Here is a 72,089-nt window from a genome sequence, read left to right as displayed (position 1 = left end):
CTTACCATGCAAACTCTAGCATGGTCTTTTAAATGCACACATATAGTCCTTCAACAAAATTCTTAATATAAAGATAGGAGGAAAGCAAACACAGTGGGACAAAAAACCAGGAAGACTGGAATGGCCTCTAATCCATCATGTTTGCCTTCAAGTGCTTAACAAGGAGTTTGCCCACACTGTAACCAACAGTACCAATGTTTAAATTTCTAGTTTGAACAGGTATGGAATGAAATACTAAGTGGAGTACAAACATTAAAGAACAAGTTAAAAATCCAGCTTTGTGCTGTAGCTAGGCTGGCCATTACTTACAGTAATCTGACTTAAAACTGCACTTTAACCACTTTGTGCTGTACAGAGCCAGGAAAAGCACTGAAGATGCAAGAGATTTATGAGATGCTTTAAAAAATATATGTCAAAATAACAACAACTGATTTCATGAGCTGCCTTTTGTACATTATGGACTATAACACAATATTGGAAAAAAGGAACTGCCTGATTTCAAAACAAAGGTGTGAGCACTGTGGAACACTGTCACTTCAAGGAAAAACTACCAATCACTAATCATTGTTAAGAAAGGCTAAATACTGTAAGCTCAGATAAATTAGCAGCCATCAACTGTAAAATATAATGAATATAAATTTAATAAAAGTTTTAGTGGGAGTTCTAGTGTGTCTGCTTCCTCAATCCACATTGGAAATGGCCAAATCTCAGGCACAGATATGATAATATGCCACAACATTACTATTACAGGGCTTTTTGCAATACACAACATCTAAGCATGACTTTTGCACCCCAGTTTGAACCCATTCCAGAACTGGATGTGATAAATCCCCTGCATTAGAAGGATTCTACATTGACAAAGACTAAAATCACAACCTGATTTGAGGACATATCAGAGTGACACTGGTTTTGGAGGCTAAAAGCTATTCTAGAGCATTCCCTTCTTCACAGCTGTGCAGGAAAAACATGGTATTGCTTTCTCCTGACTATTCAGGATGTAAGGGTGTGCAGGACTCCAGGACAAAGCAAGAGGGAAAACTAGAATTAACAATCAAACTGGCACCTGAGCTGCAACTGAACTTTGTGGAATTATATTTGTAGCATGTTCCCTGTTCTCTCTTCATTCAGTGATAGGCACTATTCTCCCTTATCCCACTTTAGTACTGCACTGTAAGCTGGATACAGGGACAGGATCCTATGATCCTAGCCTTAGAGTGGCTGAGGATAACACAGAATAATACTGTGGAGCTGTCTAACCTCTCCCAGACATTCCGGCATAACTCATGCCCATCTGTTCCCTTTCATGCTACAGTCCAGAGGGAAGCAGATGGGACCTACTCTGTTATCCTCTTCCGAAACTCATATTCATTATAACCTAATTTTTAAAATTACAGTCTTGCTGTCAGCAATGATGCTCAACCAATTTGTTTTCCTTTCTACAGAAGCAAAATTAAACTTTCCAATAATAGGCTGTGCCCGTAAGGGTCAAAACGTTAAAGAGACACTAACAAGTGAACCATCTTCTCATCCCTGGAAGCAATCTTGTTTCCATTCCAAGCCTGGGACTGGATCTGGGCATGACTCCCTAACATGTGGTGTGGCTGATGCTCCTCTGATATTTTTCAGCAAAGACAGAGGAGTGAATGTTTTTTGCTACTGTGTAAGGAGCTGCTGCTTGTTGCACTGGCTGCCAGATCACCAGCTCTGCTCCTTCCCGATGTTCTGCTCTCTGGGAAGCACTGTCTCAAACACTTGGCTATTTCACCAGGACTTGCATTTAATAGGACTTAATGTTTTGCTTTTCCAACATGATTAAAAGACTCAACAGAAAAATCACTGGATGGAGAAATTGTGATGTTTTGTCCTTGTGGGTGTGAGTATAGACCTGCTCTTTAAATGAATTCCATTCCATTCCATGACAACTTTCTGCACGGTCTCAGTGTATAATGTCCCCCTTTGTTTTGGTTTGAAAAGATAGGGGTATGCTAAAGAAGGCAGGAGCTGCTCTTGAAATGAAAAATGTAAACTCCCTCCCTCTGAAGTATTATAATTTTGAAATATAATAATTTGAAAGGGGCTTTCAAGCAAAGATATGGGAATAACAATAATAGTTCTTTATTAGGAAAAAATAAAAATAAAAAAAATGCAGTAATAAAAACAAAACAACATTAACAGAGTCAGAATATTACTTGACATCCTGTTGGTCAGGGTGTTGGTAGAAGTCCCATTAAATGGTGGCTGCAGTCCTCCTGGATAACAAATGTGGTTCTGTTGAAACAGTGAGCTTGTATAAAGCATGTAGTTTTTCTCTGAAGGTCCAGTGGTGGTGTAGATGGGCCTGGTCCTCTTCTGGGAATCCAGTGGAAAAAGGCTGCTGTGGTGTTCCAAATGTCATAGTATATCCAAGTAGGAATGCTTGGCTCCTCTCCCTGGGCAGAGCATCTCCCAATGGGATGATGTCATGTCTTATCAGTCATGCAGTGACACTCAATGGCCCATGAACAAAGAGATCTCCTGGAGGGAGGATGGGTCGTGGAAGAGATAGAGAAAACTGCCCCACCTGGTTTTAAGAGCTGTCCAACTGCCCCACCTCTAACAGATAGCAATATAACATACACACCTCAGCTACATCTTGCATTTGCAACCTAAGACACCCTCCTCTTTGTCCTGGAACTGAGCATACAGTGATGCTCTCCTGCCATTTCAATAACCAGTTTTACACTCTATTTTTAATGTGGTTTTTTCTTTTGTCGGGCTAGAAAGAAGGTAATACCATCAGCTATTCTTTTTCTCCTGTGCTGAGTAAAAACTGAGTAAAAACTCAAGGTGTTTAGAGTAAAAACTCAAAGAAATAATTTAGTATTAAAATTTTTGCAAACAGAAAACACTCAAATCTGATGACTGCCACTATTTGTTGGAACTTATCTGATCATACGTATCTATGAAATGTTTTACTTTTAGTATTTCCTTCTTTTATGCTGTGGGAATGTGCTGATTCAGGCATAGGTAATTGCCCACTAAAATGGATTTGTTGGTCCTGTGTCAGATCAGTTAAGGTTCTACCACTGTCTTGTGGTACTTACATCTCAAAAAGCCAACACAACCTTCTCACTGATCATTCCTACCCAGGTCAACATGAAATAAATGAAAACAAATCATGATGGAAGAGACACGACAGACAAATGTTCACCCTTCTCCTGTTACCTTGAGGGCGTAACAGGGAATCTGTGGCTTTGAATGAACAGAATGTTCCTTCTGTGCTCATCCCGGTGTGACTGGAGAGCTGTGGAACATGAGAACAGGGCATAAATAGGTAACAAGGATTACCAGGGAGAAATGCTAGCAGACAGTCAGGAGTGCAGTTGAATAGAAAAGCTCCCACGACTTCCCTGTGCATTGCCTCAATCCAACCTACAGTCACAACACATATTTACACTGCTGCATCTTAAGCATTAGTCCTGCTAAGTAATTCCTTTCTGTTGTCCTAACATATCATTTCCTGATCTTTTTAAAGTAGGTGGAAAAAATAAAATATTGAAGAAGTCCAAAGTGACACATTCCCAGAACCCTGCCCTTTATCTCTTTGCAATGGACTACAAAAGGACTTTGCAAATTATAGGTCTTTTCTTTGTGCTTTTTTTTTCCTTATGAATTTAACCTCAGGTTCAGAACATGTCTTTACGCCTTCTGGTAACCTTGGCCATTGTCTAGGAGTATGCAGAATCTTAAACATTCCTCATTCCCCCGATTAACCTGGCAAAGGTTGCAGTCTATTCCATATACATGAGGCACTGCCTGTAGTACTGATGAATCAGGCACACACAGCCCCACTCTTGCCAACAGGCAGCAGTGGTTATCACTTCCCTTTCACACTGCATAAGGAAATTTATTCCAAGTTCAATAGAATTTTAAAATACAAAATAATATATTAGTTGCCTTAACTTGTGATTCTAATTTAATTGGGTTTTCTCCCCCTGTTTAACATATTCAAATGTAAGGATTGAAAATAACATTGAGGAAGCATTTAAAAATAAAGCAGTGATACAGCACATGGTTTGTTGCTGGAGTGGGAAGATCCTAATTTACAACATGTGATCATGCACCACATGAAATTAGAGCATATCTAACACACATCCATATTTTGTTTTCTACAATATATTTAGCTTTCCAATAAATGAGAAGAGTGTTCAGAGCTCCTGCAGAATTCTCCTGCCCAACTGCACTATCAATTCTCCCATCCTCTCTCTTTCACTTCAGGGTTATAAATCTGTTTCACTTTGAAGAAGTTGTATTAATATTTAATTAAAAAACTTCATAAAATGTTAGAAAAATATTATACCAAACACAGAGTAATGCCCAAGAGAGTAAACAGCAGGATTTGTGTTATGTAGTTTAGTTGTGCATTTGCATTTCCTTCTTCACTGACCTATTAAAAAAAATTGCTCTCATTCTCACTGTTTACAGGAAATGTGGTTTAGTCTAAGGAAATCAAACCCATGGAAAAGATCCATCTAAGTTCCCATTTACCTTGGCCATTTTGGGATGGATGCCTAAAATCTATGGACTTGTTTTCAAGGCAAAAAAGAAAAGCATAATTAAGTAACTCTTAGCAATTTGGGATACATTTCATTGCTAACAACCCATCCTTTTAATTTAATAGCTCTAATTTTTTAACACAGTGCACTATAACTCTGATATTCAAGGCATTTAAGTACTGAAGACTAAACCCTAGATTAACTTGAAATTATTTGATTTATACATTTTGACAGAGAAGTAACACAGAAAACAAATAACTCAAAAGATTCTCTTTGAGATGAGAAACTGTAAGGTAGCTTTCATGTGTAGCTTTTAATGTGTGCAATTCATGAATTGGACACATTTATGGTACATAAAGGCAGAGGCAATATATTGCACTTATTAATGTATTAAGCTAAATTATTCATAAACCCAGTATTCAGACTTTTGCTTTAAAAACACATGATGTCAATCATTACAGTTTTTTAATAATTGGATGGAAAAAATCAACTTATGTATCCTACTGCTTGAATTTTAATGACCACATTAACAACTTCATAAAATCAAAACAAACATCTTTACACAGAATTTGCTTCTCAATGAAAATGTAGAACCCCACATGAAACCAGTGACAGTTTTGTGCAACAAGTGACAAGTCAATCTTTAACAACAAGCAATCACCTTCCCAGCCAAGACAGTTTTTTCTTGATTTTGCAATCACTCAGTTGTCACTCCAGAATTAACATCTGTGTCTGTGTAGTTTGAGCTTTTTCAAACACAGACCTTCTACTGATGTCTCAAGCGAAATCCTGCTTCATATCCCAAGTCCCACATGAGTACTTGTTCCAATTTTGAAAGTCCAAGCTGTATCTTTTCTTCTAAAAGAACTGTGTATTTGAGACAAGTACAGAATATGTAATAGAGGCTCTGTACAGATCCACTTTAGCTTAGGAGGAAGATTTTATCTTTTTATCTCAACATTTCTTATTCTCTGCAGAGTAACTGCAGAATGTGAAGTTCCACTTTTGCATGTACAAATTTCTCTCTCAGACCAGAGCAGAGTGAAAGAATAAATTCACCCCCTGCAATTCTCTTTGTTCAGCTTTTCTGCAATACTGTCCAATATAAATTGCCCTGTAAATTTTTTTGGCCATTTTTTGGTGTAGAGTGATGCCTTAAGATTTTAGCCTTTATACTTTTCAAATCCTGTAGTGCATTAGTGCAAAGCTCTAAACTCCATATAAAGTGTTAGCTACTGTCTACACATTTTGGTCAGACAAAACAATCACTCTAGGCCTGAAATTCAAGAACACCCTACAGCCTTAGGCCGAAAAGTATAAACAAAAGTGAATTGGAGGGGAGCCAACTGGGAGAATATGACTTCGTTACCTGAAGCTGTAATTGGAAGATTAACTCCTGATATATAAATAGACCAAACTTATATCTGTCTGAAAAACTCATGACCATCATCCATCTTGGGTGTAGCCCCTTGGGGAGGCTTCATCGGCCCTTAATGTACCTGAAGGCCCTTCATTAAATATATCTGCTTTTATCCTTTTAATTTTGTCAGGTCTCTGTTTCTAGGTAAGCCCGAAAAAGGCATCAAGAGTGCATTTAACCCTTGTACTGCAGAAAGCCTTTATGAAATAAATGGGGCAGGAGATCTTTCTCCTTTTTTAATGCCTTTATTAAAAATCAGCTTGGGTAGGGAGACCTGACGGGTTGTGCGCATGCCACAGCTGCTCCCAGGAGTGGCATGGAGGAGGAGTGCAGCTGTGTCCACTGGTGTGCAGGCAGCGCTGGGGCTTCTGTCCTCACAAGAGCACCAGGAGATTCCAGTTTTTCAGTCTGACATGCAAGGTCCTATTTCCAGCCAACATCTCTTGAGGTTAGGGTGAAAGGTAAAAAAAGATCTTAGCAGACACTGGATTCAGTTGCTGACCTCTAGACATCACTTAGCTCTATTAATTCCATGGTGGCTCATTGTTTTAGGGGTTTTTCCTGCTAGACTTGGTGAGGTGTTTCCAAATTTGCATGCACCAGCCCCGATGTCACTTTCTCCTCACAGTCCAAGTGCCATTTTCTAGGAAGCAGCAGGGGTGATACCCAGCGAAGAGGGTTTTCTAACTATCAACAACAGGTAATTAAAGAAAATCTATTAACAACAGCTGATCACAACATGAAGTAGTTGGAGTAGTTAAAACTCCAACTTAGCAGCAATTGACTTAACCTGTTAACTTTGCAACTTTAAAAAAACTGACAACTTTTTCTACTCATAACATTTAAATTTACTGAGCAGCCACTATTTTGAAACTCAACAACAATAGATAAACTTCACTAGGAACTGAATTCAAGTATCTAAAATCATCCTGTAAACCAACACTCTTTGAAGTTGGAACACCGTGGTCAAGGCATCAAAAAATATAATCACAATATTTCAAAGACTGTGGCTGTACTTTGGTTTGTACAACTGCAATACCCTGGTTTGCAAAATACCTCAGAATTAAAGATACTTTTAAAGAAAAAAAGGTCCAGCCTTTCAAAGGGTAGTCAAAGCACTACTGTTTTATGATAGTATAATTTCTTGCTGAGTCTGCTTTCTCCTTTATTTTTGTGTCTCTTTCTAAAAGTTGTTTTTCCTATTCCTTTATTAATTTTTCTATTTTTTTCCCCTAGCAGCCATCAAAGGTGGTGTGAAATTGTGCCATTGCAAACTAACTGTAACTGGTATGAAGGGAGAGATTTTCTGTGTTTAGAGGGCAGCAATTGATAAAAGACTGTCAGAAACCAGAAAAAATTTGCTTTATCAAGTTCCAGTTCCAATTTTTCTCCTTTGTCATGTAAGTTACATTAATGTACAAGTTGCTTCTGAATTTGGACTGTCATTTTTTCCATTATCTTTGTTTAAAGCCTCAAATAAATCAGATGGTGAACCTGTCCTCCCACAGTTTCCAGGATTTGGATTCTGTAATTCAAGTTGCCTCACTGGCACACTCTAGAATTGTGTTCCTGCTGATACTGAAATTCATTGCTGTGATTCATTATTAGCAGACTCCCTTGAAGCTGATTTTTCTTCCCCCAAATATTAGCACCCAGCCTGTTGTGCTCATCAGGTCAAAGATCTCTGACCACAACATATTTGTGCCAAGAGAATTACATTGCCTCCTGGAGAAGGAGCACAGCAGATTCAGGTCTGCTACAAATATGTGCCTCCATAATTAAAGAAAAAGAGAGCAGCACTTCAGTCAGGTCCTCACAGAATTCCAGAACCATAAAGGCTCACCCAATCCCACACCTGCCATGGCAGGGACACCTTCCACTATCCCAGGCTGCTCCCAGCCCCAGTGTCCAACCTGGCCTTGGGCACTGCCAGGGATCCAGGGGCAGCCACAGCTGCTCTGGGAATTCTATCACAGGACCACCCCCCACCCTCCCAGTGAACAATTCCTTCCCAGTATCCCATCTAACCCTGCCCTCTGGCAATAGGAGCCATTCCCTGTGTCCTGTCACTGCAGTCCCTGAGGAATTGTCCCTCTCTAGGTTCCCTGCATCCCCTCAGACCCTGGAAGGAGCTGTGAGCTCTCCTCATAACCTTCTCCTGTCCAGGCTGAGCAGCCCCAGCCCTCCCAGCCTGGCTCCACCGGGAGGTGCTCCAGTCCCCTCAGCACCTCCATGGCCTCACCTGGACTCACTCCAACAGTTCCATGTTCTTTTTATGTTGGGGCACCAGAACTGTTCACAGTGTTTGAGGTGGAGACTCAGGAGAGCAGAGAAGAGGCAGAGAATCCCCTCCCTCCCTCTGAGGGAGCCAGCTCATGCTGGCCATGCTGAGCCTTTCCTGATCAGATATTTGGAAGTCTGACTCTTCCCTCACACAAATGAAGGAATTTCACTTTTGCTTCAGTGACTTCATTGCACCTGAGCCATCAGAATAGTGAAAAATGTAATTTATGAACTGGATTTCCCCTTTAAACACATCTGCTTTATCCTCATTTAAGATTTGAGGATTAGGGAGATTATTTTATCTTTTTCAAGGGACATAAAATAAAAAAATTGGAGCTCTAGACACGAAAAGATTGATGACAAAAGCTCCAAAGAAAAGGCATTTTTATTTCATGATGCTTCCTTTTTGCTGGCCTGTAGGTTTAGGGGAAAAAATCACTCCTAATTAAGATGATCTTCTGTATACTGCTAAAAAGAAATTCAACATTACTTTGTTTTGGAAACAATGAAAAAGAAAAGTGTTCTTATTGAGAAGATGCTGCCGAGATTAGCTGGTGGCTGATAGCTGAAATTAAAGAAAATTCTCAGTAGTTTCCTGACTTTTCCAAAAGCCACTAACATTGCTGAACAATCAGACAGCTGACTGAGACGTCCCTAACAATCACAATTCCAGTACTTTGCTATTCTGCTTGTCTGAAATCAGTACATGTGCTTGAAGAATCAGCAATTTGAGATGAATAAACTGTTTTCTTGGAAAATCTCCAACCAGTCCTACTGATAACAGTTTTAAGATCAGAGCACAATTTCCCTGTCCAACTGTCAGCACACAGGTTTTACTCTAATAGTTCAATAGGAAATTGTCTTTTTCCACAAGTCCAACCGACAAAAACATGGATTTGAGTTCATGTTTTGTTTGAGAGACCATGCTGTACGTATCTGATAAAAATTGTCTAAGTGCTGATCAGATGTTATCCGCAACATGAATATTATGTTGAAATTTCAGAGTCACAAAAATGAATTCATGTCCCTGAGATTCCCCTGAAAATTTGAATTCTGCCTGAAGCCAAGGACGTTTGGCTTGGTTAGGGTGGCTGGGTGTTCCAGACAAAATCCATAAGAAGGATAAAGTAAGATGCACAGTGTATGAAGACATTGTATTTTTAAAAAATATTTTCTTATCTTAAAATTCCAGCTGAATATCGATGCAGGGCACCTCCAGACAGGGAATAATGTGCTCTGACTCCATTATTTCAGAAGGCTGAACAATTGCTTTATTAAGTTATATTATAGTACACTAATACTATACTACATTAAAGTGCTACTATACTAAAGAGATACTAATTAAAAAACCCGGGACTGTCTGAATACAGCCACGACACAGCCTTGACCCATTTGGTCAATCAATCCAAATAACCATCACCTTCGGTAAACAATCTCCGTAACAAATTCCAGATGTGCCAAACAACAAGTGCAGCAAGTAGAGATAAGAACTGTTTTCTCTTCTTCTCTGAGCTTCTCACTGTCTTCCCCAGGAAAAGTCCTTGGGAAAGTTGTGCCTGCTGCTCTCTGTGAAGAGAGCTGCATCCACAGATGAACACACCAAAGTTCAGAGGAATTTGGGAAAGCTCTGGAGAAAAGGCATCTCTCACCCTCATCTGAAGTGACAATGCTGTTGCAGCATTGCTGCTACTTCTCACAGCTAGAAGCAATTTTAGTTTTGCAAGCATGAACCAATTTTTTATCCAAATACCTCACACAATATAGCAAATTATAGGCAAGATACTACTAACACCATATCAAGTAATTATCTGAATTGCAACTAATGTGAATCACTATTCAGTGTTGGTTTTTGGCTTTTACTATCAGTCTTTAGTAACTTACTCAAAATGTTGGAAAGACTGTTCTCTTCACCACTTCCATACTTATTTACTGTTCAGTAACTCTTAATGCAATTTCTCCTACACTTAAAACATGAAGATAGAAACAGAAATTCAGACCAAAATACTTAATATTCTGAAAAAGAAATAAGGACTCTATGAAGATCAGTACAGTAGTGAGAAGGGAAGAAAAGAGTAGAGAGAATGAAGAGGAAAATACGAATAAAATTTTCAGTGCTACTCACCTCGAGATGATACAGGAGCTGTTGTAAGATCACAGGGCTCCATCCAGTCAGTATGAATCATTTACTCTGGTCCATATGTTACACCAAATAAAAAATAAGTTGAATTACAGAATGCTCCTTCCACTTGGAGGGTCTGAGTAGTGTTCAAAACACTCAAACTTTGCTGGTTTATGAAATCACAAAATGGCTTTACTGGCATTTTAGACACATAGCTCACCCTGCCTGCTATTTATTCTGAGTATAATCTCCCTGTTTTCAGGAATTCATTAAGTGCATGTGAAAGGTTCCCTAAGGGACAAAACTCAGTACAAAAAAAAGCGCTCAAGTCTTGAGTGATTTATTTTACAAAATTATTTATAAAATAAGAAAGTCACTGTTGCTAGTCTTGGCCTTGTTCAAACTGTAATAGAGCCAAAGCAGGAATAGTTAATAGCAGTTCTCTAAATATTTGGCCTCCTAGAAATTGAACAAGAGTAAATACCCCACACATACATGGTCATCCCAAAGGATCCAAAAGTCCTTTAGGAAACTTATGGTCTAAATTCTTCAGTGAGAAACATATCCTTTATGGAAACACATGCTAAAACCTTTTAGAAATAATGACATAAGTAAGATTATTATTTCTAATGGGAATCTGTTTAGTCTGTGTTAATAAATTTGTAACTAATTACTTTTCTTTTTAAAAATTTTTTTTACAACTCACAAAATGAAAAGCATTCATTTGCTCTTTATGTTCTTTGCTTTATAACAGTTTTTCATAAGTATATACAGGGAGGGCAGAGCAGGCCCAGGCTCTGCTCCGGGCCCAGACATGGCCCCAGAGCCACGGGCAGGGCCTGAGCCCAGGAGCTGCCCCTGCCCAGGAGGCAGAACTGCTGCCCTGGGCAGTGCCAGCCCTGAGCAGATGGGGCAGAGGCTGTGCAGCCTCCTCCCTGGGGATATTGCAGAGCCACAGAGACACTCTGCTGTGCCCTGTGCTCTGGGATGGCCTTGCTGGAGCAGGGAGGTGGCACCAGAGCAGCCTCTGTGGGCCCCTCCAGCCTGACCCATCCCAGCATTCTTCACAGCAGATAATGAAATAAGTGAATTCAGAATTATCCCCCCACACAGATCATTATAAATTCAGTGCACTGCCCCGCAGGGGCTCTTGGGAAGAGTAAATGTGCACTTTCTTAACAACTTTCCCAAATAAAGGGCTTCTGGAAATACCCACAATAAAAACCATGCTAGTAAATGTACTCTCTGTGCTTGAACCCCAACCAAAAAAATAAGCTCAACTGTTAACTGCATTGATAAGTAAATGAGAAGAGTAAGACTTTTAGTCCTCTAAGGCAAGAGCGAAAAGTTTATAAATCATAAACCTAGAGAGACAGAATCTGATTCTGTATTAATAGACTGAGTTTATTCTAGCAGCCTTGCCTTCTTTAACGGGAATTCTCTTTTGGTAAAGAAGGTTGCTTGCATTCGGCTGACTTTTCCAAGGAGCCTGAATAATGCAGGTAAGATTCACATATAAATTAATGTTCCTTTCTTCTCAGGGACAGTCTGCAGTTATTCAGTGTAAATAAGAACAAAATCCTTAAGCTTTCAGTGGGAGAAAAAAAATAATTCAGGTTCTTTTGAAAATCCAAGCTTAAGCTCTCAAGAGGAGAACAGAGCATAAATAATACCAACTTTCTTTATCACAGCTCTCTCATCCATCAAACACCTGGAATCCTACACCATGCAGAGGTACCAAAAAGAGGGTTAGCACTTTAGGGCTCAAATAATACAGGCACATCTGTACAGCCAGCCATAAATCCCATTAATAGCTTTTTAACAACAATGGATGTGTCTGTGTTTCATACTCAGGTAAATGTGCTTAATTCATGTGGTTATTACAAATCTTGACTCTTCATCTATATAATTACACATGCAGATTTGCAGCTTGATGCATACATTTGCTGAATACTCAACAAAGATTCATTTATTTGACAGTTATTTTAAAATTTATTTTAAAATATAGATTGAAAGAGTGACTGACCTGGTAAGAAACATTTTACTTAGTGAAATATAAAGACTTTCTAAAGTATTCTTAGGAGTTATTTTAACAAAATAGCTCTGAAAAATGCATTGACTTTTTTTTTTTATTCAGTGTAATAATTATGGCTGTGACTCATACAAATCAACCTTTCAGATATCATGTCATAAAATAAAGGTCAAGTCACAGAAAATATTAAAAGAGTTTCTTAAAGAATATAAATGGTAACTTCCATTAGTTTTACTTTTGAAACACTTAGAACTTATTATTAAAGTTAATTTCTGATTACTGCTTTTGAAACTACAGCCTTAATAAAGCTGTAGCACGTGCCTCCTTCTCAACACAGAAGGTCTTTATGACACACTCTAAAATGTTTATTGCACTGCTGGAATTTTGTCAGTTATCAATCAGTGGTGTAAGAAAAGGGCTATGATGTTCACCACCCTTTCACAGCACTGCCTCCTCCTACTTGGAATGACTCCGATCTTAATCAAAATGAGAGAGAATGCAGAAAGTGCCATGCAATCCAACTGCAATAATCTGTTCCTCATCAATTAGATTTGAGAATAAATTCCTCTCCTAACCAAGAAATTACCATACAAAGCTGAAGTCTCTGGCACTAGAAATCTTTATCATATAATTATGAGGAAATATTGTGTTTAATTAGCCTCAATTTACATGACTGTTGCCAGAGTTCAAATGAAAAAAGGCAAAGGGATGTTGATAAATCCATCTGCTATCACAGCTTTTTGAGTCTTCCAGGTTTTGCTTCATATTTCTGTTCAAAAGGAGTGGCATAGTACAAGTAGAGCTCTTGGAAGAACCGGTAAATAAAGCCAAACAATTCAGTCTAAAAACTAATCAATGCATGAGGTTTGGCACAAAGGCCTAAAGGCAATAAATATATCACTGTCACCTGCATATTCCCATCAGATTACTGTGACAATAAGTCCCTTTATGTTATTTTAGGGACTATAATTTAAATGAGTGTCTGCAACCAAATTAACCCTTATTTATCTGCTGCAATTTCCTCATACATTTTTAACACATACATGAATATGTATCAAAAGTGTCAAGCAAAATTTTTGAATCAGGTACTTGAAAACTTAATTCAAGCAAACTGAATGTATTTTGAAAAGTAATTCTTATTTAAAGATATCTAGCAAGAGGTGGGGAGATAATCCCAGAGGCAGATGAAAGGTATCATTTCCCCTCCCTCAGTGACAAAGGATTCACTTTTTTGGTTTAGATGAAGGTGATCTCAACTATACCTTAGCAGGGTTGGACTTGATCTTAAGGGTCTCTTCAAACCTGATGATTCCATGATTCTGTGATTGCAAGGCTATTAAATTTGGAGGGTTGAAAGGGATGGGAGTGTGGACACAGATACCTGGATCAAGAATCATGTAAAAATTTCTACATGTTCTTGGCAAGAATTTCCTGCAGCACATGGAAATCAGGACCCACTTACCACTGCTGTGGTAAGATCCCACCTGCAGAGCTGCCCCAGCCCTGGGACCAGCACAGCCAGGACCTGGAGCTGCTGCAGAGAGCCCAGAGGAGGCTCCAGGATGAGCAGAGGGATGGAGCAGCTCTGCTGGGAGCAAAGGCTGGCACAGCTGGGATTGTTCACCTGCACAGGAGAAGCTTTGGGCTGAGCTCAGGGTGGCCTTGCAGGGCCTGAAGGAGCTGCAGGAAAGATGGAGAGAGACAATTGCCAAGGGCTGGAGGGACAGGACACAGGGACTGGCTCCCAGTGCCAGAGAGCAGGGATGGATGGGATATTGGGAATTCGGAATTGTTCCCTGGCAGGGTGGGCAGGCCCTGGCACAGGGTGCCCAGAGCAGCTGTGGCTGCCCCTGGATCCCTGGCAGTGCCCAAGGCCAGGTTGGACACTGGGGCTTGGAGCAGCCTGGGACAGTGGAAGGTGTCCCTGCCCATGACTGGATGAGTTTTAAGGTCCCTTCCTGCCCAAATCATTCTGGGATTTTATAGTTCTTACCCTGGGAAGATTCACATATAAATTAATAACCCTGGGAGAGTGCAAGGAGCTCAAAATCATAGCGACATTTTCAAGTGGAAAAGACAAGAGTCCCAGGAGAACCCTGACTGGGGGATTATGTTTGTGTTTCTTACACAGAGACTGTGTACATAACTCAGTTTCGTATTTTGCCCCCATTGAATACCCAGAAAAGTCAGGATTTGCTCAGTTGTAGGATATATGTGTGTTTATTATAATAACTTCTGAAGCTGTGTTGAATTAAGTACCTAATAATGGTATATGCAACACATTCCAAGCCTGTGAGGATTCCTTTCAAGCAGCCCCATCCTGCCCTTCAGAAGGGCAGAATTCCCACCTGTGGCTGAGGCACTGCTGCATTCCTGTTGCTCTCCTCTGCATGGGCAGAGCTTGTAGTCTCCCAGTGAAGTCCATTTTGTCACTTCCACAGATGCCCTTTTTCTTATGCCACTGAATTGTTCTACCTGCTAAAAGGCTATATCAATCTGTCTAGCACTGGAGCCCAGGTGTACAGAACAATTCACCACTCAGGATTTCATTCAAAATCCACCTTCCTAACAGGTGCAAGTCTTGAATTATTCAAAGTGGATTTCATCAGAAATCTCCCCCATTTTACAAATCAGCTGTAAATGTAATCTCTACTTTTTTACTTCATTTTACAAGTTAGTGCATAAAATGGCAGTTTAAAGACTGTGTAAATTTAGCTAATATATGTATTTATTTCAGAATAAATACAAATGAATTCTATAAGTTGTGCAGCTGTAGCAACACAGAAAGTGAGAAAAATTAAAATACTATTAGTGCCATGACTATTATTGCACAAGATTTAATAAGACTGATACTGCAGTGCATGTTCAGCCTTTTTATGGCGGGAAGTTGTGGCAGCAGCTCTCTGACCACAGAGAAACAACTTTCCCAGACATTGTCCTGGGGAAAAGTCTGTGAGAAGACCAGAGAAAAGAATGAGAAACAATTGTTGTCTTCACTTGCTGCACCTGTTGTTGTGCACATGTGGAATGTGTTACAGAGATTTGTTTACCAAAGGGTGGTTTCTTAATTAGCCAATGGTGATGGTGTTTGGATTGGAGGTCCAGTTAGGTCCAGGTGTATTATAACTGTCTATAAAAGCAATGGGTTTCTTAATAATAGATAGATCTCTTGATTGATCAGTCTTCTGTGAATCACGGAGTCAATTTTAATTATTACCCAGCTGGGGCCTGCTGCAAGAGAATTGGTGACTACCCCATGTGTTACATTGACCACCCCTTCATGGAGTTCCAGGATGGGCGGAGATGCCTCGGGACTCCACTGGGACTCTGCTGGACCCTCTTGCAGCCTGCTCGTAACCAGACACCTTCTTTTCCCCTGGAGAGGTAACAGTGACCTTTCCCTGCATCTTCCTGGACAAGATTTGTCCCTTGGGTGAAATAAATGGGCAGGAGATCTTTCTCCTGCCTTTATTAAGAAGAATCAGCTCAGGTGGGGAGAAATCGACGGGTTGCGCCCACGCCACCACTGCTCCCAGGCATGGGCACGGAGAAGGAGGATGATGCAGCTTTGTCCGCTGGTCTGCAGACAGAGCTGGGGATTCCGTCCTCACGGGAGACTAGCAGATTCCTGACTTGTTTGTCTAACACCCCGGGGCGTCTCTTTAATCAGCATCTTTTCAGGTTAGGGTGAGAAGCAAAAAGGGTCTAAGCAGGTACGGGACTACGCTCCCATCCTTAGACGTCACTTAAGTCACTTGTTGGCTCGTGATTTTAGGGGTTTTTCTTGTAAAAACTGTAAAAATTCGGGGTGCAATGCATTTCTCATCTGCATACTGGCTCTGATGTCACTCCTTGGAAGGTCTGTCCTGGTGTCTTCTTGGCAAGCGGCCAGCATCAGGGAAACAATGGTTAATGACCGGCCATTAACGGGTAATTGAGGAGCTTTTCTTTGGCAGCGAAACCAAAGAGGTCTGACTGGTCTGACTTGTTTTTTAACTCTGAAACTCAAAAAAAATACAACTTTCTATTCATAACAATATCAATATTTAATGTCATATATATGAAGAAAAACAGCTAGGAATTATGAAATCAGTAACATATGGGTAATAAGCCCACAGAAGAAAGGGTCTCTCATGCTCAGTTTTTCTCTAGGAAGACAAAATCATACAACGTGTGGACTAAAACAGCTTAAAGGATAAATAACATTGATTTTCTGATTCAGTGCCCTTCTAACCAGTGAAAATATAGGAAATGTTACAAGTAAGCCAAAAGAAATGCATTTATAACTATGTGGGAAAATAATTATTAGAGATAATCCATGGTAAAGGAAAAAATATTTTCTTTAAACTAGAAATTAATATAGTCATGTAAATTTAGATCAATATTTAGGTTTTGGGAGAAGTCAGTGTGCCAATAGATGCTTCTAGAAACAATTCCGAATATGGATTTTCTTAATCAAGCTATTTAGAGGTGGAATTTAATAGTGATTTTTACAAATTATTGAAAATTTGAATACATATATGTACCATCATTTGTTATTTATAGTCTCCTATGGAGAGAATAGAGGGTGATTTTCCTGTCTGAACATTGATTGAAAAATTACAATTTTTTTCTAAATATATCACAAACGGCAGAAAATGTTAAACAGAAGTTGAAGAAATAAAAAAAATTAACAACTTAAGCCAAAGTTTTCCTTATGGTTTAACATTTACCCCGTGTGTTTTAATTTCGTTTCTGTCAAGAGAAGCAGGTCACACTGCATCCAGCTGAAGGACCTTAGCATAGGAAAGAGAAGGCTCAGGTGTGAAAACCGTTATCAAGATGTAAAAATAGCAAGTGAGGCTGGGATGGAGACAGGCTGTACTTGGTGATGCCCAGTGACAGGATAGCAGGCCATGGACACAAACAGAAAGTAAGGAAGTTCCACCTAAATGAAGAAAAACTATTTTACTGTGGGGATGATCAAACCCTGGAACAGGCTTCCCAGAGAAGCTGTGGAATCTCCATCTTTAAAGATGCTAAAGATGCATTCAGATGCAAAAGATGCAGTCAGCCCTGAACAATGCTCCCCCCCACCACTGATCTGAGCATGAGGGTTTGGACCAAACAATCTCCAGAGCTCCCTTCCAACTTGAACTGTTCTGGAATTGTTATCTCGACTGTATTTTCACCTTCAGTGAAATATAACTATTCTTTACCCACCTAAAATATATATCAGAGTTATCACAGAGAGGTTTGAGCAGAAAAGGACCTTAAAGATCATTTCATTCTACCCCCTGTCATGGCTAGGGACACCTTCCACTGTCCCAGGCTGCTCCAAGCCCCAGTGTCCAACCTTGGGCACTGCCAGGGATCCAGGGGCAGCCACAGCTGCTCTGGTAAGAGGTTATGGCTGTCTTTTGAAATAAATGGGCAGGAGATCTTTCTCCTTTTTTAATGCCTTTATTAAGAAGAATCAGCTCAGGTGGGGAGAAATCGACGGGTTGCGCCCACGCCGTCACCGCTCCCAGGTGTGGCACGGAGAAGGAGGATGACGCAGCTTTGTCCACTGGTCTGCAGACAGAGCTGGGGATTCCGTCCTCACGGGAGACTAGCAGATTCCTGACTTGTTTGTCTAACACCCCGGGGCGTCTCTTTAATCAGCATCTTTTCAGGTTAGGGTGAGAAGCAAAAAGGGTCTAAGCAGGTACGGGACTACGCTCCCATCCTTAGACGTCACTTAAGTCACTTGTTGGCTCGTGATTTTAGGGGTTTTTCTTGTAAAAACTGTAAAAATTTGGGGCGCAATGCATTTCTCATCTGCATACTGGCTCTGATGTCACTCCTTGGAAGGTCTGTCCTGGTGTCTTCTTGGCAAGCGGCCAGCATCAGGGAAACAATGGTTAATGACCGGCCATTAACGGGTAATTGAGGAGCTTTTCTTTGGCAGCGAAACCAAAGAGGTCTGACTGGTCTGACTTGTTTTTTAACTCTGAAACTCAAAAAAAAAATACAACTTTCTATTCATAACATTGGGGACTGCGTTTTTGCCCTCACAGCCTCGGAGCTGGGGCAGGGAACAGATTTCCCAACATAACACTGCCTGGAACCCCGGGTAGGCTTGGATTTGGGAAAAAGTTCCTGTAAAAATGGACACCCAACTTTCTCTGCCAGAACATGTAATCCTTATGGAGTGGGAGCATATGATTTGTCATAAGGGACTTCCTCTGTCCCTTATGCTCTCTACAGGTTTTTAAGTTGGGCCAAAATGCACAGTTTCCCCGTGGATGTGCAAAAGTCACTGGATCTGCAGGCCTGGGCCCCACTGGTTTTTGCCTGTGTAAGGAACTTGGGAGGGGAGATGCAAGTGTGCCTCGACTAATACCGATTTGGGGAATCCTTTACAGAGCCATAAGGGGCTGGACCCCAGGGGAAAGCGAATCCACCTTGACAGGCACATCCCAATGGGACTTTGAGGAGTACTTCTCCCTGTGAGCCTCTGCTGCAGATGGCACTGCTCCGATGGCTGAGGCTGGCGTTCCCTGTTCCACGAGCCGGCTGGCCCTGCATGCCGACCTCACCCCCATCTCAGATGTGGCTAGCCAGGGGATGATCTGTTTAATGACAGGCAGCGGTGGTTCCCTCCCACCCTGCACCGCTGATGGCAGGGGCGGCATCGCCCACAGTTCACGAGGAGCAGCACTCTCCTGGCTTCCCAGTCCCAGAAAGGACTGATCCCTTCAGTGACTCTGTTTCCCTGGTCAGCAATTATCCCAAGTGGAGCCGCAGTCGCTCCTACCCCTTTGTTTTCACGAGCGCAAACGCCCACAGCCGCTTCATCGACAGCGGCGCCCGCATCGCCGGCCAGGGATGTTCCCCCCACGCCTGCTGTGGCTCCTCCCGCCAGAGGCCCGGCTCCCGCGCGGGACTCGAGCTGTGGCGCTGAAGAAGTTCCCCAGCCCGCCTCGCCGCTCCCAGCTGGCCCGCCCCCCGCTGCTTCCCTCAGGCTGCCAGGGGACGCAGGCAGTGACAGTAGTGACCACCAACAGCCTGTCTCTCGGCTGGGGTGTGCCCTTACAGCTGAGGGCTGGCCCGACCATGCTGCGAAAACTGAAGATCAACATTCTCCTGGGGACCAGCACCTTCCCTGGGAAGGGGCCCCCTTTCTTGCTCTGTGGGGTCCCTGCCGTGCCTCGGAGCACCCCCTGTGGGCCGCTTTCATTCGCGGGGCTGGAGGAGCGGGGTCCCGAGAGGCTGCGGCTTGGTCCATGCCCGGCAGGGGCGGGGGAAGGGCGGAATGCCGCAGGGATGGCCGAGACTTTGGCTGCGTGGTGCGGGCGGGCGGTGAAGGAGAAGGCGGGAGTGACCCGCTCATCCTGGAGCGGGAGTGGGCTGGCCCAGGGACCGCAAATGACACCAGGGCAAAGCTGGGGGAAGGGAACAAGCAAAAGAATCTGGGCTCAGCAGTGATGGAGTCACCGCCCCGCCCACCGAGGCTGGGTCCCCTGGCCTGCCGCTGCTGCTGGCTTTCTGAAGGGAAAAAAAAAAAAAAAAAAAAAAGAGCCACTGTCTTCACTGACAGCTCAAAGTACTGGAAGGCCATGAGTTAGATGAGTTAGGCTTGGTCCAAATGGTTGAATTAAAGGCTGTGGCCATGGTATTCCAGGGATTTTCTCAGGTACCTCTGAATTTGATCACAGTTTTACACAGAAACACAGGCAGAAAAGCTAATCCTGCAAATCCAACCAGCAGGAAGCCCAGAGGGTACCTACACAAAAATAAGATCTATGATATCTGAACCATTCATTCACTCATAATGGTTATTCTTAAGAACCCTGTTTTTGAATGTGTTACGTGACACCCACCAATTAGAGCTTGGGCTGTGGCCAGGCCCTGACTCTACCTGAATGGGATGATTGGCAATCAACACCGATGTTTTCTGCACCCAAAGTAATTAGGCCTTTTGGCTTGGCAATTTAACCATATATACATATATATATGTATGAGACAGATGAGCTTGCTTTCAAAGGGAGTTTGGAAAATCATGATCCAGACAAGATTTCCAATTCTCTGCTGTTTTGAGGTTTATCTGCTGTTGCAGACTCTGGGATGACAGTGCTATAGTGCCTGATAATTATATAATGTCACATGTGTTATTGATTATGTGCATTATCTGATTGATTTCTAATTGTTACAAATTTCTTCTTCATTGTATTCTCCTAAGAGATATTGGACATTCTTATTTGGTTTTTTCATACTGTAAACCCTCTCTCAATGATATAATACATATTGATATTCTACAGGTAAAGAATCTCCCTGATCATTCTAAATCAGCATTTGATTGAGGTTCTGATTGACAACTAGCAAATTGCTAAGGGACCCTTTGGAGCTGTGTTTGTTCTCCTTCCTGCAAAGGGCCCTGCAGAGGACTAAAAATGCAGCCTTCCTCTTTAAACACAAAAGGGTGAGCTGTGGCAGCAGCTCTCTGGCCACAGAGAGAAACACAACTCTCCCAGACATTGTCCTGGGGAAAAGTCTGTGAGAAGACCAGAGAAAGGAATGAGAAACAATTCTTTTCTTCACATGCTGCACCTGTTGTTGTGCACATGTGGAATGTGTTTTGGAGATTTGTTTACCAAAGGGTGGTTTCTTAATTAGCCAATGGTGATGGTGTTTTAATTAAAGGACCAATCAGGTTCACCTGTATCACAGCAGGGTATAAAAACATGGGTTTCTTAATGGTAGTATATAATAATAAAGAGATTGATCAGTCTTCTGTGAATCATGGAGCCAATGAGAATTATTATCCAGCCGGGGCCCCTTGCAATGACAGGAAGTAGTGCAGGCAACAATTATAAGAGGAGATCTGAGTTTCAGTAATTTGCAGTACTGCAACTTTTCCTTTTTTTTTCCTAAATCTGCTCTGTGGGATTCAAGAAGGTTCACAGTGTCCTTTTGGAAATGTTGCTCCCAATTTAAATCAGTCAGCGCCAGCAGTCAGAAGAAATACATGCCAACAGGAAAGGTTCCTCATCTCATGGGAAGTCAGACTCTGGAGATGGAATATTCAGCACATATTTCTGTCTGAGATTTCTGGTTAAACAATTACATAAGCTATACCATTGTTGTTATCTCCTTAGCCATTTAATTTGAATTCTCCAAATAAAAAAATGTTCATTTTCTAAGATAGTTCCCAATCAGAAGGATGAAAGGTTCCTCTGTCAGCAGGAAGTATAAAAGGGAAAATCTTATTTGACTCAGGGATATGAGCCATATACTTAAATTTCAGCACCTTGGTCTTTAAAAAGTAGGTCAGGTTCTTTAGGAATTGTAAGCATCAAGTTGAAACTTGTATTCAAAGAAGGAGCAATATGTAATCTCCTTTTTTGAGAAGACATGGGCTATTTGGGATTGCATTCATTAGTGCAGTGGCTAAAAAGACAGGAATGGCAATGCCATGGGATCTTCTTCTTGACCTGATTTCATACCTACTTTCATAGAATCAAATAACTTAGGTTGGAAAATATCCTTAAGTCATCAAGTTCAACCATCCGACGGAGCACTGCCAAGGCCAGCACTAACCCATTTCCCACAGTGTCACATCCACAGGGATTTTCAATCCCTCCAGGGATGGGGACTCCCCTCCTGCCCTGGGCAGCTCTGTCAGGTCTTCCCCCACAGTGATTTTTTTTTTTCCCCCCTAATATACAATCTAAACTTCCTCTGGCACAACTCTTTGTATTGGAAGAGCTTGGGATGTCTTCAGGCACTTGTATGTGTCTGCTAAAAGTCAATGCAAACGAGTACAATGATCTCCCTGATAACACCAGACATCTTCATTAACAACTTGCTCCAACAAACTATGAATTAATTTGCATGGGGGTCAGGATTTTACCCCTGACAGACAGATGCATTTCAGTTCCCTCTTGTATCCAGCTTGGAGGTTCTGTCATCAGAAATGGCCACATTTTCAGCTTGTCAGCCAAAAGGAGGAATCAACAATGCAATCTCCTGTTTTCCTGCACTCTTTTCAGTACTATACATATTAAACTTTGTTCTTTAGTGAAATAAATGGGCAGGAGATCTTTCTCCTTTTTAATGCCGTTATTAAAAATAATCAGCTCAGGTGGGGAGAAATTGATGGGTCGCGCCCAGGCCGCCGCTGCTCCCAGGAGTGGCACGGAGGAAGAGGATGATGCAGCTGTGTCCGCTGGTCTGCAGGCAGAGCTGGGGATTCCGTCCTCACGAGAGATTAGGAGAGTCCACCTTTTTGGTCCAACATCTTGGGTCGTCTCTCTAGTCGACATATTTTCAGGTTAGGGTGAGAAGCAAAAAGGATCCAAGTAGGCACTGGACTACGCTCCCATCCTTAGACATCACTTAGGTCCCCTAGTTCTATGTTGGCTTGTTGGTTTTAGGGGTTTTCCTGGAAAACTGCAAAAAATTAGTGCAATGCGTTTCTCATCTGCATACTAGCTCTGATGCCACTCCCATTCTCCTGGTACCTGCAGCATCTCTGACAAGCATCAGGGGGACAATGGTTAATCACCAACCATTAACAGGTAATTGAAGAAGAACTCTTAACAATGAAGCTAACTTAACAGCACTGGTCCAATTTGTTTTAACTCTGCAACCTTAAACTAACTGTTTTTATTCATAACAGTTAGTAGCAATGAACATTTCTAGCCCTTTCACATCTGAAATAAATGGGCAGGAGATCTTTCTCCTTTTTAATGCCTTTATTAAGAAGAATCAGCTCAGATGGGGAGAAATCGACAGGTTGCGCCCACGCCACCGCTGCTCCCAGGCATGGCACGAAGGAGGAGGATGATGCAGCTTTGTCTGCTGGTCTGCAGACAGAGCTGAGGATTCCGTTTTAAGTCATTTGGTCCTTTTATAATAGTATACTCAGCTGAATTAAATCCTGATGCGGTTGAATCCTGTCCTGAGAGAGTGTGAGGGTAGTGTAGAATCTGGTCCAATACCAGAGGGAGACACTGACGAATCTTGTCCAATGCTCGGGGGTGGGAGTGGTGTGGAATCTGGTCCAATACCAGGGGGAGATACTGACAAATCCTGTCCAATGCTCGGGGGTGGGACTGGTCCTTTAATTCTCGTCATGTGGGTCCAACCTTTTTCTCTGGTTCGCACAGCAGAATTAGCAATTAGGAGTACCTGAAAGGGGCCTTCAAATTTAGGCATTAATGGTCTATAATTCCAGGATTTTATTAAAACCTAATCTCCTGGGTTGATGTCGTGTGCTTTTGTATCAAGAGGGGAGGTTTGGGGAGGTACCCTCTTTTTCTAAGTCCTTCTAGGGTTCTTCCAATTACTTCTAAATATTTTCTTGTAGCTTCTTCTCCTTCCAGATAGTCTCCTGTGCTATAGGGTGTTAACAAGAATGGCAGTCCAAACATAATTTCATAGGGTGAAATCCCTATATCAGACCGGGGTCTTGTTCTGATGGGCAAGAGCGCTAGGGGCAAACACTTTAGCCAATTCATTTTTGTTTCTTCGATCAATTTAGTCAATACATTTTTGAGAATTTTGTTCATTCATTCCACCTTCCCAGAACTCTGGGGGTACCATGGAGTATGCAATCTCTTCTTCTTCCCTCCTTAAATACACTTTCAATGCTTCCCTCAATAACTCATTAATGTCTTTTTCTTGCCAATCCTCAATCTTTTCCAGTTTTCTCCATATATCAGGCCAAGATTTAGTAACAAAATGGAGTTTTAGTAGCCCTTCTCCCTCTTTGGTGTCCGGGCCTATTCTAGAATACAATTGAAAGTTCTGCCTCAGGTGATTAAGCCAAGCAGCAGGAGTTTCATCTTTCTCCTGTATACCCTCAAATGCCAGTTTTGCATTAGTTCCTTTGGGTACTGATTCTCTGATCCCCTGAATTATCAGAGACCTGTACTCTATCATGGCTTTCCTCCCTTCCTCCTGGTTAGGGTTCCAATTGGGATCCACTAGTGGCAATTTGTCTTCACCTGATGGCACTTGGGGCCTTGGATGATTATCTTTTCCCCAAATTCTTATGCTTGTGGCCCTAATCATTCGGGACTCTTCTGGGGAAAATAATATATTTAGAATGGAATTCATCTCCCCTCAAATGTAGATATTTGGACCTAAAAACTGATCCACTTGGTTAGCAATGCCCACGGGGTCTTCAACTAAATTCCCTAACTCCTTCTTGAATCCTCTCACCTCAGAAGCAGTTAGAGGAGCATTTACAAAACCAACACCTCCTGCTACTCCTCCCATAGGAACTTCTCTAAGGGGAAAAAGTCTCTCTACTGTGGAGGTCTTGGATCAGGTACTACGGTATGGCCCATCTTCACACACAAGATTATTCATTTGACGGGTATTAGCATTAGCTTGGACTGCTGTAGGTCAAAGGCTGTACCTGGTGATAAGAGGTTACTAGATAAGGAAGCATTTGTGTCCCAGTTAGGAGGAGGTGGAGGGAAAGCAGTAGGAGGTGGAGAAGAGCTTGGGTGCATGTTAGGTGGAGCTGGAGAAGGGGTGGAGCATGCAGCAGGTGTAGTAGGTATTAGTGGTGGTGCAGAAGCAGCTAAAGGAGCTGAAGGGGGTGGTGAGGGAATGGCCCCCATGGCAGCTGGGAGAAGGGCTGGATCTGCTATTTGAGGTGCTCAAAGGAGAGGATTATAAGGTGGAGGGGCATCAGGAGGCAAGTAGTCTAGGAGGTCCCACCTTTTACCAATTTCTTTAACTCCAGCATCTCCTCTTTCATTCCCTTCTTTCTTGCTCTGCACTTTACAAATTTGCACTCCTTCATTCTTTATAGCATTCAACCAACAAGCTACATATAATAATTGCTCAGCATCAGTATCTTCTCGAGCCGTCAAATAGTTACTCAGCTGTTGACGCATCCACTTGTCTTTCGTCCCACACCACGGCCATCCTCCTTGCACCTCTAATTCTGGCCACACTTCTGAATAGTAATGAATCATCTTAACTTTATCTAATGCTTCTGTGGTTTCTATAAAGTCCCATTTCTCTAATAGTTCACCTAGGGGACTGTGGGGAGGTATATTCCTCAGTCTTTGGCCACTTTTCTTACTACTGCACCCTCCCATTTTTTCTGCCTCAAAACAAATCACAAAGATGCCTTTTTCTCTAAAGGAAATATCTCTTATTTAAGAAGTCTCGACCTCCTGCCAAAACTCCAATTTCTCTGACCCTTTTCGTCAGGACTTTGTTGAGACCTTCGCCTTTGCCAAGACTCAACAAACAACCAAAATATAAAAAATCCTCGAGGTCCTGGCCTCTGAGGTATGCGTGACCTCCTTCGTCAGGACTTGGTTTGCCTGCAGGGCTTTTAAACCTTCCCGAAACCTTCTCGGGACTTGTGAGTTGCCTGACCTCCTTCGTCAGGACTTTGAGAGATCTCGGCCTCCTCTGCCGAGACTCAACCAACCAAATCTCTTTACCTTGGAGGGTCTGTCCTGGTGTCTTCTTGGCAAGCGGCCAGCATCAGGGAAACAATGGTTAATGACCGGCCATTAACGGGTAATTGAGGAGCTTTTCTTTGGCAGCAAAACCAAAGAGGCCCGACTGGTCTGACTTGTTTTTTAACTCTGAAACTCAAAAAAAATACAACTTTCTATTCATAACAATATCAATATTTAATGTCATATATATGAAGAAAAACAGCTAGGAATTATGAAATCAGTAACATATGGGTAATAAGCCCACAGAAGAAAGGGTCTCTCATGCTCAGTTTTTCTCTAGGAAGACAAAATCATACAACGTGTGGACTAAAACAGCTTAAAGGATAAATAACATTGATTTTCTGATTCAGTGCCCTTCTAACCAGTGAAAATATAGGAAATGTTACAAGTAAGCCAAAAGAAATGCATTTATAACTATGTGGGAAAATAATTATTAGAGATAATCCATGGTAAAGGAAAAAATATTTTCTTTAAACTAGAAATTAATATAGTCATGTAAATTTAGATCAATATTTAGGTTTTGGGAGAAGTCAGTGTGCCAATAGATGCTTCTAGAAACAATTCCGAATATGGATTTTCTTAATCAAGCTATTTAGAGGTGGAATTTAATAGTGATTTTTACAAATTATTGAAAATTTGAATACATATATGTACCATCATTTGTTATTTATAGTCTCCTATGGAGAGAATAGAGGGTGATTTTCCTGTCTGAACATTGATTGAAAAATTACAATTTTTTTCTAAATATATCACAAACGGCAGAAAATGTTAAACAGAAGTTGAAGAAATAAAAAAAATTAACAACTTAAGCCAAAGTTTTCCTTATGGTTTAACATTTACCCCGTGTGTTTTAATTTCGTTTCTGTCAAGAGAAGCAGGTCACACTGCATCCAGCTGAAGGACCTTAGCATAGGAAAGAGAAGGCTCAGGTGTGAAAACCGTTATCAAGATGTAAAAATAGCAAGTGAGGCTGGGATGGAGACAGGCTGTACTTGGTGATGCCCAGTGACAGGATAGCAGGCCATGGACACAAACAGAAAGTAAGGAAGTTCCACCTAAATGAAGAAAAACTATTTTACTGTGGGGATGATCAAACCCTGGAACAGGCTTCCCAGAGAAGCTGTGGAATCTCCATCTTTAAAGATGCTAAAGATGCATTCAGATGCAAAAGATGCAGTCAGCCCTGAACAATGCTCCCCCCCACCACTGATCTGAGCATGAGGGTTTGGACCAAACAATCTCCAGAGCTCCCTTCCAACTTGAACTGTTCTGGAATTGTTATCTCGACTGTATTTTCACCTTCAGTGAAATATAACTATTCTTTACCCACCTAAAATATATATCAGAGTTATCACAGAGAGGTTTGAGCAGAAAAGGACCTTAAAGATCATTTCATTCTACCCCCTGTCATGGCTAGGGACACCTTCCACTGTCCCAGGCTGCTCCAAGCCCCAGTGTCCAACCTTGGGCACTGCCAGGGATCCAGGGGCAGCCACAGCTGCTCTGGGCACCCTGTGCCAGGGCCTGCCCACCCTCACAGGGAACAATTCCTCATTCCCAAGATCCCATCCAGCCCTGCTCTCTGGCACTGGGAGCGATTCCCTGTGTACTGTCCCTCCAGCCCTTGTCAGTTGTCTCTCTCCATCTTTCCTGCAGCTCCTTCAGGCCCTGCAAGGCCACCCTGAGCTCAGCCCAAAGCTTCTCCTGTGCAGGTGAACAATCCCAGCTGTGCCAGCCTTTGCTCCCAGCAGAGCTGCTCCATCCCTCTGCTCATCCTGGAGCCTCCTCTGGGCTCTCTGCAGCAGCTCCAGGTCCTGGCTGTGCTGGTCCCAGGGCCGGCACAGCTCTGCAGGTGAGGTATATTTATAAATAGAAATAAACCCATAAATAGAAAGTGGAACAATTATGTTGAAGGATTTGGAAGATTATTTTCTTCTCCAGTGAAACATAGTTTTCAATGGGGAAGGCCCATTTTGGCTTTCCAACATTTTGGGTTTTTTACACAAGCAGTAAAATTTCCAAAGAAAAGTCAGCAGCTGAAGTTTCTGATGTCAAATAAAGTTGTAGCTGCATGCAAAAATGTGGGCACACAGTTGGAGTGCAAATTGATTATGTAAAAATAACATTCTTTAAATATCTGGCATTTCTTTTCTTGTTCTGTCCTTTTACTTGTGTGAAATATTGGTGGGACTTTATGTTCCATGAAAATATAAATACATAGCAAGTGTCCTCAGAAAAAGAGGCCTTGAAATACATGCAAATGTAATTATGTCCCCTTCCAGCTACCATGTGGAGCTTTTGGCAGGGGTAGGAATCAGTTCTACTGTCTTGTCTGGCTTGGATAATTTAGATACCTTCATGGATTCTTTATATAAAGACCCTGAAACTCATTCTGTGCTGCAGACTCGGGCTCTCTGCAACATGGACTTTTGTTAGAATTGCATGTAACACAGGCCTGGCATTACCACTTATTTCATTAAATCCTCCATTTCCAGCTATTGCAAGGGCTCTTTACTTTCTCTTTTTCATTTCCAGATAAGATTAGACATGAAAATTGAAAATTTGTTTAAAGTCCTCCAGATTCTTTCTCTAGTGCCCAGAAACATTTTTTTCTTTCTTTTATTATAGGCTCTGATTTGTTAAAGACTTCTGTACTTGAAAGAAATTATCAAACAAATAAATTGGACAAATAAATGGCTGCCATTGCATTTATGTCTGTTTATGTACAATGTCTTCACTGTTTCTTTCAGTGTTCATAATACTAGAACTAAAATATACTAGCAAATTAATATTTATAGAACACCTGAGGTGTTTCTGGTCCTGCATTGCATATCCCAATTATTTTAGATTTTAGTAGAATTGAACAAAACAGGATATAAAATACATGGAGAGGGTTAGACTGTCAGTAGTCCCAAGCATGAGGCAGACAACAAAATTCCTGGATTACAGGAGATGGGACAGAGCAATCCCAATCAAATCTTCTCTCACTTGAAGAGACAAAGAGAGAATCCAGAATGGTTTGGGCTGGAAGGGACCTCAAAGCCCATTCTGTGCCCCCCCCTGCCATGGGCAGGGGCACCTTCCACTGTCCCAGGCTGCTCCCAGCCCCAGTGTCCAACCTGGCCTTGGGCATGCCAGAGATCCAGGGGCAGCCACAGCTGCTCTGGGCACCCTGTGCCAGGATCCTCACAGGAAGGAAATTTTCCCTGATGTTTGCCACAAGGTAGTAAATGCTCTGATGCATGGAGAACATCTCAAAAACAACAAAAACTTCAAACCTCCAGAACCATTCAACAACCTGTTCAGTTTGGGTATGAAGCTGGGGATGCAAACATCAGGGAATATTTTTCAACAGGAACAGAATGGTGACACTAATGTGCATCTCTTCACGGTTCATTTCATCAGCAGTTCTGCAAGTGCTCCAAAGAATACAAATACCAGAATCACAGTTTTATTACTGAGGCTGAGTCAGAGAGAAGCAGTAATTTTCATCAAAGACTTGAGAAATCTAGGGCACACATGGAAACAAAACTCAGCTCTTAAAAGTCCTGGCTCACTGCTTCCCTTCTCATAGGTGAAGCTGCTCTTTAAAACCAGCATGCTCCAAAGAGCACAATAAAACAACAGCCTGGCTTTACCCATGCATTTTGTAGCCCACTGTAATGTTTTAGTCAAAATACTAGAGGAAGTAAAAATAAAAAAGGAAAAATACAGTTGGTATTAAGTGTCAATACTTAGGCAGTTCTATTTAGGTCAGGAAAACTGTTACTATGAATGTGACTTGAACAATTTCCTACATTTATTCTACAACGTTCTTTGTTCCCAGCCCTGGAGATGTCCAAGGAAGGTCTGGACATGGCACTTAGTGCTCTGGGCTGGGTGACAAGGTGGGGATCAGTCACAGTCTGGACTTGATGGTTTTGGAGTTCCTTTCCAACCTTAATGATTCTGTAATTCTTTAGATTATTCTCCTATTGGTAAATTATATTATTTCAAATGCAGACTCAATACTGAATGCCTTGATATGAAAGTTTCACCTGGAATTCCATGTCTCTCTCACATCCAGATTCCTGCTGTTTCAAGTACACCACTGAATAATGCAAAAGGAGAGCCAGCTAATCTGTAGGGGTGTGCTCATGCAAGGTTTGCTCAGTGCTCACTGACCTCAGGTATTAGATGCTTCAGTGTCCGGCGCAACCCGTCGATTTCTCCCCACCTGAGCTGATTCTTCTTAATAAAGGCATTTAAAAGGAGAAAGATCTCCTGCCCATTTATTTAATTAGGTACTGATATTTCTGTCAGACAGCGTGTGCAAAGTGCTTGCCAGACTTCTGAGTTGAACCTGCTCAACACCAAGGATTTGTAAAGGAAGCCTCAAACACTTGAATCACACCTGATTTTAGATTTATAACCCAGATCAGAAATTAAGTTCTTGAACCCTCTACTGAACAACACCAGCTTCATGTGAAACTTTTTATCCCTATCATAAAGTGGAGGGAAAGTTTAATTTGAAATTAAGTCTCCAATATTGTTAAAGCTAGAATGTAAAAGTATGCATTGTACAAACCTCGCAGTATCATTAAACCCCTCTATCTACAGGATACTTGCTTTGATAGAATTTTAGGACACAGGATAATTCAATCTGAAGGAAACCACTTGCAAATCTTACATGCCAGTGCACTCTAAATTAATTATAAGCTTTCAGAGAAAATAACCAGAATAGTTTTTTCAATTATTATTTCCCAAGAAATATTTAAAATATTTAAAAACTAATATTCAAGTAACATTCAGGTATTATTATTTCCTCTTCAAAAAAGATGCATGAAAATCATTACAGTTATCAGAGCACTATTATTATATTATATTATATTATATTATATTATATTATATTATATTATATTATATTATATTATATTATAATTCTATTTTTAATTTTTTAATTTAAATTGGCTATTTTTCATTTTTCATTTATAATATTAACCTATATACATTATATTTGTCTATTAATTGTGAGAGTAAATCATCGCATTACTCATCTATCACATAAGCATATTTTTAGCAATATATTCAGAATAGACGTGATGTTCTTATATAATCTGCTGTTTCTTAGACTTGTATCTCTATTATTTTTCTAAATATGTGTCATACCAGTGTTATGGATATGATGGTAATTCGTGCTGATAGAATATGGATATACGAAAAAAATATAAAACTTTAAAATCACACCAGCAAGGGAAAAGGGGATGGCTTCACAGGGTGGCAAAACTGCAGCATGCAGCCGAGGAGGAGGTGTGTCATTAACATATGAAGTGAACCTAGCCTGCACAGCAGATGGGCGTTCTCTGAGAGAACACCCAGCAATGATGGCCCATGAAGGTGTTCATCTCAGATAGACAGGACCATCAAGGACATACATCTGAATGCAGGATTCTGGGAACTGAGAAGCAGATACACATCAGTTCCTGGACAAGACTTTGTCCCACGCAGGACAGAGAACAGACACAGCATGAATATGAAGAACTCTAAGGAAGGACAAAGGGACTCCATTGCAGGCAAGAAAAAGTATAAAAACCGGACTCTGCCAAGCGGCATTGGTGAACAGGGGGGATTCGGTGCGATAGAGGCCGGATCTGAGCTCACCCAGCTCCAATCTCGGGATTGGAGCTGCCTTTGATTGGCTGTCGGGACTGTATATCAGTCACGAATAAATTTACGTTTTATTTTTATTAAAAATTGGCTGAATGAATTTTTACATATAACACCAGTAATCTTAGTCATAAAGGCCTTGTGTTCTTTAAATCACTATGATTTCAAAGAAATTAATTGTAGATTCAGGTCAAAATGGAGTAATTTTACATGTTATAAGTATTTTTAAATTTTACAAGGTTCAAGTTTTACAGCATATCAGAGTGGCATTATTCTACTAGTGAATTTAAACAGACTTAGAAAAATACACACTCCTACTGATGAATGCATACTTCAGTCTCAGGCTGCCTACAGAGGGATTATAATTGAATAGTCCCTATAGAGAAACCATTTATTATGGAATAGTGAAAATTATTTGGGTTACATACCGTGGTGTTGCCTGTTTTATTTATCAGATTAAATGTGACAATTTTTATGCTGAGTCAAGCAGCGTTTATCAAGTAAGAGCCACCCCGAATCTACAAAATCCCTACAATTAGCTGGCTTTGCAACCAGTGTTTGCATCAGTTATGTGAACTGAGCTGAGATTTCAGCAAAACTTTGCAAGACTTCAAAAAATTAAATAAGGAAGTATTAAATTTAACAACCATTCTGTGGGGTCAGTGGTCAGAGACAGGAACCACACGCACACCTCAAAGCTCCATGCAACAGCAGCCTGTTTTATTTTTGAGAGCCTTCTTATATAGGGAGTTCAAAACTGCCAGGTCTCAGCTGCTGATTTGTCTGATCCCCACGCAGCCCAGCTCCTGACCATGGAGATGTCTGCAGCCCAGGATGGAATGTGATTGGGTGAAGTCCCTGTGTAGACTTAAATCCAATCCTTGCCCACCCAGGGACTCCAATGCCATAAGAAAGAGAATATCTCTGAGATTTCTTTATAAAGTAACAGAGTTCACAATCAAAGCTGAGGTTCCAAGCGGGAAGGGTCTCAGTGATCTCATCTGAGCAGGTCATCCGGATTGAAAACTCCTAATTTCTACCTCCACCTCCTTAGGTATTGCACTATTGATAAACTCGGTCCCAAAAGGGGTGGATGGTGTAAGTGATAATGTAAAAAGAGCCCAATAAGGAACACCTGACTCTGGAGATTCTGCTCACAGAATCAATCTGCAGATCAATGCACAAGCTTAGGTCAGTCTCTAATTCTCTTATATTTTTAGCTGGCAGTGACTTTTCCCTCTTGCTTTCACTTTCTTGTTGTTCTTCTTGTTGTTGTTATTATTATCATTAATAATAATAATAGTAATAAAATTGATAATAATAAATTAACACCTCTCAGCTAAGTGTGAAGCAGGAAAAGCAAACCCACATGATGCCATCTAAAAATCCCAAATGATAGATGCTCCCAGCTGTGCTCGGAGCTGTTGTTCTGGGATGTTGGAAGGAGAAAGGGAGAGGTTCAGGTGGCACAGCAGGAGGGGAGCACTGGCTTTGCAAGTCATTAACAGCTGTGAAATGAGGTAATCCCACACACAGAGTTCCAGGGAAGATGTAGGTGACCTGGAAAAAAACCCCAAGAAACAAAAAGCTTGCAAGCAACTCAGGTAGTTTGGGAATGTTTAGCTCAAGCTGAGAAGCCAGAGGTTTCATGTATTAACTATTTATTGAATACTGAGGGAAATTTCTGAGGGAATTGGGTTGCAGACATCTGTCCTGTTCTGTAGCCTGTTCTGGCTACAAACATGCTGCTGAGGAGAATATTGCCCCCAGCTCCTTGTTATCCCTTCTGGAATTTACTGCCTCCACATTACTGGCACCCAAACTCCTTGTTAGTCCCACCTTGACACATTGTTTTAATCAACCTATGTTGTGGTGAACACCACATGTGTGGAGACACGAGGCTTGACTCCATTTTCTCAGAAGGCTGGTTTATTATGATATAAATTATATTAAAATACTACATACAAACTATACTAAAAGAACAGAGAGAAAAGAAGATCAGAAGGCTTGAAAGAACAAGAATAGAATAGAATGCATAACAAAATCGTGTGACTGCTCACAGCCTCAGCACAGGTGGCTGTGATTAGTCAGTAATTGAAAACAATTCACATGGACCAATGGAAGATGTACCTGTTGCATTCCACAGCAGCAGATAGTTATTGTTTACATTTCTTTCCTGGGGACCTCAGCGCCTTAGGAGGGGAAAAGTCCTAAGAAAGGATTTTTCATAAAATATCATAGCTACAAACCTATTCTGATAAAACTGAAAAAAATCGATGGGTGTCCACAGAGCAGCCCAGGCAGCCTGTTTGGAACCCCAGATATCGCTGAAAACAGGAGGCTTACACTTATAATGGTTCTGAGATTCTTAGATATTGGTTTACTTATCCTGAAGATATTACATCTTTAACAGAAAAAAACCCTAAACTTTTAGTATATACTCAAAATATTTTAAAAGTTATTACTGATTTCAAACCAACCATATTCCAATTACCCTTATTTTAAAAGGCAGATCCTTAAATACTGGGAGATAAGGAAATTATAGTGGGTTTTTTTTGGTTTTTGGGGGTTTTTTTGTGGTTTTTTTGTGTTTTTTTTTTTTTTTTCCCTGAGAATGGTGAAAGGAAAACAAAAGAGTTCTGTTAGCAGTAGGGTAGATTTTAATTATATCTTACTCAGTACTGAGTGATCAAAATTATATTCCTTTGATTTTATTCCAGTCTTTTGAGAATTGAAGTTTGCAACTTAAAAATAGTTTGGGGTTTTTTTCTGACTTTCTCTTTGAATTCTTGGACTCTACATTTGTTTTCATTTTGATTTACATAGCTACATGTTGGGCCTGAAAAATATTACCTAAAAAACTGATATAAATAGAAAGAATTTACTGATTTTCTTCTGAAATTCCTTACATGTCTGGGAAACTCATGGATGTAAACTCTACTATTGCTTTCTTCTGCCCATAACTTGCTTCAGGCATCACAAATGATAAATGTTGCATTCTTTATGATTTTACAGTATGAAAATATACTGTAACTCTGGCACTCTTAACTTCCATCTTATTTTGTTCACTTTTTTTTTTGGCTGTTACTTGGTTTCCCATTTTTACGTTTCATTTTTGTAGCTTGTCAACTCTGTATAAGGTGAAAACTTTGAGATTCTAAAGAAATCATTCCTCTCTGTAGTAAATGATAACTTCCACTAAATGGAAGACTATTTTATTGATTGCTATGCAATCAATTTAATAAAAATCCTTCCCTCTATAAATTTTCTGGCTGCAGGAGCTTCTTTGTTTTGTTTAGAATCACCATCTCAAGGGCCCTTTCCATGGAATTCCAGTGGTTTACTTTTATGAACAGCTTGGTCCTAATAAGTAGAAAATCACACCAAGCTGATGTCTGAAGATAAGAGAATTACCAGAAAATCTTCATGGAGGTTCAGAAATGACCTGGCAAGGAGGAGTGAGCTGACAGGGTTTTCAGATGATGGGGACAAAATAAACAATATAAACAATGAACAATTAAAAAAAAAAAAACAACAACAAATTTAAAGAATCATGGGGAAAGGATTGAAAACAAAATTAACTGCAGAGGAGAATAATCTAAATTCCCTTCCCCTTCAGAGCTGCAGAACTCTATGTTACAAAATGTGGATTATATTTATGTCACCTGAAAAAAAAAGCATACAGTTGAACTAGAAATTACCCACAAAAGGACAACAAGAATCATCAGAGCTACCGTGTGGCTTTCATGCAAGGAGAGATAATTTGTGTGAAGTTTCTTCAGCCTGGAAAATAGATGACTGAAAGAGGAGAAGAAAATGACCTGTAAAGAATTAGTGGGACATAGAAATGTGGAGGTATTTTGGTTTGAAAAGACAGGTGTCTCCTAAAGAAGGCAGGAGCCTTCCTTGAAATGGAAAATGTAAACCTCTCCTCTCTGAATTATTATAATTTTGAAATTAAGAGGTTTTCAGGCCTGAAAACATGGGAATAGGAATAACAGTTCTTTATTAGGAAAACTAAAAACAAACATACAAATTTAATAGTGAAAAAATCAAACCAAACAAAAAAAACCCCCACAAAAACAAAACAAAACAAAAAAACCACCCACCAAAACAAACAACAACAACAACAAAAAAAAAAAAAAAACCAAAAAAAAACCCACAAAAAAACTCCCAAAAAACCAACAAAAAACCCAACCCACCAGAAAAACCCAAAAACCCCAAACCACTGACAGAGTCAAAATATGACTTGACACCTTGTGTGTCAGGCTGTTGGTAGCAGTCTGATTAAATCTTGGCTGCAGTCTTTTTGGAGTGACAGGTGTGGTTTTGTTGAGGCAGTGATTTTGTAGAAAGGGGTAAGCTTTTTTTGCAGGTCTAGTGGTGGTGTAGGTGGGCTTTGTCTTCTGGGAATTTAGTAGAGAAGAAGGCCATTCTTTTTGGAATTTAGTGGAGAAAGGGGTGCTCCTCTGGGAATCTAGTGGAAAGGGCTGACTGTGGTGTTCTAAATCTCAGATTACTTCTAGGTAGGAATGCTTGGGTTCCCCAATCTCACAATGGGATGATTTAATTTTATCAGAGAGATTCAATGGTCTATTAACAGAGGATATTTCTCTGGAGTGAGGATTGGTTGTGGAAGAGATAAACTGCCCAATTAACAGAAGATAACTGCCCCACCTCTAACAGTTGATAATAGAATACACAACCCCACCCACATCTTGCAACCAAGGAGAGAAGAGTATTTTGAATTTCTTATACTATATGAGCTAGCTAGCAACCAATAAAATGGGGCAGTGTAATTTCAAAAGATCTTGAAGCTTTGCTTTTTTCTCCCTAAGTCTGGGGCATCGTGTCACAAGAAGCAATAGATACGGATACAAAGGGATGAAAAAAGGTGTTTTCTAAAATATGTCTGCACTGGTGGTTCCCATGCCATGTCCCTTAGCTGAGCACCTTTATTGCCAATTTTTAGAATCTGGTCTATTTAACAGAAACAATGATTTTATACTGGTTCTATGTCTTTTATTGTTTCACTCATGAATTGTTGCTCTTGTCTGTTGGCACAGCCCATCTTCAGCTCTCAGGAGATTCAATTTACCCCTTTGTGGAGCTGTTTTTTATGGAGCTCATGGCCACTTGCAAGCTAAAAACACACTCCTTGTGTTTCTATATACAGCAACTCCTGAAATGTCAAAGATTTAAGTTCTAATTTTGCAAGCAGAGATACCTGTCTTTTTAAATTGACACAGTGGCAATCAGAAGTTACCTTGTCAGTGATAAAAACAGACTTTCAGCTCCAGGAACAGCAAAGCCAGAGCACTTAGTGCAGCTGTGCTGCAGCATCATGTCATGAGGAGTCAGATCAAACATTTCCATCAGAGAAAGAAATTTAGAGAATTTGTACTTTGCTTCGATCCAAGATCCAGGATTTAAAAAAAAAATTACAAAAATTGTTCAATATTTCCACAGTGATACAGCCAGAAAAAAGCAGAGCCATGTGATCAACTCCAATGGCAATGGCAAGCTCAACCTTGATACCTGTTTGTGTAAGTCTGGAATGAACACTGATGCTAATGTGAGCATTTAGGCATTGCTGATTAAAGCCAATCCATGTGTATCACCTCCTGTGTCTGTCACTGCCAGCTCACCACTTTACAAGGTTCCATATCAGTAAGGTCACTGAAGCAGATGAACAGAGAAAGTGAGCAAGAAAATGCAGGGATATTCCTCTATGTAGTAGAAAGCCTAAGTACCAGCCTACGTCTGGAAAAAAATATGTGCTGCAATTTCCTACCAGCTGGAGGTGAAAAAAAACCACTCAACTTGTCATAGTTAACTAGAGATGTTAATTTTATTATCATGATTATTACTTTTCCATTGCAACAGCACCTAGATGGTCAGTCTGGAAGCTGAGGGCCCCACTGTGGCATGAATTAAACACAAATACAGCCCCTACCTCAAATCACTCACCTGCAGATGTCTACAGAGAATTGAAGTGCAGTTTGGTTTTAAGGGAGATTTTAGTGTAGAATTTAGTGCAAAATGTCATATGATATTCTAAAATAAATACCCATGCACAATATGCATTTGTATCAGACTTTCTTGCTCTGAACAGAACAGATCTTGTCTTTTTTGGGTAGCTAGTGAATAAATAAACCCCAGCCCAATATGAGAACAAACAAACAATCTGTTTTCTGAATGTTAGACACCGTGTCAGGAAAGATGCCTGCATTTGATAAATAGTATCTGTCACTACTGTCCAATAAAATAAGTGGCATTAACAACCTCTCTCTTTCCAGTAACCACTCACTGGATTCCCGGAGCAAGGCTGTTTGGCTGAAATTTTGTTCACCTTGCTGGCATTCACCCTCATTATGAAGAATATTTTATTTTTAAGATTCCAAACACCCAGCTGCCACTTCTAGAAACACCAGTGAACACTAAAGTCACAAAACCACTGAATTATTCGGGTTGGAAAAGTTCACCAAACTCATCAAGTTCAGCCTTTGAACCTCCATCACTCCCATGCTCACTAAACCATATCATGAAGTGCCACATCTGCTCATTTTTTGAAGAATTCCAGGGATGGCGACTCCACCACTTCCCCAAGGAGTCCATTCCAGTGCTTGACCACCCTTTCAGAGTAGAAAGTCCCAGCACTTGTTAACAGGGATTGCACCTATAAGACTGTTATAGGTAATAATCAATAAAGCCAATTTAATAATTAATAAAGATAGATTTTATTTCACAACTGAAATACAGTCTCTGATAGCCACAATCAAAAGGGACAGCGCCGAGCCTGGGGTCGATGCTGGGTGAACACTGACCTGACCTCTATTCTGGATCCTCTCTGTTCACGAAGGCTGTCCAGTCTGGGCAGTTTTTATATAGTTTATTCAGCCTGGGGCAGAGTCTCTCCTTTTCATAGTTTCACATATTCATCTTGTTTTCTTTCTCTGCTTTTGGGCAGGACAAAACAGCTCCTGGCAAGCGATGAATGCTGATGTTGGGTTAGGGAACTTGGCATTGGGTTCCTGGCGACCCTTGCTATCTCGATTGTAGATACTTATCGAGTATTCATCCCTTGAGTGTTTCCTGGACTGTTTCTGAGTAAGAGCCCATCTCCTCCGGAGCCACGTCTTTTGGGTTGTAAATTAGACATCTCTCGGCTGCCATCTGTAGTTTCCCAATCACATGAGGCAATCTCCAGGCTCCAGCGTGTGAGTTTACAATCCTTTAAGAATATTTCTTACAAACATCATAACTTATATCTCGTACATTTCTAGTATATTCCACATAAGCACTAATTATCCTAAATATTACAGAGACCACATTCTCTTGTAGAATTAATGAAACAGTTTCTTTAACTCAAGAAAAACTCACAGTAAAATGATAGCTTTGGTTGCAGGATCTCAGTTCTCTAGTACAAACCAGCAAAATGCTGATCCCAGTTCCTCACACCACCTTTTACTTTAACAGACAGCTCAGAGGTGCCTTGACTGATTCCTAATAGTGAATGATCATGTGACACCTGCAAATCTGCTTCAACACCTTGTCCCTGGTGTCAGCCTCTGCTGCAGCCCTGTAAATTATGCAGGGTTTGCAATGTGAGCTCCGTTCAGGAATTCGAAGATAAATTATTAATAATGCTCAGAGTATTGTAAGGCAGACTGAAGCATCACTAGAATCCTGCCTCAGTGATGAGGACCAGATGCTTCAGAGAACAAATCACAAAACACTGATCTATAAAAAATGCTTCTCACCCCCACAAATTCTTTTCAATGGTGGCTTTCATGAGTTAATGGCATCCTGCTAAAAATTAAATAATGCAGCTCATATGTCTACTGCAAGGTTTGCTGTGCCTGCCACTAGGAGTTCTGATTTATTTCTCAGAGTCCTGCATCATGTTCACCTTATGTGATAACATCTCCTTTACTAGGTGTCCACCCAGGCGTGGCCATTCATTGATGTTTCTGACAGTGACACTCAGTTATTTTTTGTTAAAGTGCAGCAGTTGAACGGTGGTACATCTCACAGGTGTATTTTCTAGAAGTGAAATTAACTAATTTAAAGTTTTCATTTTCCCCTATCAAACAGATATCAAAATGGTATATGGAGACAGCTGGAGTCACTCTGATTTAGGTTGTTATAGTAATGTGCACAGAAAGTCCAAAACACTCAGGGTGTTGTCATGAAAGACTGAAAATCTGATGTATTTACATGGAAAGAGCTAGGAAATCTTATAGAAGAGTTGCAAAAATGGTATCTACAAAACACCAACATGTCTCATCTGATTTGACCATTCTTTTGGTGTTTTCAACTTGCAGAACTTGAATTAGTGAATGATGTGGAAAAAGATGCCCCCTAGGACAGTAATAATAAAACATAAATAAACAGAGTTAGCACTCAACTTTCATGGAAGTCATTGGGAAGCCAAAATATCTTGTGAAAAGCTTACTAAATAATTCTCCATTGGCTCCTGTGCTTCGCTGGTGTAAAAGGCTGGGCTGCTGTGCCAGATAATGCATTTATAAACCAATGTAACACCCTGGCCCAGCTGAGAGCAGCACAGCTCCATCCAAACAGCTTCAGCTGTATCCAGGCAGCATCAGGAGCTCCCTCACAAGGATCAGGTAAGAAATTTGTTTACCTGCAAGAGGAAGACACCCCAAAGTGTCCAAAGTTGTCACAAAACCAAAGAAAAGCAGATTAGCGTTAGATTACCTTCAGTAAATAAACTTCAAGGCTGCTCCTATTTGTTTAGTAAAAATTGGAAGTGGTTATGATTATTTAAAAAGTATGGTATTAAAAACGTATTAATGACGTATGCTATGTGCTAAAATAAGGAATTTTTAGTTGACTTTATTATATCATTTACAAACCAGAACAGCTGGATTTACAAATACCAGCTTAATTCCATGTGTTGACACATCTGTGACCACTACAGCATAATAAAACTTGGAAGTTTTCATGCAAGTTGATCTTGAAATAAACCATATTTAGCACACTGATATTACAGAAATTATAGAAAGCCACAAAAACACCCTGGTATTTATTGCTGGTTATACTCAATCACTCCAACTTTTTATTTGCCTTCATTGTCTGAGTCTGACAAAATAAGAATGGAAAAGTTTTCCCTTCTCTCCCACAAGGAAAATACAGTGATGGGAGGAAAATCTCTCTGAGTCTACAAATCTTTTACAACGGTATAAAAAAGGTTTATGGCAGAAGTTCGGCACCTGGACTCTCATCTGAGGAGTTGGAGGGAAGGAATTTGCTCTAGATTATAAAAATGCAAGTCCAGAGTACTTGCTAAAATCCATATTTCTCAAACAGATTGTAAGTAAAACTTCATAGGGTACTTTATAAGGGTGTATTTCCCTGTACCAGTACTCACTTAAGATTGCATAGGAAATTTTCATACTAAAATAAAAATAGCTAGTAATAAACTAAAAATTATTTTTTATTTATTCTAAATTTGATTATACATTTAAAGATTTTTTAGATATAGCACCAATAATTTTAAAACTCACTGGTGCTGTCCTATAACTATATTAAAAACAATTTTAATATAGTTATAGTTTTAAAATGAGTGGTTTATATTTATTAATTTGTATGTTTGGTTTTTGGGTTTGGCTTTTTGTTTGGTTTTTGGGGTTTTTTTCAGTTTTGGTGGTGGGGTTTTTTTGGTTAGTCTTCTTGGTTTGTTTGTTTGAGAGTTTTTTGGTTCTTTTCGGTTTTGGGGGTTATTTTCTCCCTTATGCAATGACAAACATCAAGTCTTAAAGAAGTAACAGCTTTAGCCATAAAATACCCAACTGCACACTCAGAGTAGAATGCAGCTTTTATGATCACTGTTCCACTTTGAATTTACTATACTGTGTCTAAAAGGTACATTTTGGAAAATGAATGCCTAAGCACTACCTATGGCTATTTGGAATGCACATCAAATATTTAATAGATGCTTAAACTGCAAGTTGTAGATCAAGTACCAATAATACTTTTGAAAGCAAGGAATCATTGGGTCAGCAATCAAATAGCAAATCAAAGATCAAGAATCTTTTGCTGAAGGTGTAAGTATGTATAATCAAACAATACTTTTACCATTTTAATCTTATTTTTAAATATTTACTTCTGAAGTAATGTGGAGTTATATCATGTTTAAGGCAATGTCTGTGGGGAGGTTCATTACCAAGGTTTTTCACTACCCATTAAAGAAGGGGGGTTTTATGCTTACACTGGGCACAGCTGTATCTTTCTTTGAGAAAGCACTTCAAGATTTTCTTCAAAATACCATGTTAGATTTTATAAGTACTGAATTTCCATTGTTACAAAGGTACTAAGAAAGAAGATACTTGTATAAACTAGAACCAGAACATCTCCAGGTACCAATCTCTTCATTGTTACACACGGCTATCCCAATCTTTATGCAACCTTGCAAGCCAAAACACTTCAGATCTGTAGTTTTTACTGCAAAAACTCTCTTCTCTCCTTTAGAAATCTCAGGAGTTACCAGAAACAGACAGAAAGGAAAGGACTTCTCTGTGCAACACCTCACAGAAAGAGCTAGAATGCTGATGGGGTCCCTGCTTATTTGTTTGGTGATGAAACCACACCCAGAAGTGACACACTGCCTTGGATTAGCCAAGAGGCAGCTCGATCCCTTGGATCCCTGTAAAAGGAACAATTACCTGAGAGGCACTGTCTCAACTCTTAGTGTAAGGCAGCAAGAGCCCTCTGTGTCTGCCAGTGCCATGCAAGAGCAGCTTTTAGCTTTCATTTCATGCCCTTTTCATAGCTTCCCTCTCTCATCTCTATTTTCTCAGTGGGTCTTCATGTATAAGAAGAATTCAGAAACTACAGATTAGGCCCACACAAACAGCCCTGGCAGGCTGGGCTATTGGAGTCACTGATTTTGTCTGTGGCACACACTGGCTGCAGTTTCACTCCCAGCCCCTACTCCTATCCCCTTTGTGACTCAGCTTTCCAGAGAGCAGCATTTCCTTCCCTGCAGAGCTCCAAGAGCCTCTGCAAAGCCTGTGGGAATCACTGACTAAGAGGCACTAAAGGAGTGTTTTTCTCATCCTCTTCACATTCTCCTCTTTTATCCCTAACCCAGGTTGTTTTCATCACTATCACTCAGTAAAACACAGCTTGCCTCTCTCCAATCAGATTCAGAACTTCTTTCAGAAGGATCTGAGACATGCAGGCACTAGACATAGCTGACCTATGGCTGAAGGAAGGGGAAATTAGTGAAAAAATACTGCACATTGGGTTCTGCCAGTGTTAGAAACCACAACCGCATTGGAGGAGGGGAGCTGACAGTTTTCTGTGCTGTTGAGTTGCCTTGAGCATCACTGAACACAAAAACCTGTGAAGAACAGCCTGCCTGTACCCAGTCTGTAAGTGTGTATCACTTATTACTCACATGCTCTTTCATCTCTCCTGCTCTGAATTATACAGTCAAGGACTTGCTAATGAAAAAACCTAATTGGGAGGAAACAAGAAAAAGCATGCAAGTAATGACGCACCTGAGAGTAAATGAGTGGAAGTTTCATAGTGAGATGTTTTCCCCACAAAAACACTATGGTAATACTGTGATGGCAGATTCCAAGGGAAGAGTGAAATAGGTAACTCCTTTACAGGTCATTACTTGTAAATGAACAATTAGGTATTAATATAGGCCTATGAAAAATTAGGTTCATTAAAGTGCAATTGAAAAGGAAAAGTGAAAAGGAGGCTCAGGGAGGCCCTTCTGGCTCTGCACAACTCCCTGACAGGAGGGGATAACTTGCCGGGGGTGGGGGGTGCAGGGTGGTGTCAGGCTCTGCTCCCAGGGAACAGGGACAAGAGGAGAGGGAACAGCCTCATGCTGTGCCAGGGGAGGCTCAGGGTGGACACCAGGAGGAATTTCCCCGTGGAAAGGGTGCTCAGGCCTTGGAACTGCCCAGGGAGGTTTGGAGTCCCCATTCCTGGAGGTGTCCCAGGAAGGCCTGAACAAGGTGGGCATCAGGGACAGCTTGAACTCAATGACCTCGGGGGGCTTTTCCAGCCTTACTTATTCTGTGTTTGAAAGTCATAAATGGGAGACCACACTAAACAGTTTGTACAGTGAGACCAGAACTGTAGAGTGAGATTTAGCACCAGCCAAGTGCAAAATTCCTTTTGATGACAAAATGTGGGCAAAAAAAAAAGGTAACGTAGGAATCCTAAAAGGCTCAGTGGCAAAGAGTGGGTGCAGGAAAAACCTGGAAAAGAAACAATAGGAAAACAGACTTTGCACATGTTTCAGGGGTGTCTTTCTCTGAATATTCCTCCCAGGAGGATCTTTCAGAAAGATGGCATTGATTTCAACTTTTACAACAAATGCCACATAAAAGATAAAGCTGAAAAGAACTCATTCACTAGATACTCCCCAAATTAATATTATTGTGGCTCAATAATAAAAATAAATATTAATGGCTTTTTAAACAAAATCATTTGGGAAGGGCACGTAGCTTTGCCTAATATCACTGTTACAACAGTGCAATTTCTAATGCTTCTATTTAAAAAGATCAAATGCCAAACACAGTAAAAAATGTATAAATTTGCATCAGAAAATGTCTTAATAGTGATGGCTTCCACAGGTCACTGAGTTGAACCTACACTGAGATGATCAAAGGTGACTTGGTTGCACTCATTCAATTGTTTTCCTCCCCAGAGAAAAGATTGTTACCAAAGACACTCCAATCAGCAGTGAAAATACACCGAATCTGCTACTTGTTGTTCTGCATGTAAGAAATCTGTGCAGGTCACCAAGCTTGATCACCTACACCCTACTGCTGGTTTGATTTCCATATGGTGATTAGGGGTTTTTTATATATATCTAGTCCAAACGCCAATAAATTTTGGACTTTGAGAATACAGCTGAGTATGCTTGGCCTATTCTGCTTTCTGTGGGAACTCAAAATATTTTGTCCCCTAAGCAAAGACTAGTGCTTTCCAAATCAGGCCCTTGATTAAAGAGTTCTCTGTGTTACTTTTCCCTGCTTCCCATCTGGTATTATGGAATGAGTAACCATCTTTGGCCCTCTACCTCATGAAAATGCTAAGAGTGAAAGTCCTTTTTCAGGACTTTCAGACACAAACAGCCAATTTTTCTTTTTTGAAAACACTGGAAGAAAGTGCTGCCATACAGCATTTCAGAAATGGTCTATAACTTAAGGACAGGCAGGGGGAAGGCCATTAGAGATTGCAAAGAGGTGCGTCAGAACTGATGAGAGAGAAATATATGTTTCAGCAGCAGATTTAAAAAAGAAAGAAGGCTGAAAACTTCTAAAGCTATGATCTAAAAAGGAAAAGTTAAAATTGTTTAAAAAGCTTCCTTGATATAGAGAAGTCTGAATTAAGCATCAGATCAGCAATTCCAACATTTTTATAGACAAGACTTCATAGCGATGCTTAGGATTTCATATGCTTTTCACTGCACCTATTTTAAGCTATTAATTGATGTTTAGATCCAAAGTTGTGATCCATGCATCAGAATTAAATGTTTTCTAATAGAAATGAAAGGTGGATTAAAAGAATGAAAAAAGAGTGAAAAGTCAAGACAATTTTCTCATACGGTATGTCAGACCGTTCTAAAATGTTGCAAATATCCTGCAACATGAAACAATTTATCTGGATGTGGCTGGAAGAGTAAAAAAGTTTCTCCACCTGTTTACAGGTAACAAAGGATAAGGTGCCCAAAGAGCCTTGTGAGCAAACAGAGATGAAGTGAAGGGACAAATGAAGACAAAGTTAATTGGCAGAACAAGTCCAGTAGGAAGGCAGGCAAATTAATTCCAGGATTTCTGACTGGAATGTGCTCTAGAGGGCGGCCGTTTATGAGTGCAACAACTTGACTGCCATCCCAGGTGATGCTTCACTGGAACTCAATCTACTCGTGATGAGGTGCAGATTTTGGAAACCCTCAGAGGCTGCTTTACATCAAGTTCTTTAGTGTTATTCTGTACCCTTCTACAGTGCCCCCTTTATCCTGTACACACAGGAAGCTGGAGCACACACAGGCCACAGGGAAAATTTACAGAAATTCTCCTTTGTGTACATGGGGAGCAGCAAAAATCCCAGTGAACTTGTGCCTCTTGTTGAGCACAGGATGATCAGTCCAAGATCTTGCAGCAATAATCATCAAATCATTCTGCCTTTATTCCAATTAAAGGAGATTTTTATGTATGTTTATAATACATTGGAATGAGAAAAGCAATGGCTGTCACCATGATATTTTATGAAAAATCCTTTGCTAGGATTTTTTCCTCCTGAGGAGCAGAGGAGCCTCAGGAAAGAAATGTAAACAATTAACTATCTGCTGCTGTGAATGCAACAGGTGCATCTGTGATTGGTGGATGTTGGTTGTTTCTAATTAATGGCCAATCACAGATGCAGCTGCATTGGACTCTCAGGGAGTCAGGAGTCTTTGTTACTGCATTCAATTCTTGTTCTTTCTAGCCTTCTGATGAATCCTTTTTCTCTCTATTCTTTTAGTATAGTTTTAATGTAGCATTTTAATATAGCATATATCATTGTAGCAGGCCCAGGGCCTGCAAGGCCTCCTTGGAGGTCAGAAGCCTGAGTTAGGAAATGCCAAGTCATGGTGACTGGACGCTAGCAGCCCCTCTCTTCTGCCTTTCGGACCCTGCTTATCTCTCTGTAATCCTATAGGTCACTTTCCCCTGACCCTTACTATTGGACAATTTCCAAAACCCCTGTAAGGTATATAAACCCCTACTTCTGCCTGGTTTGGTAGAAGAGCTGTCACTGAGAACCTTCGTAGACCAATAAAGAATTCTTTGAAACCTCACACAGCTTTCTCCTCTCTCTCCTGGCGTCTGCTGCTGCGGCACCTAGCAAGCTACGAGCTGAAATCACAAAGAACTGATAATCACTAAGAGCTGATATCACTTAAGCTTGCCTAGGTTGCCTGTGGCTGGGAACTGCTTGGGAATTCGGACGCTGTGCTGAGCCCCACTGAGCTATCCTGGCCAAGGCAGCCCACCGGGCATAGCCCACCTGAAAGCCGCCTTCAATATATCATGATATAATAAACCAGCTTTCTGAAACGTGGAGTCAAGATTCTTGTTTCTCCACTCGTCCCAGGAGCACCCCACAAAGTATCCACCACAAACGGCTTATTGTTATCTCAGAGAAAAATAACTGATACATCATATAAGCACTGCTGATGCTAACAATGTCTTGCCTATAAAAATTTCATAACATGTAATGTCTAAATAAAAGCTGGTCCAAATTAATGAAAATCATGTTTTGAATATATTTTTAACCAGAACACACTGTGATTCCTTCTCTGTTTAACTAAATTAATTTTAAACAGACTGGGTTTTGAGCATTTTAGAAATTTCTAAGAATTTGTGAGGTTTGTGTAAACACTAGCTCTTATTATAGCAGATATTTATATTGCAAATATGATTTATGAATTAAAGAATGAAGTAAAAATGAGACACATGCTGCTAATCCTTTTATTCTTCCTCAGTTACTGAGATTAATCAAACATAATATTTATTGCTCCAAGCAAGCTTTTCCCCAAACAGAATGTATATGAAGCAGCTACTTGGGCTGCAAATGTGTTATTTGAAAGAAATGCAAAAGAAAAGGCATTTTTGTTATTTCTACATGTGATAGGTGAGTAATGTAATGGTTGACTCTCACAATTAAAAGGCAAATATTATGGATGTGTTAAGAGAAGTTTTATAGACCTCCCCCCACCCCACCCCTCCTTGCATTGTTATCATGGGGTTACCTGGGTAGACAGGGCATTTGGGAGGGTGAACTTGTTACTATGGCAGCACCTGACCTTCAATCAGGATGTAAGGAAGTGATCTCCACCACTGGACAGCGGAGAAGGAGTCAACTAACAAGACTTTGGGAGGGGTTAAAGGGTTAAAAGGTGAAATATCCACTGTGTGGATGAGCGCATGGTGGGAAAAAAATCCTTTGCTCCTGGCACTGTAATATTTTCTCTATTCAATATTCTGTTGTATTTTTTGATAAGGTTTTAATAAACCTTTTAAATTTTTGAAATTGACTACTATCATTTCTCATGTATATTTGTTGTCAGTTTCAGGGTCTAAAAGATTATTAAAACAGCAGCACTGATTCCATAATCTGTAAAATTTCTAGCAGGTCCCATCTCCCCCATCTACTTCAGCTGCTGTCATATCTGAGACCCAGTTTGGTAGCCTACACTGGATTCAATAACATGAAAGACAAGTTAATTATTTCTACATTTCTATGTATCATAAGAATATAAAAAAATCATGGGTCTTTCCCTGACACAACTTTATAATTTATTTTTTAATATTACGATATTTTTTTACTATTGCCATTTGGATGTCTCACTGTTCAGTGCTGGAAACAAAGCCATCATTTCCACACATGAGCCGTCAGGAGATTTTTGCAACATTTAAGCTTCAGCTTTAAAAACTCTTCACATCACTATGACCAGTTTTTTGCAAAACAGGAAATGCCTGACAGTGTTTGGAATTCAAAAGTCCATCAGTCGTCAGTCCAGAGATGGAAGCAGCTATGAGGGTTAGATTTTGGAGATGAAAAAGCCTCCTTAGAAGATTATTTGTCTTTCCATGTTGCCTCTTTGTGTGCAGGGCACAAGTGGAGCCATGCACACCTTGCAGCCTCCCCAGGGTGCTACTGGCGGTCATTAGGGGAACTGGAGTGTGTTCCCCGGGGGCTGCAAAGCACCATTTTTAGACTCTGAAATTGACCAGTAGTGTAGCTTAAAACGTGGTAAGTTGAAATGTTCAATGATAAATTGACATCATGATGTAAAAGATATTACCCTTAATAGTCTGATGGTATACAATGAAGAGTTCAGAAATATCCTGCAATTAGGAGCTTAATTCCAGACTCTCATTACACCACAAGGTATTTCTTCAAACTTAGTTTTGAATGGAATAGTTTCTTCCAAAACTGCCATGCCAAAAAAATGTTAATGTCTAGAATCTGAGGATCATATTGGAAGTAATTAAATAGATTTATGTTCCATTCAGTTAAGCAGGAGGTACCACGATGGAGTATCACCACTATTTTAGAGATGCAATTACGGTCTCTTTTATAGTTGTGACAGGCCAATGTAAATGTAATCACATAGCAATTAGCAAGTAATTATCTTGTTGTTTTCTAGATTCATGCCTTGAGTTAACAAGTACCCTGAATCTGAGCTCTTAAACAGAAGTACAATTAGATTTTACTAGATTTATACACCAAAGAAAATAATGGAATGCTTTTATACAAAAAATATACCTATGCACTATATTGCCATACTGTGACAGTATGAGATTTTAAATGGGAAAGAAAATTACTAATAATAATTATTAATATTAAAAATTAACATTAATAGGGCTTGTTCTTCTAAGAGAAGCAAGCTGGAATGAACTGGCCTGTTAACAATTTGAAATGTTAAACTATTTGTTGAAAGGTTCTGGGGCCTTCCTTCCTTCCTCGCAGGCAGTAACCTGGGAATAACTTTATTAAAATGGAGAGAAGAATCAAGCTGAGAAGAAGATGGTGCCTCATCAGTCTTGTGGCCTGCATTTATGATGCCAACTTTTAACTCCTTATTTATGCTGTTCGTGAGGCACCTTCACCACAGCGAACATTTTCTTTGGGGTGCACCAAAAGCCATTTTATCTCAATCTAATAAAGCACTAACCAAAACCATTTTCCAGATTATAGGAGCAAACAGAAAGTTAAAATGCTAAAGCTTATAATAAAATGCAAAAGAAAGAAACATATGGTTTAAGGGAACTTAAATTCAGCTTACTGTCTGTCTGCTGTTGAAAATGAGTGATGGTCCAATCTTCTGCTCCTTTGCCAAGAGCTTTGGGTCATTTTGAAAATCTTCACTGCTGTAACAATGCTCACAAATTTAGAGACTTAATCAAGATCAATATAAAAGCATTCCATTCACTTGCCTTGCTCCTGGGAGGTATTTTTCTTTGTTTTTAGTGTTATTCCTTCCTGAATTGCTTTTTCTCATATGTCTATTTATTTCAATTTATTCCACTCTCCGAGAAAAGAATTATCTGCATCTGGAAAATTCTTTCAAACACAATAAAATATTAAAGGTAAATCACAGATACATCTGTTTTCTAGGTGATAGCATGTGTCTTTTTTAAATTTTTTTTTACTTCTCCCTCAAGTTCAGTTCACATTTTGCAGCTAATTACACAATGCAAATAAGCATCAACCCAGAGGCTGGAGTTCCAGGCTTTGGTATTTGTACAAATGATAAAAAATGCACTTGGTATCAAAAGTGAACATCAAAAGTGTTCCAAAAAAGTAAATCTAGACTTGAACTTAGTCTCCAAGAAAGTTAAACTGTAGAAAATGGGGACAGTCACAACACTGCACCCAAAATTAAACCCCTGATATAAAATAATGACTGTTGTAGATAGTGCCAACAGACCCCCCCACCCATGCTCTCTCACACAAAATGTTGCATGAGGATGCTGATAAAGTCTTGCCACAGATTTTGTGAATGAGGATACCTTTCTATATGGAACTTTCCATTTAATTTTTAGATTTGCCTTGAAATATTCAAAGACCATCCCACACTTCCAAGCTGGGTTAAGAATTTTTTTCTCTTTCACAAATCTGAGTGCTCTCACTTATAAAAGTAGAAGTTCAGGTGATGGTTTTTTCCAATTTCTAGCAATGCTTTGAAATTTCAAATTTATAAAACTTTTACTCCCCTGTAAGATAAGTCAGAACATGCTGAACCATGATATTCAGCTTTATTATAATTACTAAATTGGTGTTTACTACATTTATCCTCTCCATTTACTATGTTCATCTATCCCTGCCCCTTGTCGTACATTTTGTGTTCACCATTAAGTTTGAAAAGCTGTTTTATTCAAATGGTGAAATGAATTTTTGCCTTCCACAACAAAGAGCAGCAACATTCCCCCTTCGCTAGACATCCTTCAATAAAAATGGCGTCAAGTTTGACATCAAAATCAAAAGTAAATCATCCCTGCTAATTAACTTCACTGATTTCTTAAAGTTCTTTTGGTGTATCAGTGGATTAGTTTCAAAGGAGGTTATCAAGCCCCTGATCAATTAGAGAGGAATTGATTTTTTCTGCAATTCAAAAGCAGTTTTCGAATTTCTTCCTTTAAAATTTTTTGGTTTTGTGGGAATCCTTAAAATCATAGGGTTTTGGGAAAGCTGCAAAAAGCAGGTCTCAGCGACAGCAGAACTGCAGTTAGAGCTAAGCAGTAGCCATAAGATTGGTCAGCAGAAAAATTATGTAAGAAGTAGAAAAGTAAGGAACAAATAGAACAATGGTCTGTGTCTTAAGATTTGGCTAGAATAACTCCCTAAGCTACAGAAAAGTATATAAAGCGAGATATTGGGAAGTTCTAAGCTCAACAATGGAGCTCTGTGCACTGTAACTTAAGGCTTACAAACAGGTATTGTATTTGAAATAAACAAGCATTTTTTTAACCAAAGGTACATGTGCTTAGAATGGCTGGAAAAATCTACTGTCAATATGCTTTGTGCGATTGGTCAAAAAATTTTAAAGTAAGTTGTAACATTGAGTTGTTCGTCTGCTGCCGGGGACGTGAGCTGCTGGCATCTTGCCATTGTCATAACCATGTAACGAGACTGATGCTGGAAAATAAAACAGCTTGAGACGCATTCCTCAGCTGTCCTGTCCCGTTCATGATTTGTACATAGACCCCTGGCCAGCAATAGTTTTCTCACTGAAGGTAAGTAGCCAGTTTCATGTTTTACTTTGCTGTGACATTCAGATGTAACAGGGTAAAGAATGGCCTAGAAAAGTGCTGCTTGATTACTTCTTTCCAAGATCCAACTTATTTTAATGGAAGTTTTGCAGAAACTATACACTGTTGCTCCAGCATAAGTAAATATATTTCTATGAAGTGCATAATGTACTATGATTTTGCTCTTCATTATTCCCACTTGGATTTGCATCACTGAAGAATTCCCCATCCCATTTTAAATTATTAATCCACCAATAACACACAAGGGCAGATTAGTTAGTCCAAAGAAAGGCACAAAAGGTTGAGATGAATTTAGATTCCTGAATTCAAGCTCAAATGCAGCATCTAGACCTGGCTAAGTTAATTTCTTCTGCCCACCATAATTTCTCACACTTGGATGCTTGCATAGATAAAACTAAGAGCTCAAGAGGCTTTACAAAACCCAAGTCATTCACAGGCAGATCTGCATCTTGAATAAATACATCAGGAAACAAGGAGATCAAGGGAACAGTATCCATTTATTAATTTTAAGCATCAAAATTTGGGAAACCACCCCACATATGTCTACAGAAGAAGAAAAATAAAGATAAATTCTAATACTAATTCAGATTCCCACAACTACAGAGAGCTTGGCCTATTTCACCAACTGGAATATGTTACACTGTCCCACTATGCTGATACTCTTCAGAATATATCCCAAGTTCCATGCCATGGTTACTCAGCCAGACCAGTGCTGAGTGCTCTGGGTTGGAGAAGTTGCTCAGTAACAAGCCTCAGTCGCCCCGAGCTGCTCATTAATCAAAGCTATTTCTCCTTGTGTGACAATTTGGGGATAATTACAACAAGCATCACCAGCCTCACTCTCAAACAGGCTGAGGCTGAGAAGTACACTTGCAAACACAGTGCATTATTTATAAATACATGTGACTAAGTGAAAAACATTAACACCCACTGAACTACCTCTTACTTGTTTAAAGCTGAAGTGAAAAGGCATAAACTTTCCTCATTTGGCTTTGCCCTTTTTCATAATTTTCTAATCAGAAATTATGTTAGAAGCTTGATGTGTTTCCCTCTTATAGCCTTTCCTAAACAAAGAAGCAATCACTTCACTCTTGCTCTCCCATGTTTTTATGAGCAGTAAAAGTTATTAATGGCTGAACCTTTAATCCAATGCCTCCTTTTTGTCTAAAAAAGTTCCACACTGCCAGGTGCTCCTGACCCAAGTTCAAGTATCTACTCTTGAAGCTTGAATACTTAATGATACCATTTGATTTCACAGCAGTTAGGTTTTGTACAAGCTACCATCATTTTGGGTGGGGTACTTTTTGCCATTCCTCTCACTATTTATCTCCTCTTATAGCCAGAAGCACTCATCATGGCCTGACCATAGTAGCTACAATTTTGTGGCACAAAATTCTTCCCAGAATTTGCTTGAAATCAGACCTTTATTGAGCAAACACATCTAGACGCCTTCTTCAGTAATTACACAAAAAAGGAACCACTATTGCAAATATTTTCATGTGGATTTAAAAAGCACTGATAATACTACAGATTCAAGCTGGACTGATGCTGCTTCCAACTGATTAAGGCAAAACTTTTTGGAACACCTAATATTCAGACTATTTCTTCCACTAAGTAAATAGATCCTACTGAGAAAAGTTGAAAAAAAACCAACCAAAAAAAAAACAACAATATTTCAGTTGTTCTTAAAAAGCCTTTTGCTTTTAAAGGAAATATTAATCCATTTCCATATGGGCTTTGTCAAATATCATAAACCTTCAGTGATTTTAGAAGATGACAGTGGAATGAATCTCTATTTTTACTTTATCATCCTTGGAAAGGTGATATAGAAGGATACCAGCTTCTAATCTTATAGAAGGATTACATTTGAATATTCCTATTTTATATGTTATCTAGGCAAAAAGTCAGTCCCCTTGACTTCCTTTGAACCCACTTGGAACCCCTTTGAACCCCCCTGAATCACCTTTGAGCCCACTTCAGCCCTCCAGGCAGAGACTTGGGGTGGACCTTCCCTTCCATCCCAACTTTCCTGCCCCAACACAATGTTTGGGATAAAATGTGGTTACACCTCATCCTTCACAGTTATCTACTTCAGGCTTAGACAGGTTGAGTCTTCCATGAGGAGCCAAACACAAAATGTGTCATGAAATCCAAGAGACTTTCTGGAATACTCTGAAAAAGGTGCATCAGCCTGGTACAGGAATTCAAAAACCTGAACCACAGATTTCTTCACGGGAGACAAAGAAAATAGGAAAATGCATCAAGCCTAACGATTGGACATAAACTGACAGATCACAGCCACTTAGATGGAGTGTACTGGAGTGAAATCTTTCCCACAAATCTTTTCCACGGCTCATGTTAGCTTTATTTTCATAGATCCTGGGATGCCATTTTACTTTCTGCACGTGTAGGAGATAATCTCACAGCAGGCCTGGAATTCACTGGGTGCTTATTGCATCTTCTTTTAATCTCACTCATCTGAATACATCTGCTTTTGTCTTTGAAACTTTACATAACATAAAAGTTTGAAAATATTTTTAAGAAGCAAGGATTTGTGTTTACCTAAAAGCCACAGAGGAAAACATAGCCGATACCAACATTCAAATGACTGTGTGATTTATGAGCTTCTACATTTTTTATCTAGCTAAAAGCAATCAAAATCTTCTTCAACATGGCTATCATGGAGTCAGGAGGAAAATGGAAAACACTGATTTCTGAAGGACTTTTCTGAATCTGTTGTCAAATAGCACAAAATTAACTTCTAATATTTTAATAAAGTGAAATAATTTTTGATTTTTTTTCTCAACAGCTCATGATTCATCTTATGCAAGAGTAAAGGGCACAAAAGATTAACAGCTACTTCTCAGCTATGTTGCTTTAAACTGTTGTTATTCACTAAAAAATGCTTAGATGATGCAATTTACCAAGTGCAGAAGAAGCCTTTCATGACATACAAAACACGCTTAAAGCAACCATTCCCAACCTTAGGCCACCTTTAACATCCCTTGAAATGTAATTCTTTAACTGAAAATTAAAATAAATTATGCTAAAATGAAACTAATAGATACTAGATCATTTGGGTTTTTTCTGTCTCACCATGAATTGTAAATATTTTTAATTTTCAATCTCCAAGGATTATGGGAAAATGCTTCAATTATAATGGCTACAAAACAAAAGAAACCACAACAAGAATAAATTTTACTTAAAGAATACTTAAAAGTTAAGACATTCTACATTTGAACAAAGTAAAATAAAGTAGCTATGCAAAAATTCTGCTCTACTTTATAGACCTTTAAAAGCAGTAAATGCCTTTTGAAATTAAATACTACTCTGAAAGAAAAAAAAAAAAACCACATAAAAAATCCTGTAGATAGATTCTGGGTTTCCTGCAGGTGATTTTTCACATTTTTTAGCTTTGTTAAAATTACATTTTCAGTAACTCTCATCAGTTTTAAAGCATTGTACTCTAATTCTATAAAATTCCATTGGCACATAAGTATTAGAGATAAAGATATTTAGAAAATGTCTTTACATCTTAAGATCCTTGGCATATTTTTTATGAGCTATAATTATTTAGTCTATGAAGAAAAAGGAAAAAATAGCCCGTCTTCTTGCATCAACAAAAGCTTCAGAAACATACCAAAATGTCTGTTTCTCTCTCAGATATAATGACAATGACAAAAACGAGAGTCAAAGATAACTTATCCTTTACAGAGCCAGAGAAAGATTACAAAGAAGCTTTCTGATAAGGGACTATTTAGGAATTGCCTGTTCAAAATGGAGACAGAGCTGCAGAACCCTGATGCATATTCTCCCCTCTTGTGCTCTCAGAAATTTGTTCTTTATTTTTAATATAAAAAGGAATAAGAAGCTAACAAGGAGATCAAGATCTTAATCTCTATGGCAATCTTCCAGACATTAAACAAACCAGCTTATTATCAGCAACTTTTAAATATAAATAAAAAACTATCCTTTTTCCAATATCAGCTAAATATTATCTCATAAATTTGCTGTTTTCATTCCTGACCTCATGCAACAGTTCATGCAGACATGGTTTTGTTGAACTAATTTCCTATTAGGCTTCCCAGTACAATGATTTGGCTGTGTATGATTATACAGCTCTCTGAGAATGCAGAAAATTACCAGTAATTTAGGGGAAAATTCCATGGCAAAGGCTGCCAGAATGTGCTCTTCAATTAAAAAAGACATTCCCAGAGCCTGCTTGGCTTTGCTGGTTGTAAGCTCTGTTTGAGTCCACCATAGTCCAGTGCATCATTCCAATAAATATCATTTAATATCTTTGTCGTTCTCTCCCTCTCCAGTGAATTTAAATCAACTTGACAAAATCTTGTTCTTTCCACTGAATACATAAGCCTACTGTTAGAAATATAGGTAGTAATTCGTGGAAATGAACAGCATATAAAAATATATGTGAACAGAATAAACCGGGGAGAGAAAAAGGAGGGAGGGGGGGAGAAATCCCTTCGTTTCCTTCAGGTTGAGAAATCCAACAAGGTGACGAAACCACGAGACCACGAAACCGCGGCAGATGGACATCACGGCATTTGCATCTGAAGAAATGAGCATTCATCAGCACCAATGGCCAGAAGACTGCCAGGTGCTGATGGCCCAGACAAGATGCCTATCTGTGGGGACCAAAACCATCAACACCTCGAATCTGAATGCCAGATTCCGGGAACCAGGGAAATGGATCATTCTATTCCCAGACGGAGGCTTTGTCCAGAGAAAGAAACCAACTTGAATATGAAGAACTCAGAAAGAAACAAAGACTTCCTGCCACGGGCAAAATAAACTGTATAAGAACTGCTACCTTGAAGCAGTTGATGTGGACGGGGAGGTCTAGGTACCAGTTGGTCCTTTCCTCACGTTCACCTGCATCACTTCCCGGGGGTGATACGCTGTCCGCTTTGGTGGTGGCTGTCGAGACTGTTTTTACAGTCGCGAAATAAATTTTATTTTTCATATGTTTATTAAAATTGGCTAATCTGCATTTTTTATTAATAACACCTACCATTCATTTAATTTTACATACAGCAGCAGGAGAGAAAACCAGAAAATATGTCAGTACTGATGCATTGCTGTGCGTGAAACAGAAAAAAAATACATTTATTAAACTGAGACAATATTCTGTGCTTGATTCACTGATTTTCTCCAAAATATGGGGAGGATAAGATCCTTCTTGGGTGTATTTAAAGATTCTGTTGATTTTTTTTTTTTTAAAATACATCAATGATCAATTACCAGTGATCATCATTGGAATTGCAACCAGACCTCCCACGGTAAATTCCACTTCAATTGCTATTCCATTTTCTGCTCCTTCAGTGCTCCTTATACTCCTTATATCTGGCATTTATTTCGGCTAGTCTACTATAACTTTCTCACACAATGTATTAAGAAAATTCTCATTGCTTTTGACTGAAATCCAATTTTTGCTCCCCCTTTTTTTAACCAGACACTTTTTATGGAATAGACAAAACCCAATGCCACAATTTTTCTCCAGTCTCCTGTTTGTCAGCCCTGTTGATTATGATACACAGAGGGTGCTAGGGGTCAGGTCACAGCTGAATTAAGACATCAATGGGTTTATTTCATGCACCTGCACTTCCCTGCTGCTTCTAAACATTTTTGAAGAGTCACCAGTAGACCAAAGAAATAACCACTGCATGGTTCAACCAGGTACAGTCTGACCTTTCCCTGTCTGTTCATCATCCTTCAAAAACCACAGGAGTAATGAAAAACCAAACCCCACAACCTTAACTGCAGGACTCAATACAAAGTGGGGCTTACAGTGTGAAGTTAATAGTTTAAGAAACCTGAACAGTCACAGTAACAGGTGGAGCTGCACAACTGGTAGCACCAAATTACTTTCCTCTGACCACACAAGGCTACTGTAGGAAAAAGTAAACAGATAGAGTTTGGCACATGATTTAAGTAAACAATTTCATTTAATTCCATGTTTCAAACTAACCAGTGTTTCTGGGCTTGTAGGCTGCTGGGTAGGTTGTGAAGATGCACCTCCCACCCCTCCTCAGGCAGGACTTTTGTGCTCAGAAATGCTCCTTAAGCCTCAACGAGGAGCTCATGGGCTGAGCTCCTTGAGCTCCTCAGAGACACTGCTCCCAGCAACAGGTGCTGGTAATGAGCTCCTGTTTCCCAACAAACAGCCTTGGAAACTTGCCTGAATAACAATCCCAGGAAAACAACAGTTTTGTTATCATACCTGAAAAGAAAATTACTCCCAACTAATGGCCAGGATGGAAAATTACCACAACTAAAGCCCACTCTTTTATGATCCTGTGAACAGCAGTCCTAAGTGAGACCTTTTGAGCTCTCTTAGACTGCCATGGGCTGTGAACTTTTTCCACAGCATAATAAACATGGATACGTAAGACAGGATTATTGTTCTACATTTTACTAGTTGTTGAAGTCAAAATAAAGGGCAAGATTATGAAAGATGCATGAAAATCTGAAAATTAAGAAAAGCCTCAATTCTCAGTCCACAGGTTGTTCTAATAACATGGTATCAGAATAGTCTGACCTCCACTGTGAAGGAAACAGAGAACCTGTGCATTCCCAGATGATCAAGAGACAGAGGGAGCAATGCCTGAAATTAATGTTTTGGAAATAATTGATCAGTCAATTAAAGAGCAAAAAAGGGCCACAACACCAGACATACTCTTTATGGAAAGATGAAGCTCAGGATTTGTTTTTGTCTGTTTGCTTTGCAAGACCTATATTAAAGGGTAGTAAAGGATATTATGTTAAAATACATACATAAACCCCTCAGAAGATCTGTCATGGATAGCATCACTCAAATACTGTAGAGACAAAGCTAAAACAATATTTATCCTCTGTGTAACCAGTGTAACTTTCACAGGAGACTCCCCGCTCTGTTCACTCTGGATATGGTTGACTCAAATGTTCTTTCCTGCTGAAAGACACAGGGAAGACAAATAAATAAATAGGGCTGCCTCAAAATAACTGCTCCTTCTTAGCCTCATTTCCTCCCTTCCCCCCCACCAAAATTTCCTCTTTGTATATTCTTAGGTAGGTTCAGGTATGGTTTGACATCTGTAGGTGGTTTCAACTCTCAGTCCTTTTCTGCAGCATGACAGCACAAGCACTAGGAAATACTGAAAAATTCATCATTTTGGTGGCCTTGGCTTCCTTCTCTACCCCGATATTTTGAGATTAAAGATGGCAATTACATAAACTTTCCAGTGTCATGGCAGGGGGACAGTATTTTGCTGCCTGGTAGCAATGGCAGTTAAGTGTTGCATGCAGCTTTCATCTTGTCAGAGTACTTTAGTTCTGTCATGCTAAATTTGCAATAATGGCTCTGCAGTGGTCTCTATGATCTAGACAGCTAATAACCTCTGGTCAGCATTAGGCACCTTGTTTCATTTGGGCAGACAGCAAAATTTGCTTCTCTGCTTGTTTCTGTTGACTTTTTTTAAAAAAATCATGGTTTTAAAAAAGCCTTCCAGAAGCAGGACAGTAGTTGAGATCATAAACTTCCACAACCCTCTGCTGAGGCAGTAACTTCTGAAAGACAGTTATTACAGGGAATACCCATTCCTGACACTTCTCCCCAGCTCTGAAGTGTCAGGAATGACTTCACAAAGCTGCTGATCCCAGCTGATGCAGCAGCCTGACTACCCTGAAATGTGTTCTCTGAGTCATTTGAGACAGAGTTGCCACAACTCTTCCCCTTATTTTCTACTTCCACTTCACTTCCTTGCTGGCACCCTTTGTGTGAAGAGCACAGAGCTCCTGGCACTTCCATACAAGACCCAGAAAAACGGAGTAGGCCAGAATACTGGGATATAAATCCCAGGAGATGTGGAGTGTTCAACCAGAAGCGTGGTGCTTTGGTAATGATCATGTCTGAAATTCTGGGTGGTCTTTCAGTGTGCTCTGTACTTTCTGTGGTGCTAAGACAGGCTGCTGCAGACGAGGAGAAGCTCTCTTATCCTGTTTGTTCCCCATCCCTCCTTTATTCTGCTTCTTCCCTTACTACAATGTTGGTTTCACAGTCACAATCAGATCTGCTGAGATGACAAGCTGTTCCCATTTTTTTTGGCAAGTTAGTTTACAGCTGTACCAGCCAATGGGTCCAATGTCACCTTTTGCTGCACAATCAGTTAATGGAATGTGGTGGAAATAAGGGATGTGGAGAGAGGTGCAGCCCACAGCTACACTGAAACAAGCATAATGTGAAACTGAGCTTTTAGGATGCACTCACCATCCACACAAACACTGGCACAAGTGCAACAGGGAGCAAACCAAGTCCCTCTAGCAGTAACTTGGAGTTCGACTAAATTATGGCACTCATGATACACTGATCACAATTGTGAAAGAATGGCAGAGGCCACACAGCTGCTTCCATGAAGTGAGATCTCAGAAATTCAGGATCCAGGTCAGCTCCATAAGTTCCTACTGAATGCTCCAAGCGCTCCAGGAAGCAGATGGGTCTGCTAGGTTGGTGCTAAGCTGCAGCATCCAGCTTGTTTGTCATTGTAAGATGTCTGATGTAATAACACAGGTAATGATATGAAACTAGAAACAAAATCTACCAACTATATATATCTCTTTGATCTCATGGAATCATGGATTGGTTTGACTTGGAAGATGTCAGCATAATGGGTTTGGATCCTCCGAGAAGTGACACAGACTCTCAAGATATTCATAGAAAGCTGATAATAATCTTTGTTAAGAAACCCATGCTTTTATACCCCGCTTCACTACAGGTGAATCTGACTGGTCCGTTAATTAAAACACCATCACCATTGGCTAATTAAGAAACCACCCTTTGGTAAAAAAATCTCCAAAACACATTCCAAAAACAACAACAGATGCAGCATGTGAAGAAAAGAAATGTTTCTCATTCTTTTCTCTGATCTTCTCACAGCCTTTCCCAGAATGATGCCTGGGAAAGTTATGCTTCTCTCTGTGACCAGAGAGCTGCTGCCGCAGCTCACCCTTTTGTGTTTAAAGAGGAAGGCTGCATTTTTAGTCCTCTGCAGGGCCCTTTGCAGGAAGGAGAACAAACACAGATCCAGAGGGTCCCTTAGCAATTTGCTGGATGTCAGTCAGAAGCTCAATCAGATGCTGATTTAGAATGGTCAGGGAGATTCTTTACCTGTAGAGTATCAATCTCTATCATATCACTGAATCAGGGTTTACAGTGTGAGAAAACTAAATAACGATGTATTTAGGAAATAACATAACAATAACATTGCATTTAGGAAATGCAGTGAATGATCATTATTTTAAAGTCCAAAGAGCTGAATTTCAGGAGGAGGTCCACCAGCTGGAAATGTTGATCTTGACATCAGACAGGCTGTTGGTGGTCACTACTGTCACTGCCTGCGTCCCCTGGCAGCCTGAGGGAAGCAGCGGGGGGCGGGCCAGCTGGGAGCGGCGAGGCGGGCTGGGGAACTTCTTCAGCGCCACAGCTCGAGTCCCGCGCGGGAGCCGGGCCTCTGGCGGGAGGAGCCACAGCAGGCGTGGGGGGAACATCCCTGGCCGGCGATGCGGGCGCCGCTGTCGATGAAGCGGCTGTGGGCTGCACGGCAGAGGAGCTAGTTGCAAACTCCAGCACGGGGGAGCGACCACTGGCGTGGCGGCTGTTGGTGCAGCCGCTGCCTTCGGCGCAGCCCGACCCATGATGAGCGGCGCGGGGGGGCCGGCTGCTGGCGCGGAGCCAGCTGCCTGCAGCGGAACAGAGTGCCTGGTTGGAAGCCCTGGCGCGGTGGCTGTCGGTGCAACCTCTGCTGACGAGGGGGGGACAGCCAGCGGGGACTCCGTGACTGGCAGTGAATGAGCTGTCGGCTCTTCTCGTGCATGCGCCGGGAAGTCAGGAGAGAGCCGCTGAGTGCGCTGCGGGTAATGCCGCCCGTCCCCGTGGTGCGGGGGGTGAAGGAACCAGTGGTGTCTTTCCGGAAAAGGGTCGCTTCCCAGTTTGCCGCGGCAGAGAGGCGAGTGGGGTCGGCATACAAGGCCAGCTGGTTTGTGAAACAGGGAACGCCGGCAATCGGAGCAGGGCCGGCCGAGACAAAGGCTCGCCCGCCGCTGCTCGGGAAGCAGAGACAGGTATCGCCAGCGGCCGGAGCAGTGCCAGCTGTGGCAAATGCTCGCCAGCAACTACATATGCAGCAGGGAAAGCCCGACCCGCTGGCTGTGGCAGGGGCACTTCCGCTGTTGTCTGCGGCGCAAGAGAGGCTGGAGTCCCCCTGCGCAGTGGGAGACGCTCCTCCATGTCTGATTGGAACATTCCTAACGAGATGAATTCGCTTTTCCTTGGGGTCCAGTCCCGTGCTGCTCTGGAAAGGACTCTCCAAACCGGTATTAGTCGAGGCACGGTCACATCTCTCCTAGTAAGTTCCTCCCACAGACGGTAACCTAGCGTGTCCCAGGCCCACGGGTCCAAGGCGGTTTCCACATCTACGGGGAAACCATGAATTTTGGCTCAGCTTAAAAGCTTGTGGAGAACGTCTTCTGACCCAGGAAGTCCCTCATGAAGGATTGTTAGATAAAAATTGATCAAGCCAATTTAATAACAAAATTAAAAAATAGAATTTTTTGCACAACCGATATAGTCTCAACAGCCACAATCAAAGGGACAGTGTCGACTCCGGGATCAGTGCTGGGTGAACCATGATCTGACCTCTACCACACTGGACCGTCTCTGTCCACGAAGGCAGTCTGGTAGAGTCAGTTTTAATACACTTTTCCTTGCCCGAGGCAGAGTCTCTCTTGTTCTTTTCATAGTTAAAACATATTAATGTTGTCTCCTTTCTCTGTGTTGGGCTGGACAGTGTGGTTCCTGGCAAGCTGTGAATGCTGATGTAGACTTAAGGAACCAGCATTTGCAAGTTCCCCAATAGCTCCTATTATCTTGATCTTGGTACTTGTCAAGCATTTATTGTCCGTCCGTCTGCAGTTTTGCAACGTTGTGCTGCAGTCTCCCTGTATGAGGCAATCTCTGGGCTCCGGTACACGGATTTGAAAAATGCTTTCGAGTATTTCTTTCAAACATTATAACATATAGTCTCGTCATATTCTACATAAGCACTGTTATAGATATGGGTAGTAATTCGTGGGAATAAAGGGTATATCAAAATATATATGTATAGAATAAACTATTGGTGTATAAAGGGGGGGTGGTGGAGATTCCTTCCCCAGGATGGTGAAACCGTGGCAGATGGACAGAGAGGCACCACTGCATTTGCATTCGAAGGAAACTGTGGCTGCACAGGAGATGGGCATTCACAAGGACCTGCACCCACTGATGCCAAAGTGATGATGGCCCAGACAGACACCTATCTGAGAAGAGCAGGGCCATCAACACCTTCCATCTGAATGCCAAATTCCAGAAATCGAGGAAATGTATTATTCTATTCCAGGACGGAGGCTTTGTGCAGCCAGAGAAAGAAACCAACTTGAATATGAAGAGCTCAAAAAAGAGACAAAGACACTCTGCCGCAGGCAAAATAAACCGTATAAGAATCGCTGCCTCGGAGAAGCCGGTGTGGACAGGGAGTCATTGGTACTAGCGAGTCCAATCTCACGTTCACCCGCATCACCATCCGGGGGTGGTGCACTGTCCGATTTAATTGTTGGCTGTCGAGACTGTATTATGGTTGTGAAATAAATTTTATTTTTATACTTTTATTAAAATTGGCTATTTTTCATTTTTCATCTATAACAGCACAAATTACCTAAATCTCATATTACAGGATTATATGTCCCTACACTATAAGGGTTACATGTTCTGGCACAGAAATTCAGTTGTTCATTTTGAAGGCAACTAGTGCAACCCCAGGATGCAGGCAGTGTTATGTTGGGAAATCTATTCCCCGCTCCAGCTCCTAGGCTGTGAGGGCAAACTCAAGGTCCCTAAGGAACATCTCCAGGAAGATGTGGGGAAAAGTCACTGTTATCTTTCTGGGAGAACAGAAGGTGTCCAGATGTGAGAAGGCTGCATGGGCGCTGTGGGGTCCCGTCAGAGGTCCAAGGCATTTCCAACCATCCTTGCGACTCCACAAAGGGTTGCTGGATGCAGTTTCCACAAGTGGTCACCAGACTGCCTTGTCTGTAAACATGTCCAGATCCGGTACGTTCCTGTTTCTTCAGCCCAGGCTGCACCAAGTGTTGAGGTTCACCTGACCCCCAGTTCATCAGTCTCAGCTGCAAACATGTCTAGGGTCCAGCAGATATCAGCACAACAGGTTTGGACCCATAATAAGTGACATAGACTCTCAAGATATTCATAGAAGGCTAATGATAATCTTTGTTAAGAAACCCATGCTTTTATACCCCGCTTCACTACAGGTGAACCTGATTGGTCCTTTAATTAAAACACCATCACCATTGGCTAATTAAGAAACCACCCTTTGGTAAACAAATCTCCAAAACACATTCCACATGTTCACAACAACAGGTGCAGCAAGTGAAAAAAAGAATTGTTTCTCATTCTTTCCTCTGATCTTCTCACAGCCTTCCTCAGAACAATGCCTGGCAAATTCGTCTGTTGCTGCCTGTGACCAGAGAGCTGCTGTGACAGAAAGGGACCTTAAAGCCCATCCAGTGCCACCCCTGCCATGGGCAGGGACACCTTCCGCTGTCCCAGGCTGCTCCAAGCCCCAGTGTCCAACTTGGCCTTGGGCACTGCCAGGGATCCAGGGGCAGCCACAGCTCTCTGGGCACCCTGTGCCAGGGCCTGCCCACCCTGCCAGGGAACAATTCCTAATTCCCAAGATCCCATCCATCCCTGCCCTCTGGCAGTGGGAGCCATTCCCTGTGTCCTGTCCCTCCATCCCTTGTCAATTGTCTCTCCATCTTTCCTACAGCTCCTTCAGGCCCTGCAAGGCCACAGTGAGGTCACCCCAAAGCTTCTCTTCTCCAGGCTGAACAATCCCAATTCTCTCTGCCTTTAAGGAAAGTTTCAAGATAAACAAGAGCAGCACAGAAAACAATTAGGCAATGGTTAATTACACAGAGTCAGCTGCAGCATTAATAAGCACATTTGGGAGGCTTCCTAAGTTGTGCTATGTACACTGAAGTGAGACACCATGTGGATAGGCAGGTAGCTAGCAGGCAGGTGCTGTCAGGCTGCCTGCAGCACTGAAAGCGTCTCCACTTCGGGCTCCGTGAGCAACTCCCCCAGCCCACCAGACACCTGAGCCCGGATGGAGTAATTGAAGCTTCACCAGAAAGATGAGAGTGCTCTTCACATAGTAAATCTAGCAGGGTTTATTGTGGGTAGATCTGAGAGTCTGGGTAGAGTGAAAGTAAGAAGAATTCAAAGAGATGAGGTAGAGGCAGGAACAGGCAAGAACACTACCTCCAGTGAAGTGAACCAGTGGCAAAGAGCCAAGAACAGGGGAGGGGCCAGGGTATATAACTGGGGGACGGTAGGAGGGGTCAGGATACAAACTATCCAATGGGAAAGGGAGTCAGGGGAGGAGTTGAAGTGGGGTGACATGGGCTACACCGATGAGGGAGTGAAATGGGAGTTGTTCTTCAAAGAAAACCGCTGGGGAAGCAGGAGGCACAGTGCTTTCTAGAAGTGGGGGATGAACAGCAGTTGACTGACAACAGTACATTTACATTGAAAAGCAAGGAGTCATGGGGAGTTGTGTCAGTTTCTCACTCTAAGTTAAACAATGGTGTTTTCCCAGGGCATTTTGGCTCTGTCTTCCCCATGGGTGTGTCCCACAACACTAAAATACAAGGGTGGCCCTTCCAAAGCTGCTGTAAGAAGTACCTCTCTTGGGTCTCTTTTAGAATTTCAGTCAGTTCTGCTTGATGGTCTTTGAAAAGGAAATCAAATTGAACTGCCACATCATGAGGCACTGGGAATATGTACTTATTTTTATTAAAGCAGAGTTACATAACCCTAGCTTGGGATTGTAGGGCATAAGTGTGGCTGACTGGACATTCCTGCTCTGGCATAGATGTTACCACCAATTTAATCATATAATTGTGCTGTATAACTACACTGTACTATCACATAATCAGTCCCACCTGCCCAACTGTCCTCTTCCAATATGCAACATGCTCTGTAGACCCACTGGAACAAGTGCAAACTCTACCTGTTTGGTTATATAGGATCACAGAGTCCTGTGAACATTACTGCAAATGCCTGTTATCTCTCAAAGAGAAGAAAACAAAACCATCTTCCTTATTATTTTTTATTCTTCAAATCCATGCAGGGACTATCAAGCAATTTATTCTACTATTGAATTGTCTGATCTTTACCTTTGGCAAGCAATAGATTGGTTGGATTACAAGTTTCATTTTAAGTAGACACCATAACTGGACTTAGAACAGTCACTGCTCTAGTTTTCATAATTTAAAAGCTCAGCATTACACAGCATAAAAAGAAATCATTACAAAAAAATAGCTTGCTAGTAGTTTTTCAAAATTAAAATTAAGCTTCTAGTACATTTTATATTATAAAAAGCAAGTTATGCTTGTGCTGAAAGAAGGTAGTGTTTCACCAGCTGGAGTTGATTTGTAGCCTCAGGTTGAGGGACTGTGGTAGTGCAGAATTTTGTCAGCCTTGCTCCTTTGCTCCAAGCCCTGCTTCCCAAGGGATGGATCCCAGCTGGCACAGCTGCATTTCCTGTTTTGGATGTGTTGGTACAACAGCAGAGGATAAAAGCAATGGGAAACCAGAGAAGGCATCACAAGTGATGGGGTAATGCCAGAGTAGAGCAAAGACAGCTCAGATTCTCCTCGTGTAGAAGCTGGTTCTCCTGGAAAGATCTTTGTGTTCCTGCTTTTCTCCTCTAGATGAGAGTGAAATATAATTCTGATTTGTAAGGTTTGCAGGGAACTGGTCTCTTTCTCGTTATTTCTGTGACAAGATGCAGTCTATTCACCACAAGAAACAAGCCTGTAAATAGAATCCCGAAAATTCTCCAACCTCCTTCTTCCTTCTTGTAGTGGTTTTGCATGAGAGGCACTCACGGAAGTGATATAAAGAGAAAGCTGGTACACTTCTGTGAACGCCCATGTATAAAAGGAAAAATCCTGGGGAGTCTCTCTTTTCTGGTTGGCAAAGAGGTAGCAGGGGCCGGGCTGGGTGATATCAGCCACGGGCTCCCCCCGTCCCGCCCCAGTTGGCTACCGGGCAGGGAGAGGGGAGTGCTATGGGGCCGAGGCCGTGCCAGGCCAGGCCATGGCTGCAATTTCCAGCATCTTGCCGCTACTAAGCCCTGCCCTGCCACCAGGCTGTGGCCAAACTGGGTCCGTTGGGCCCCAGGAGCAGCCCAGGGCTGGGGTCAGCTCAGCCAAGATTCTTCCACCGTTGAGATTTGCCCACAACCACCGGGCAGGCAAGAGGAGAAGCCATCAGTCCGCCCCCTTGGCGCGCCACTGCTGAGTTGTGGCCTGGCTGCTGAGATCCTATCCGCCGCCCCACCAGCCGCAACTCTGACCCGAAAGTACCGAGTCTGGCCCTGTAGGGATCAGGTCACCATCTACAATGCCTGGGCAAGATGTTAACTCTCAGTGCTTCAATCCACCCTCGAGTGAGAGAAAGAAATAAAATGCAGGCATGTAGAGGAGCAACATGAAAATACTGAGGTCAATGAAGAAAAAGTCAAATCCCAGATGGAAGGGATGAAAAAATGTCTTTAGTTTTAAGCTAAAATCCTCTTCTAAAGATATGATGAAAGACTTTTTCTCTAAAATGCATGAAGGTATGGGGAGATGAATGCGTTCAAATTGGAAATAACGAGCAAAGGTCTCTATGCGAAATTAAGCAGATAGTAAAGTAGCTGTGATCCTGTGAAAAGTTTGAATAAAGAAGGAGAGAAGAGTGATGAAGTTTCTATACCCCCAGGAAGAGAAGATCTCTGTTCCCAGAGATGAAGATAATTTCAGAAATAGACAATAGGAACCTTTACCTCTGAACAGCTCATCTTAAAAACAGTACCTCATAAGTTAACATAGCCCATAAACACAACTATGGGAAAAAAGTTGTAGAAAATGGGAGGGATTTCATGAATGCAGATTTTCCCGGGTGGCTGCTATTTGTAGAAATTGAGAGCCATGAGAGTACTATTTTCTTGCGGAGAAGTCTCCATAACATTAATAAAGGAGACTTCTCTCCCTAAGTGAATTGAAAAAAACACTATTCTAGAAGTTGTACACTTACAAAAAAAATTGGGTTTTATCTCTTTACATTACCGGTGGGAAGAAAAGGTTGTAGGGGGAGAAGTGCCCTGAAAGTTTTCTTCTAATTGTTATTACTCTTTCTTTTAGTTACTATTAATACATTTTTCTTTATACCCTTCTAAAGTTTTGAGCCTGCTTTGCCCTTCTCTTAATCCCATCTCACAGCAGGAGGTGAGTACATTCTAGGGAGTGCACTAGTGATTGGCTGACACTGAACACTGATTGGTGCATTGGCTGGAAAATCTCCTCCTATTCCATTTCTCAGGAGGTGTAGTAGCTTTTAAATGTACTTAGGAAAACACAGAACCAATTGATCTTACGTTTCACAAACCAGGATTAATTGATTTGCTGCAAACCACATTCGCTTGCCAAACTTTTCAAGGTTGTTTTGCATTATTAAATACGTTATGTATTTTATTTTTGACAGAAGACAAAACAATGTGCAAAATAACAGCTGGGTGAACAGGAAAACAGATACTTTGTTAAAGAAAGGCAGAGAATTATAACCAGAACAGTTCAGCTTGAAACTACATTATTTGGGGTTTTTTCACAAGGCCTTTTTCAATTAAAAAAAAAAATTCATCTTTTTATGCCAATGTTCCTGAGATCTCATGCACATACCTGCAAGGTATATTTCAATCCATTTTTTATACAATCAAGAGGTTATGTATTCTTATGTTACACAGCTTTATTACAAAAATTGCTTGTTCCTATTGGTTGGTTTAACTGCAAAACTGTTTTGATTTTTGTAAATTGGGTGCAGTATTATGTTTAGCACAATGCCACAGTGCAGGACTGAAAACTCTCATTAAAATAAATCAGAATACAAGAAGAGAGTTTATAACCCAGTCTTTTACAGCCTTCTTCTCTCCTGACACACTTCTCAAAAACATGTTCCAAAATCCTGAAGCATAAACAAGTATTTATTTGCAATCCTGTCTGAACTCTGTAGCATCTTGAGTTTAATCACCTAATTTTAAAAGATTTAAGGGAAATTATAATCAGGACTGAGCAGATTCTGGAATCAACTTCAAAACAGGAGTTGACTGTATTGGAAAATGGGTTTCTTTAGGAAATATTTTTCTCAAGGTCTTTGTTTTTGGGTACAATAACAAGCAGAAGTCATTGCACAGACAGCACAGCAAAGCTACCATGACATGAACATTCCTTATGAAATGCTTTTCAAGCTGATTCAATAACAACTGCCACCTGCTTAAGTCTCATACAACATTAAAAAAACCTGTGTATCAGAAGTATTTTCATCACTATCATTGACGTAGGGAGTTTTAACCCTTATGAATCAATAGGTACACAAGATAATTACCAGTTTTCTGCATCCTTCAGTGCAAGTAGTTCAGACTGAACACCACTGAGCTGGCACTGAAAGATTTGAATTTGCAATGACTGCTGCATTTCTGTCCGCAAATAAATGAAATCTCAACAGAAGGATTTTGAGAATACAGAAAAACTAACTGAAAAAAGGAGGCAGAAAACTTGAAACAGCAAGAAACTGCTAACAAATATTTAAAAAAAAAAAAAAGAAAGCTTGGAAAATAGTTATTTCATTCTCATGTTTTGCCTTGCCTTGCCTAGTACTACCATGCCTTGGTTGCTTTGCCTACTCCTCCCTAACTTGCCTGACATTTAATGCCCCTGCTTGCCTTGCCCTGCCCTTTTCCACCCACAAGAGATGCATTTTGTTTCTTTATTCTTTTCTAACCATTGCTTTTAGACCAACAGACTTTCCTTAAATAGAGCAGTATTATACAAACACACCTAAAACATGGGAAATTTTAATGGAGATTCCTGAAAGTGAGGCAGTGCCAAGTTATTTTCCACCTAGGACTCACACCTATCATGCTGTCAGCTATTACACTGTGGATTAGCTTCCAGCTATCCATCCTTCACATATGTACAAAGAGTTAATAATCTGCAAAATCGGTGTCCTTGGTCCTCCTACATTAACAGGGCATGACCTGCACAGATCTCTGAACTAAGGGAGTGAATCTCCAGCCTCCTCAAGCAAAATTATGACTCTGCCTTACAAATCAAGTGTCAAAATGGTCAATCCTTAAGTGGTCTAAAAAGAAATCAGTGACAATGTAACACTAGAGAATAAGAATTAAGACTGACACAAATAAAGATCAATCCCACCATCCATCACTAAATATCCATTGGTCAGTCAGATCTACTACACTGTAGATCTCAACATAAAATTCAGAATAAAGTTTCTGTTTTATAAAATCATCAAAATACTGAAACTCACAGTTGAAAATATTATATTCTGCTCCATACATACTGTCTCCATTCCTAAAATATATTTACATGCATTTTAGAAGATATGAATAAAAAAGATGGATTTTAAAACAAGGTAATATCATTGCCAATCAAATATTTTTGTTGATATCTAAGATGCGTGGCTGCCTTTTAAGTATCACTTGTATTTGTGGCAAAAAATAGAGGAATTTACGCACATTCATCTCCTTTTTGGTGCAATACTATTTGGAATTGTCTCTATAATGAGTCTTGTGAGACCCTACCTGGAATGCTGGGGATAGTTCTGGTGCCCCACCGTAAAAAGGACATGAAACTGTAGGAGAGAGTCCAGGTGAGGCCATGGGGGTGCTGAGGGGACTGGAGCACCTCCCCTGTGGAGCCAGGCTGGGAGAGCTGGGGCTGCTCAGCCTGGACAGGAGAAAGTTGTGAGGAGAGCTCACAGCTCCTTCCAGGGTCTGAGGGGATGCAGGGAACCCAGAGAGGGACAATTCCTCAGGAACTACATGGAATGGCTCCCACTGCCAGAGGGCAGGGCTAGAAGGGATATTGGGAAAGAATTTTCCTTGGGAAGGTGGGCAGGCTCTGGCACAGGGTGCCCAGAGCAGTTGTGGCTGCCCCTGGATCTTTGGCACTGGGGACTGGAGCAGCCTGGGACAGTGGGGATATGGAAGGTGCCCTTGCCCATGACCAGGTTGGGACTGGATGAGCTTTAAGATCCTTTCCAACCCAACCCATTCCATGATTCCGTGGTCTTTGGAACACAGCACTAAAGGCAGTATTTCTTTAACAATTTACTATCATGATGGGAACATGTTCAGCTTTCTAATTAGATGTCAACACAACCACATGCTCAAGGAAGGACAGATTAATATGAGTTCATAATGAAAATACACATTCTTGAGAAAAAACTAGTGAAAGCTAAAAGGGTTTGAAATAGTGAGGAAAGAATTGTTAAAAAGATTCCTACAAAAAATTCATAGCTGTATTTACACATGCAGTAACACACTGGTTTGTCGTAAGCAAAGCATCAGTTTAGGTTTTGGGGGGGTTTATGGAAAATATATAACAGTACTGGCACATTTCCCAGAAAGTTTGTAGGACCTGTCAGTAGAGACACTAAAAAAAAAGGAATCTTAGGACTTTGTTGATTAATCATAAAACACTTTAGGAATTTTGTTTCTCCAAGATGATAAACCAGTGAGATATTTAAGGACTGAGTGAAGCCCAGGAATCTGTGTTCAGGCTGAAAAAGAACCAGTGAAAACTTTTGAGTACTTCCATAAATACAGAAGAGGCAAAATTGGTCAGTAAAGAAACACCCTACAAATCACTGGAAGCTCCATTATCAAATCCACTGTGCAAAACACCCTCTACACATCAAGAGGGGATGGCAAAATGGCAGGAGCGCTTGTCAAATGTGAAATACTTTCCCAGTGAACAGCTTCATGGAGTGGATACATTTCCAAGAGCACCCATAAACCAACAGTACCTGGAATTAAGGATATGTAGAGTTTCTGAACAAGTATATATATAAAAAAATGCACTCTTTCCTTCTAAAACATGGTAACATGATCTGTAGATAGCAACCACTCCAGAGGGCAAGTAGATCCTGATAAACTGATGCAACAGACATAAACCAGCAAGGTACAATATAACATGGAAAAGTATGAGGGATTACATCTAGGTAGAAATAATCTGCTACACATGAACAATTGGTTAAGCAGCACGAAATGCAACATGGAGTCTCTGGTCAGGGACAGAGAGACACACACCCAGATCTTTGTGCGACAACAGGAAGCTTTATTGATCCAACCTAGTTTATATAGAGGGTTTGAACACCCCATTCTAAACCACTGTTTAGTTCAGACCACTGATTGGTCTGAGCTCCACACAGCCCAGCTTCCTGATCAGTGAGAAGTCTGCAGCTTAGGATGGAATGTGATGGGGTGAAGTCTCTGTGTAGATTTGAATCCAACCTATCACCGCCCCATCTGAGGACCTGTTTTACCTCTAGGCTGGCTGAGGTGGAAGGTCTGATATGACCAAATTTATTCAGCAACTACAAGCTAGCTGCAACCATGACAGTGAAAAAAAGTGGGCTTGCAGCAATACATGAGCTAAATGAAAATCAGCATTATTCCTTTTTTTCTTTTTTTAGCAGGTATCTTACCTATATCTTACTAGATCAGTAAGATTTGATGTCAATTGAAACAATTCTTTTACTTTATTCAGCACTCTCACCATCCTATGAAAAGAAAAGTTAATCAGCTGGAATGTATCTAGAGGAG

This window comes from Passer montanus, unplaced genomic scaffold (assembly GCF_014805655.1).
Source record: "Passer montanus isolate IOZ18808 unplaced genomic scaffold, ASM1480565v1 scaffold215, whole genome shotgun sequence".
In the NCBI taxonomy this organism is placed as follows: Eukaryota; Metazoa; Chordata; class Aves; order Passeriformes; family Passeridae; genus Passer; species Passer montanus.
The sequence above is the reverse complement of the archived record's forward strand: the minus strand, read 5'-3'. Positions refer to the sequence as shown.